Source organism: Chiloscyllium plagiosum, unplaced genomic scaffold, assembly GCF_037043375.1.
Source record: "Chiloscyllium plagiosum isolate Xiang-an unplaced genomic scaffold, Cpla_swu_hap1 HiC_scaffold_46, whole genome shotgun sequence".
Taxonomy (NCBI): Eukaryota; Metazoa; Chordata; class Chondrichthyes; order Orectolobiformes; family Hemiscylliidae; genus Chiloscyllium; species Chiloscyllium plagiosum.
In genome coordinates, this window is record NW_028270184.1 from 16,720,387 (window position 1) to 16,792,475 (window position 72,089).

The 72,089-nt window shown below is 45.9% G+C and overlaps 1 long non-coding RNA gene across 1 annotated transcript; it reads left to right on the forward strand.

Annotated features, from left to right (window-relative positions):
• The first annotated feature begins 23,030 nt into the window (after window positions 1–23,030).
• Window positions 23,031–36,892, forward strand: LOC122543956 (uncharacterized). Its single transcript, XR_006310203.2, has 3 exons — window positions 23,031–23,148; window positions 24,572–24,696; window positions 34,708–36,892. It is a non-coding gene; the product is annotated as an uncharacterized LOC122543956 (long non-coding RNA).
• Window positions 36,893–72,089: the final 35,197 nt, after the last annotated feature.

Below are 72,089 nucleotides of genomic sequence, written 5' to 3' on the forward strand. Positions count from 1 at the left end.
AAACAGGAGATATTTTAAGAATTTGCAGATGACACGCACATTGGCACTGGAGTAAATAGGGAAAAGTAGAGGAGCGGACTTTAGCAGGATAAAGGCAGAAGATGTTTACAGTCAGTCTGAAGCTGGAAGTGATCCACAGTTTTCCTGATGCCGTATCAGTGAAACAGTCACCCCAAGGCTTTCTTCGCTGGATGGTCAATTGATATGAATTCATGTAAAATAGACATGAGCGAGATGAGAGCTTTCTGTTCGTGATCGGGGGCACAACACTCACCCAGCGTCCTGCGGAGAAGAGGTCAGGCTTTTATTTAAACCAAATCACACCCTGACACTGCAAACCCTCAAAGTAACTAAGGAATGAACATTTATAAAACACACTATATTTGAGGTCGTGTTCCGAATCTGTCACAGAGTTTTAATTTAGAATCTAACAAGTGTATAGAACTTCCGAAAGCTGATTGTAGGCAGATGTTCGCAAGTAAAGGAACGGTTGGAAAATGGGAAGCCTTCAGAAGTGTCAGTGGGGGAGCACTTTGGGGCCAGCGACCATAATTCTATTCGTTTTAAAATAGTGAAGGAAAAGGATAGACCAGATCTAAAAGTTGAAGTTGTAATTGGAGAAAGGCCAATTTTGACGGTATTAGGCAAGAACTTTTGAAAGCTGATTGGAGGCAGATGTTCGCAGGTAAAGAGACGGCTGGAAAATGGGAAGCCTTCAGAAATTAGATAAGAAGAATCCAGAGAAAGTATATTCCTGTCAGGGTGATAGGGAAGGCTGGTAGCTATAGGGAATGCTGGATGACTAAAGAAATTGAGGGTTTGGTTAAGAAAAAGAAGGAAGCATATGTCAGGTATAGACAGGATGAATATGAATCCTTAGAAGAGTGAATCCTTAGAAGAGTATAAAGAAAGTAGGAGTATACTTAAGAGGGAAATCAGGAGGGCAAAACGGGGACATGAGATAACTTTGGCAAATAGAATTAAGGAGAATCCAAAGGGTTTTTACAAATATATTAAAGGATATAGAAGATATAGACTGTAGGGAAATAGATGGTGACATCTTGCAAAATGTCCAGATTACAGAGGAGGAAGTGCTGGATGTATTGAAACGGTTAAAGGTGGATAAAACCCCAGGACCTGATCAGGTGTACCCGAGAACTTTGTAGGAAGCTAGAGAAGTGATTGCTGGGCCTCTTGCTGAGATATTTGTATCATTGATAGTCACAGGAAGATTGGAGGTTGGCAAACATGGCGCCACTGTTTACGAAGGGCGGTAAAGACAAGCCAGGGAACTATAGACAGGTTAGCCTGACCCCAGTAGTGGGCAAGTTGTTGGAAGGAATCCTGAGGGACAAGATGTCCATGTATTTGGAAAGGCAAGGACTATTAGGGATAGTCAACATGGCTTTGTGCATGGGAAATCATGTCTTACAAACTTGATTGAGGTTTTTGAAGAAGTAATGAAGAAGATTGATGAGGGCAAAGCAGTAGATGTGATCTATATGGACTTCAGTAAGGTGTTCAACAAGGTTCCCATGGGAGATTGGTGAGCAAGGTTAGATCTCATGGAATACAGGGAGAACTCACCATTTGGATACAGAACTGGCTCAAAGGAAGAAGACAGAGTGTGGTGGTGGAGGGTTGTTTTTCATACTGGAGGCCTGTGACCAGTGGAGTGCCACAAGGATCAGTGCTAGGTCCTCTACTTTTTGTCATTTACATAAATGATTTGGATGTAAGCATAAGAGGTACAGTTAGTAAGTTTGAAGGTGACACCAAAATTGGAGGTGTAGTGGACAGCAAAGAGGTTACCTCAGATTACAACAGGATCTGGACCAGATGGGCCAATGGGCTGAGAAGTGGCAGATGAAGTTTAATTCAGATAAGTATGAGGTGCTGTTTTTTGGGAAAGCTAATCTTAGCAGGACTTATACACTTAATGGTAAGGTCCTAGGGATTGTTGCTGAACAAAGAGACCTTGGAGTGCAAGTTCATAGCTCCTTGAAAGTGGAGTCACAGATAAATAGGATAATGAAGAAGGCTTTGGTATGTTTTCCTTTATTGGTCAGAGTATTGAGTACAGGAGTTGGGAGGTCATGTTTCGGCTGTACAGGACATTGGTTAGGCCACTGTTGCAATATTGCATGCAATTCTGGTCTCCTTCTTATTGGAAAGATGTTGTGAAACTTGAAAGGGTTCAGAAAAGATTTACAAAGATGTTGCCAGGGTTGAAGAATTTGAGCTACAAGGAGAGGCTGAACAGGCTGGGGCTGTTTTTTTCTGGAGCATCGGAGGTTGAGGGGTGACTTTATAGAGGTTTACAAAATTATGAGGGGCATGGATAGGATAAATAGACAAAGTATTTTCCCTGGGGTCGGGGAGTCCAGAACTAGAGGGCATCGTTTTAGGGTGAGAGGGGAAAGATATAAAAAATACCTAAGGGGCAACTTTTTCATGCAGAGCATGGTACGTGTATGGAATGAGCTGCCAGAGGAAGTGGTGGAGGATGGTACAATTGCAACATTTAAGAGGCATTTGGACGGGTTTTTGAGTGGGAAGAGTTTGGAGGGATGTGGGCCGGGTGCTGGCAGCTAAGACTAGATTGGGTTGGGATATCTGGTCGGCATGGACAGGTTGGACCAAAGCGTCTGTTTCCATGCTGTATACCTCTATGACTCTATGAGGTATTAATTTATCAAATGCCACACTCTTCCACCATTGATTCAACTTATGAGTTGTATAAACATAGAACTTGCTACTAAACATATCTCCTGGAGGTAATGGTGTGCGTGTGTGTGTGAAAGAGAGAGACAGAGTGTGTGTGAAGAGAAAACTGCTAAGGGATATTTGTATCTTCAGTGAAAGGGAAAATCTGCCACAGAAAGATTCTAAGTAATATTTCCTCACATCCTGAACACAATCCCCTGGCAATAGCTGGAAATGTACCGTTTGTCCGAAGAATTGTTGTCTCTGCATCATGGAAACTATCTGACAGCATCAATGCCCCCTGGACAACAAAGTTTCCTAATCACCATTTTAAACAGAAGCATTGATAATTTTTCTGTTCTTCGTCTGAACATGAATCACATTTCACGTTATATTTTCCAGTCAATGCTTTAAGTATAATTCACATTATACAGATGGCCAAATAGATGATGTGATGAGACGTAGTGGCCTCTGTTACACACCGTACCTTCATGTTACAATGTTATAATATTCAGTCAGAAAATTGCCCACTCTCAGGGACAAATCCTCATTGGATCTGAAAGTTGGCATTTGGCAGGGAATTATGATCTTATTATGTCACAAAGTTAGATTGTAAATTTCTGCTGCACATGCTCAGTTCTCAACATTGTATTCCATCTGCCATTACTTGCTCATTCAGTGAACATGTCCATACCTGTGAATAGCCTCATTGGTCGTCCCCACAGTTTTCTCTCCGATTCAAAATGATATTTTCCGTGATGCTGGAGATATTAGATTCGTCCCATGCGTCTAAATTACTGATAAGGATTTTAAATTGCTTTTGGCTTTAGCAGCGACTCTTCTGACACCAACCAACACCAGCTCATCGGACTGGAAATGACCCCGTTTACTGTCCCCAGCCAATCCTCGTTGTGGAAGAATCACTCAATGTTCTATAACAAAAAGGTTACCAGGAGACGCAGAAAATTCTTCAAGAAATTGCACAATCGAAGCTGTGAGAGCAGCAAAATATTTTCCTGACTCCCCAAAATCTCTTTGTTCTCCTGCAATTTACACAGTTATTCTTCCCGTGCTTATGTGATAGCATTAACATACAACATCATCACATTACAACATCATCATCTTCAGCATTAGTTCATCTCCCAGTGATTTAACTAACCTATCACAATGCACCACCATTATCTGTTACTGGAGGCCTGTAACATGATCCCGGGCATACACTGCAACACTAACTTAACTACATAACTGCCAGAATAACTTCCATGTATTCTATCCCCAACCCTCAACCCCAGGACACAGCAAACACTGGTATGCAGTCTGTCTTAACATTGCAATTTTAAAAATATATATTCAGAGAACTGTCAGAGATGGGGACGGTGGAAAACACAGAAAGTAAGCAGGCAGGCAAATAGAGTGGGAGAGAGGGAGCAGAGGGATACAGAAATGACAGACAAAGCATGCAAGGGAAAACTGTGGGGGCTCACTGAACCGAATCTCATATTGAATGAGGTTACAACATCCAGATTCAAATACACCTCAACTGCCCACAAATTTAAGGTTTTAAACGTGATTATAACTACAAATTCTGAGACTCACACTGATTGTTAAAAATTCAATAACGAGATGACCAGGTCTCTCGGGCCAGGTGCCCGTTTTAGCATTGATATCCTTTAGTTTACACTACCTGTCTCAGACTTTCACCCGAAATGAGTCACCAAACTTGCCTCAGCATTTTAGTGAGCTGCCATGTGTCTGTCTATTTCATCAACCTGCCCAGAATCCTCTGAATCCCATGCCATCACTCTAGGTGAACTTGTAAACCAGTCCAGGGAAACGGGAAAGCTGCAGGAAACAACTTGTGTGGCAAATGCTACGTTGGCCTTCAATGCAAGAGAACTGGATTTTAGAAGTAGGGATAACTTCTTGGTACACGGTCTTGGTGAGATCAGAGGTGGATGAATTTATGCAGTGTGGATCTCCCTACTTTAGCGAGGAGATCCTTGCCATGGAGAGAATACAGCAGAAATTCACTAGGCGATGTCCCATTTGGAGAAGTTGGTTCATCTGGGCCTTGAATCAGAACAATGAGAGGCGGATCTGATTGAAACTTATTCAGTTTTAACAGGGTGGACAGGCTCGATGTAAGGAAGGTGTTTCCCTTGATGCAGGAGTCTCGAAGCAAAGGTCACAGTCTCAGGAAACTCGCTCGGCCATTTCAAACAGAGATAGGGAGAAGTTTCTTCACTCAATGGGTCGGCAACCTATGGAATTCTCTCCAACAGAAGGTTGTGGAGGTCAAGTCACTTAATATAATCTGGAAAGGGACTGCGCATGCTTTTAGAGGTTAAAGACATAACAGGTATGGAGAGAATATGGAAATATGGCGCTGGCATAGAGGATCAACCATGAACTTTTAGAACGGGGGAACATGCTGAAAGGGCTGAATGGCTTATTGATGCTCGTGGTTTCTATGCACCTGTGGAGGTGAATGTCACCGGATCGCAAATTCCTAAAAGTACCAGTGATTGCATTGAGGAAACACATCAATAGTTACTTTCATTCAGACATTCCTGGATCTCGAAAATGTGAATTTCCTTTGCAGACGCTCTTTACAGTTTTTCTGAGAATGAAAGTGGTCCACAGGATTCCTGACGTCTTCTCAATAAAACAGTCACAGCAAGACTTCTTTACTCTTGAAGGTCAAACGCTAACAAAGTTTGACACCTGACTAAATTCCTGGTTGCTAGCGGCCCCTGGACATTAACGTACTGTGTCATTCAGGGACAATGTAAATATAAAGAGTAAACGTAACTCAATGTCCTCCTAAAACTGAGGGATTGCCATTTATTACCTTTGTTTCATAACTTAAGGGTATCCCAATGTGTTTTACAGGTAATCGAACTGTTTTGGAGCTTATTCAGCATTACTGAAGAAATGGGTGGGCAATTTCAGAGACAGAGAGAGTTGCAGAGACTGGTACAGAGCCAGAGACACAGCTACAGGACGAAACTGTCATGGAGATGTTTCAGAGCTGAGTGTGTGACATACACGAGCAGGACAGCAGCAGATAGTAGACAATCATTTCTGGTCATGCAGAGGAAGCTCTGTTTGTATATGGCACCATATTGAAGGTAGGTGGTACCAAAATTAGGAAGGGGCAAATTTTTGTAGGAGCACAACATTTTGGAAGAGTGTAAAGTAGGGAGTAATATTTTGAAGAGCAAAAATGTGGTAGCACAAATTTGTAAGGCAATATTTTCAGGATTAAAAAATTGGAGAGGAGAGCAATAATTGATATATACAAATGGGTGGCACAAATTTGGGAGACACACAATATTAAGTGACAGGAATTTGTGGGGCAGATATTATGTGTGAATATTTGAGGGACAGAAATTCAGGGGCAAATTGAATGGGAAATATTTGAAGGGAAAATTTGGGTAAATTGGAAAGACTTGAAAAAAAGGAAAGGAGAGACAGAGGACGATAAAAAGAGACAGGCTGAGAAAAATAGACAGTGACTACTCCCTGTACCTGGAGTACTCCTCTCCCAGGTATGGAGCTAACTAAGAGGCCTTCTTGTGACATTAAAGGCGGGGTGGGTGGGGGGTGAGGGTGGAATAGGTGTAACAGAAAGGCTCAGCTGAACAGTTCACTCTAATTGCTCCCGTCTGTGCCTCCCTCCTTGACCCGCTCATTCACACACACACACACACGACTGAAAGCACAACCATTTGTGTTAATAGGAGTCAAATTTACACCTTCTAGCTGTTTATAAAATCATAAAAGCCATGGACTGGATGAATAGGACAACGCATTCTTTCCTCCTGTTAATTTTCCAAAGCAATTCTATCTTCCTGCCTTCCACTTCATAAGTACTCTAAACGACTTTTTAACGTCTCCCATATCAAGAAAAAAGAAGCATAATTAAGAAAAGATTGTTTCATTTCTTTTTTTTTAAAGAAGTCATAACATCATTAACATGAGAAATATAGGCCAGTATCCATAGGGTATACATTACAAAGTAATTTTGCATACATATTGGTTACATTGGACCGTACCAGTTGCACCTTTTCTATACATTTTCCGTTAAACCTCTGATAACACATCTCCGATAACGTTTTCAGGACCCACAACGGGACAACCTGGAATTTGAAAACCCATAACATACGACTCCAATGAAATAATGTCATATATCTGATTTTAAATCTTTCCAAAAAAGTGTGTTGTGGTCCATGTACAAAACTGTCTCTGATGCATTGTTCATAACATAAACATTAAGGCATTGTAAGGCTACTATTAAACTTCATAATTTTTTTCTGGTGGATTGAAATTTTCTCTGGTTGATATTGAGTTTCTTTAAAAAAAATAACAAATTGTGCTTTTAATTTCGCTATCACTCTCCTGCGTCTAAAGCTCCAAGCCCTACATCGTTAGGGTCGATAGCAACTTTAAAAGGTTTGAAGACATTTGATGTGGCTCAAGCTGGTGTTGCGGTTAACATGGCTTTTAGATTCTCAAATGTCTCCTGTAATTATTCTGGCCATTGAAATTTCGTGCTCTTCTTTTGAAAATTCATCAAGGGCGCCGCCACTCTCCTAAAGCTTAGTACAAATTTCTGATAGAATCCACTCAGTTCCAAAAAGTGAACAACCTCTTGCTTTGAGGATGCTCTTGAAAATTCCTCGATGTCCATCATCTTCATGTTCCTCAGGGTCATTTTTCTATGTCCAATGGTGTCATCCAACAATATCACCTCTGCCTTCGTGAATTCCATTTATGCTCCAGATATAACCAGATTTGTCTCCCCGAGGTCTTTCAAAGTGCTCCGCCAAATGCAGCATGTGATAATTCTATGAATGACTAAAGATCACTAAGTAGACGGCTCAAATAGTTAGTAAAATTTGTCAAACAACTCTATTCATCTGTGTTTGGAATGTGGCAGGTTCGATCTTCATTCCACTTTAAATTGATATCGCCCATTTCGGGTTACAAATGCAGAATCTTCTTTCATGCTCTCAGACGGAGTTATTTGCCAGTAACCTGCCAGTAACCACGCAGTAAATCCAACATTGTGAAGTAAGTGGCGTACCTTACATTTACTACACAGTCCTCCAGTTGTGAAATTGGCTATGAGTCTGATTTAGTTCTGGCATTGACCTTCCGATAATCCACACAGAATCTTTGAGTATCATCAGGCTTCAGAACCAACATGACCCGTGAATACCGCTCATTTGGATTGGTTGGATGATGTCTTCTTGAAGCGTTGCTTCCAATTCTTTCTATACCTGTGCTGCTTTGAGAGGATTAAGCCTGTAGGGATGTTGCTTTCTCCAAACAACATTCCTTACATCAACCTCAAATACAATTCTTTTAGTCCTCACCAATCTTTTACTACACATGTCCTCATATTGCTGCAACAAGCCTTTCAAATTGGTTTTCTGTTCGAGTCATATAATCATTGAATCACAGAGTCCTACAGAATGGAGACAGGCCCTTTGGCCCAAACTATTCCATGCTGACCAAAATGTCCACCTACGCTAACTCCATTTCCACGCACTTGGCCATATCCTTCTAAATCTTTCTTGTTCATATATTTGTCGAAATTTGGTTTAACTGCTGTTTATATACCTGCCTTAAACACTTCCACTAGCAACTGATTCCATATGTGTTACAGCCTCTGTATAAGAAAGTTGCCCCTCAGGTATCCTTTTACACTTACCCCTCTAAACTTAAACTGATGCCCTCTAGTTCGTGATTCCCCAACTCTGAGAAAATGAGAGTGCATTCATCCTATCGATGCCCTTCATGGTCTTACACATTTTTTTATAAGATCCCCCCTCAGTCTCCCAGACTCTAAAGAAGAAAAGGTCTTAGCTAGTCGACCCTCTCCCTATAACTCATACGATTCAGCCCTGGCAACACTCATGTAAATTTCTTCTGCATTCTTTCCAGTTTAATAACATCCTTCCTAGAGCAAGATGATCAAAACTTAACACAAATCTCCAAGTGCAGCCTCACCAACGACCTGTATAACTGCAATATTCACTGAGGACTTCACCCATCTCCTGCGGTTCTACACATACATGCCAACTTACCACTTTGGATTCTCAGAGAAGCCTATCCCGTGCCCCATTTTCACCTTCCTGATTTCCTTCTTCAGTAAACTCCTGTATCCCCGATATACTGCCAGAGATTTCTTTGATCCCAGCTGCCCGTTCCTCATCCATGGCTCCTTCTTTTCCTGGTCAAAGTCTCAATATCTCTTGTCATACAGGGTTCCTTATTCCTGCCAATCTTACCCTTCACCCGCACAGGAATATATAGATCTTGAACTCTAGCTATCCCACCAAAAAGACCTCCCATTTGTCAGAAGTTCATTTGCCTGTAAACAAACTACTCCAATCAATCCTTGCAAGCTCCTATGCAGTTCCATCAAAATTCGCCTTGCCCAGGTTAGAACCTGAACCTGTGAATACTGGTGGGTAGCGAATTTTGATCCTGGTGCAGATAGCTTCCAATTCTATTCTATTCCTTCAGGAACGCCTCATTAGTCAATTTACTCTGAGGTATGTGTATAAATAAAAAACACACACATAATGCCTTAGTGTTCTCTTTAATGTTACTTGCCAAGGTCATTTCAAGGTTCCTTCTTGCTCTTTTAATTCCCTGCTTGAATTCTTTGCTGCCTTCTTCATAGTCCTTTAAGCTCAACGCTTAATCATGTTTTTTTTCCCCCCAAGATATTCCCTTCTCTTTCATTCTCTCCAACTGGAATGTCGCTGCTTTTGTGGCCATTTTCGCTGAACAACCAACAATCTCTGGATCCATTTATTGGAGGAAACACTCTTTCCTATTTTCTGCCGTTGGACAACATCCAAATGAGATAAATTTTGCAGTCATGTCTGTTGTGGAGTTGGTGCATTTATTAGTGGGGATGTGTTAGTTGCTGCGTGCGTATCCAATTTTTATTCTTTCACGGGGAACAATGGTCATTGGAAAGTCTAACATTATATGTTTCAGATACATTAAGAACACACAATGATACCAGGTGTCGAGAGTCACACATACAACAGATAAAGTCACAAGAAATATTTCCAGACAGCTCAGTGTTGAACTGGATAATCTTTATCATTTGCCATCTCGCAGTTGGGTTATCTGTGCCAATTCGAAGGGCATCAATAGTCCGGGAAATAGCGAAGGTTGAAGAGCATGTGTCGGTTGTAGTTGACGTTGATTTTCTTTGTCAATTCAAGCTTCTGTAATTTTACTTGAGTGGATGACACCTTTTGGAAGAATATATCATCATTAGATACTTCTTCATGTTGACAGCTTTTGTGATGTAAAAGAAGCTTTGTTTGTAAAAGAAGACATTGTAAGTTGAAGAAACATTATGATAAAGGGGAAAACTTATACATTTCCTTAAGATCATGATAGGTATGGATAGGTTGAATGCACTCAGTCTTTTCCCCAGGATTGGAGAATCAAAGACTATAGGTCATCAGTTCATAATTTAGAGGGGTAAGAATAAAATGAGTCCTAAGGGGCTACCTTTTTACACAGAAGGTAGTACATATATGGAGTAAGCTGCCAGCAGAAGTGGTTGAGGTAGTTACACTAACAACATTTAAAAGGCATTTGGACAAATACATGGATAGGAAAGGCTTAGAATGACAGGTCAAATTCATGAAAATGGGGTTAGTGTTGATGGACATTTAGTTCAGCACAGAATAGTTTGAGCCAAAGCGCCTGTCTCCGTGCTATAGGATTAGAGTCCTTATGTCTCTATGAGAGGGTCCCTATCTTACCAGTCTGTATTTAGGTGTTTAATTATGTTAAGCGTACTATTAGTTTCAAATTGTTGCATTAGTTAGAAAATCTCTCGTAGCCACTTTGTAAAAATAACACCAGATAAGGTATTAGATAAATGTTGCAATGCATGTTAATATAATCCATTTCAATATCTTAATGTGTCTCAAAAATTAAAAGGGAAAGGGACATCCCTGCGGACTACCACTTCACAGACTACATTCACGCAGCCTGAGAGACTGTCGTCACAAAAACAAATTTAATTCCTGCATTGTCAAAAGAGATGATATTGATGAAGTAAAATTATACTGACATGTTTAGTATAAAAGCTAAGTACGCTCGGCCGCAGACCACTGATGACGTTATTATACCAATATTCCAATCATAAAATTAATTTCTTCGTTTCATGAATGTTTGTTTCATGTTTTCAACTGTACAAACACATGCACAGTCACCACACTAAATTAGTGGAGATACAGTTTTACTGTCAGCAATATGATGAAGGCTACCCAGCAAAATTGTGACTTGGAGGCGTTGGTTTTGGATTGGGGTAGACAAAGTTAAGAATCACACAACACTAGGGTATAGTCCAACGTATTTGGAAACACTAGTGTTTGGGGTGCTGCTTCTTCATCAACCACCTGATGAAGGAGCAATGCTCCAAAAGCTAGTGCTTCCAAATAAATTTGTTGGGCTAGAACCTGGTGTTGTGAAATTTTCAGCAAAATTATGCAATGCTTTACATGGAGGCGAGAGCCTATCCAGGGTAAAACCAGGCCAGCCCCAATTCGCCAAATGGCCCCTACTTACTCGGAGAGAGATATTTTTTGCAAGGGTCTCCCATTTTAAGAGAGGTAAGCTAGTGAAATGATCATAGTCTAGCTAACAATCAGCATTCCGCTCAGCAGCTTACATTTTTCGGAGTTGTAGAGTTTCAAACTGAAATTAACACGGGCACTGTGAAATATACAAAAGAGATTTCTCTGTCAGGATTTTCAACAGTCGCGGGTGCAAAAAGGCGACAACACTCAAATCAAGTGTAACAAGCCCAAAGGTCCTGAAGAAGGGCTTATGCCCGAAATGTCGATTCTCCTGCTCCTTTGATGCTGCCAGACCTGCTGCGCTTTTCAAGCAACACATTTTTGAGCTAATAAGCCCAAAGTCTTGTGCTTCAGAAAGATGCCAGTAGCCACGTTGGATAGCTTTCAGTAATCATGAATTGACTACTCCTGTATTCGTGCCTACGATGGTCCGTTTATAACATGCTTTGTGCCCATCCCGCATAAACTTCTGGAAATCAGTGGTGACTGATATGATTGATTCATTGAATTTCAACATTTTTCCTTGTTTCACTCATGGGATGAGGCATCGTTGGACAAGCCAACATTTGTTGTCCTCCCTAATTGTCCAGAGGGCAGTTAAGAATCAACCATATTGCTGTCTGTCTGGAGTCACATGTAGGGTGGCAGATTCCTTCCCTGAAGGATGTTAGTGAACTAGATGGGTTTTTTCTTTGACAATCAGCAATGGATTCACAGTAGTCATAGACTCTTACTTCCAGATTTTATAGAGTTAAAATTACACGATCTGCCATGGCAGGATTCAAACCTGGATTCCCAGGACATTACTTGGATCTCTGGATTATCAGTCTAAGCAATAATACCACTCAGCCATTATCTTCCCCACCTGTTGCAGATCCACAAACATATTCACAGGAAGGTCTCCACTTTCCAAAAGGATGGAATGCCAAGTTTGTTAAATAAACGGAATTAAATGGAATGCCAAGTTTGTTAAATAAACGGAATTAAATTCAAGTAGGTGTTATGTGTGACTATCTGATTGCTGATTATACAATGCTCCACCCCATCTCTCATTTCCCCATCACCCCCAAAACATCCAGCAAACACCATATTACAACGTCTCCCAGGTGGCATCACTCTAATGTTCAGCATCAACATTTAGTTGCACACCTTCTAGTCTGATTCAGTGTCAAGAGCTTACATACAGGCTGAACTGAAATACTAGTACATGGGACTCATGTCTTATTCTACACTGTCTATTGCTTTCGATCCTTACCTCTATTTCTCTTGTGAACCTTGATGCCGAAACAGAAAGGAATATAATTGGTGTCGGTGTGAGGATATGTTTCCTTTTCTGGGCACATCCAAACAGGTTAATTTTGAAAGAAATGTTTTAATTCATTTTTAGAATTCATTTAAATGCAGATTTAGAACTAAATCTAGCTGTGGATATTGTTCACGAGATACTTATTTGTTCAACAATGTACTTCAGCTGACTGAACGGAATCTGTGCAGATATAACTACTCAAAACATCAGGTAAAACATCTTTTATAAAACATGTTACACTGAATTTTTTTAAAAAGTAATTGGATTCACACAAGGTCAATGTTGTGCACTGTTCTAGCTTTATTATGAACGCGTATGACTTTCTGAGCAGCTTTAAGAAACTGGAAATTGCACCACTGTAATAAAGCAAACAGAGAACTTAAGTTACTAGTTCCGTCATATGATGAAGAGAGTCGAGAGCCTTGCTGTCTCTCTGACCCAGACTTCATGCACACTGCTGGTATTATGAAATCCAAATAATTACCAGTATTACTAATTTAATAGACATTTGGAATTTAACATGAAAATAAACACTTGTGTTTTTGAGATAGATCTTTGGCTGTTCTCCATCGTTCACTTTAATTGAATGGTTAACAAAACTGGTTATATCATCATGTTCTTCAGCTGTTATCTAACCCTGGACTGGGTTACCACATAAATAAATGTGCTTGAGCAGCAAGTTAAATTCATCAGCATATACCTAACTCGTTGAAATATATGTTCAGAAGCATTGTAGTTCTCAATATTTTTACCTGTAACATTATAATCCATGAACTCCATAACAGAGAGCAACCAGAGCAATATGAAACTGCCAGAAATGGAAAACTATAGACTTGCATCTACTCTCCATCTCTGGGATATTGCATTTCTCTTCTTTGTTCTGACACTTCAGTAGCAGCTAGCCACGAAAACGTTTTGGACTGTCATGACTCTGAGCAATAAAACTAAAGTGAAAGGGAGCAACGGGTTTATAATCCTGTCAAACCAATCAAATCCCACCCATCCAGACTCCGTAAAATAGCTCGGCTTTGCTGTACCCAACCAAGGCTAAGAATTGGGACCAAGGAGAATTGGAGCCTGGGTGGGAAGGCCCGTATCTTGTTCTACTAGCCACGTGCACAGTGGTCAGAATCAAAGAAAGACTCAAGTGAATGAACAGAACTCGATGCAAGAAAGCACCGTCTCAGAGGGAACCTGGCTCCTGGTGGGTCTTGTGAAGTTGGGTGGGCTCGTGCTTCGGGTCCTGAGGCAATGCCATTCAACAAGGGCTTAACGTCCTTGTTGTTTTGTATTTCTTGTGGTCCTTGTTAGTTTTATTCAGCATGACAGCTGCTACCCTCCATCCCATTACCTGCACAGCAGGTTAAAATCCCTTTGGCAGTGAGACCCTTCCCTGGCGCTGAGTCCCTGATCCTGGACCTGATCATTGCTGACACTTCAGATTCTGACAACTTATCTGACCGACTCTGAGTCTCCCCCTCTGAAAAATCCCCCTGGCCCTGGGTACATTTGCCCTTTTGCTGAAGCTCCTGACCTCCTTCTTTGATTGTGAAAAAAAGAGAGGGATTGTGGAAGCCACTTTCTTGGATATGGCTTCCCTCCTGATTAAGGATCGCTGCCCATTCATGTAGCTGTCTAGATGCACCTTAAATGACACTATCGTGCCCACTTCTACCACCTCAACTAGCAACGCATTGCAGGACTCAACACCCCCTGCATTAAGAATTTTCTATGCATATCTCCCTTAAACTTTTCCCCTCTCACCTTGAACTCGTGACCCCTAGTTATTGAGACGCCCATACTGGGCAAAAGTTTCTTGCGATCCATCCTGTCTATGCCACTCAACCTCAGTCTTTCCAATGAAACGATCCTGATCTACTCACCTCTATTCATGGCTAGCGCCCTCCATTACAGGCAACATCCTGATGAACCTCCGCTGCACCCACTCCAAAGCATCCACATTCTTTTGCTAATATGGTGATCAGAACTGCACACAGTATTCCAAAATGTGGCCAAACCAAAGTCCTATACAACCGCAATATGACCTGGCAACTCTTGAGGTCAATACCCCATCAGAAGAAGGAAAGCATGTCATATGCCTTCTTAACCACTCAAGAGACCAGCGTTGCCACCTCCAGGGTACAATGGACCTGAAAACCCAGATCCCTCTGTACATCAATTTTCCCCAGGGATTTTCCATTTACTGTATCATTTGCTCTGCAATATAACTTTCCAACATATAGACAAAATTCCCCGACTGATGAAGGTCAACGTTCCAAAATACTTCTTCACTGCCCTGTCGACATATGACTCCACTTTTAAAGAACCATGCACTTGCACTCCAAGGTCCCTGTATTCCACGACACTCCTTAAGGCTCTACCATTCATCATGAAATTCCTTCCTTGATTTGACTTTCCAAAATGCAAGACCTCACATTTATCTATATTAAACTCCATTTAGTCACAGAGTCATAGAGATGTACAGCATGGAAACAGACTCTTCAGTCCAACCCGTCCATGCCGACCAGATATCCAAACCCAAACTAGTCCCACCTGCCAGCACCTGGCCCATACCCTCCAAATCCTTCCTATTCATATACGCATCCAAATGCCTATTAAAATGTTGCAATTGTACCAGCCGCCACCACATCCTCTGGCAGCTCATGCCATACACGTACCACCCTCTGCATGAAAACGTTGCCCCTTAGGTCTCTTTTATATCTTTCCCCTCTCACCCTAAACCTATGTCCTCTAGTTCTGGACTCCCTGACCCCATGGAAAAGACTTTGTCTATATATCCTATCCATGCCCCTCATAATTTTGTAAACCTCTATAAGGTCATCCCTCAGCCTCTGACGCTCCAGGGAAAACAGCCCCAGCCTATTCAGCCTCTCCCTGTAGCTCAAATCCTCCAACCCTGGCAACATCCTTGGAGGTCTTTACTGAACCCTTTCAAGTTTCACAACATCTTTGTAATAGGAAGGAGACCAGAATTGCATGCAATATTCCAACAGTGGCCTAACCAATGTCCTGTACAGCTGCAATCTGACCTCCTAACTCCTGTACTCAATACTCTGACCAATAAAGGAAAGCATACCAAACGCCTTCTTCACTATCCTATCCACCTGTGACTCCACTTTCAAGGAGCTATGAACCTGCACTCCAAGGTCTCTTTGTTCAGCATCACTCCCTACACCTTACCATTAAGCGTATAAGTCCTGGTAAGATTTGTTTTCCCAAAATACAGCACCTCGCATTTATCTGAACTAAACTCCATCTGTCACTTCTCAGCCCATTGGCCCATCTGGTCCGGATCCTGTTGTAATCTGAGGTAACCCTCTTCGCTGTCCACTACACCTCCAATTTTGGTGTCATCTGCAAACTTACTAACTGTACCTCTGATGCTCGCATCCAAATCATTTATGTAAATGACAAAAAGTAGAGGGCGCAGCACTGATCCTTGTGGCACTCCATTGGTCACAGGCCTCCAGTCTGAAAAACAACCCTCCACCACCACCCTCTGTCTTCTACCTTTGAGACAGTTATGTATCCAAATGGCTGGTTCTCCCTGTATTCCATGAGATCTAACCTTGCTAGTCAGTCTCCCATGGGGAACCTTGTCAAATGCCTTACTGACGTCCATATAGGTCACATCTACTGCTTTGCCTTCATCAATCTTCTTTGGTACTTCTTCAAAAACCTCAATCAACATTGTGAGACATGATTTCCCATGCACAAAGCCATGTTGACTATCCCGAATCAGTCCTTGCCTTTCCAAATACATGTACATCCTGTCCCTAGGATACCCTCCAACGACTTGCCCACCATCGAGGTCAGGCTCACTGGTCTATAGCTCCCTGGCTTGTCCTTACCGCCCTTCTTAAACAGTGGCACCACGTTTGCCAACCTCCAGTCTTTCAGCAACTCACCTGTGACTATCGATGATACAAATATCTCAGCAAGAGGCCCAGCAATCACTTCTCTAGCTTCCCACAAAGTTCTAGGGTACACCTGATCAGGTCCTGGGGATTTATCCAACTTTAACCGTTTCAAGACATCCTGCACTTCCTCCTCTGTAATCTGGACATTTTGCAAGATGTTACCATCTATTTCCCTACAGCCTATATCTTCCATATCCTTTTCCACAGTAAATACTGATGCAAAATATTCACTTAGTATCTCCCCCATTTTCTGTGGCTCCACACAAAGGCCCTATTTTGAGGGGCCCTATTCTCTCCCTAGTTACCCTTTTGTCCTTAACATATTTTTGTAAATACCCTTTGGATTCTCCTTAATTCTATTTGCCAAAGCTATCTCATGTCCCCGTTTTGCCCTCCTTATTTCCCTCTTAAGTCTACTCCTACTTTCTTTATACTCTAAGGATTCACTCGATCTCTCCTGTCTATACCCTGATTTATGCTCCCTTCTTTTTCTGAACTAAACTCAGAATTTCTTTAGTCATCCAGCATTCCCTATACCTACCAGCCTTCCCTTTCACCCTGACAGGAATATACTTTCTCTGGATTCTCGTTATCTCATTTCTGAAGGCTTCCCATTTTCCAGCCAACCCTTTATCCGCGAACATCTGCCTCCAATCAGCTTTCGAAAGTTCTTGCCTAATACCGTCAAAATTGGCCTTTCTCCAATTAGAACTTCAACTTTTAGATCTGGTCTATCCTTTTCCATCACTATTTTAAAACCAATAGAATTATGGTTGCTGGCCCCAAAGTGCTCCCCCACTGACACCTCAGTCACCTGCCCTGCCTTATTTTCCAAGCGTAGGTCAGGTTTTGCACCTTCTCTAGTAGGTACATCCACATACTGAATCAAAACATTTTCTTGTACACACTTTAGAAATTCCTCTCCATCTAAACCTTTAACACTATGGCAGCCCCAGTCAATGTTTGGAAAGTTAAAATCCCCTATCATAACTACCCTATTATTCTTACAGATAGCTGAGATTCCTTACAAGTTTGTTTCTCAATTTCCCTCTGACTATTGGGGGGTCTATAATACAATCCCAATAAGGTGATCATCCCTTTCTTATTTCTCAGTTCCACCCAAATAACTTGCCAGGATGTATTTCCGGGAATATCCTCCGTCAGCACAGCTGTAATGCTATCCCTTATCAAAAATGCTACTCCCCATCCTCTCTTGCCTCCCTTTCTATCCTTCCTGTAGCATTTGTATCCTGGAACATTAAGCTGCCAGTCCTGCCCATCCCTGAGCCATGTTTCCGTAATTGCTATGATATCCCAGTCCCATGTTCCTCACCATGTCTGGAGTTCATCTGCCTTCCCTGTTTGGCCCCTTGCATTGAAATAAATGAAGTTTAATTTTTTAGTCCTATCTTGTCCCTGCCTGCCCTGACTGTTTGACTCAATTCTGTTCTCAGCTGTACCCGTCTCAGATCGATCTCTTTCCTCACTATCTCCCTGGGTCCCAGCCCCCACCCCATCTTACTAGTTTAAAATCGTCCCAAGCAGTTCTCGTAAATTTCCCTGCCAGTATATTAGTCCCCTTCCAATTTAGGTGCAATCCATCCTTCTTGTACAGGTCACTTCTACCCCAGAAGAGATTAAAATGATCCAAAAGTGTGAATCCTTCTCCCATACACCAGCTCCTCAGCCATCCATTCATCTGCCCTATCCTCCTATTCCTGCCCTCACTAGCTCGTAGCACTGGGAGTAATCCAGATATTACTACCCGAGAGGACCTCCTTTTTAAATTTCTGCCTAACTCTCTGTAATCTCCCTTCAGAATCTCAATCTTTTCCCTTCCAATGTAATTTGTTCCAATTTCACTGGCCCCTCTCCCCAGTGAGAGCATCCTGCACCCTCTCTGAGACATCCATGATCCTGGCACCAGGGAAACATCACACCATTCTGCTTTTTCTCTGCTGGCCACAGAAACGTCTGTCTGTACCTCTGACTACAGAATCCCCTAACACAACTGATATCTTGGAAGCCGACGTACCCCTCATTGCATTAGAGCCAGTCTCAATATCAGAAACGTGGCTGTTTGTGCTATGTTCCCCTGAGAATCCATCACCTCCTACATTTTCCAAAACAGCATACCTGTTTGCAATGGGTATATCCACAAAAGGTTCCTGCAGTAGCTGCCTACCTCTCTTACCCTTCCTGGAGTTAACCCATCTATGTGACTGTATCTGAGACTTCCCCACCTTCCTATAACTGCCATCCATCACATACTGTTGCTGTTGCAAATTCCTCATCGCTTCTATCTGTCTCTCCAACCGATCTACTCGATCTGATAAGATTCGCATCCAACAGCATTTATGGCAGATATAATCTGCAGTAACCCTTAAATGCTCTTTAGACTCCCACATCTGACAATAAGTACATATCACTTCAAAGGCCATTTTTGCTCCTTCACAATATATAGACCCAGAAAATAACACTGTCTTATTCCTCAACAAACACTGCCCCAGGTTAAATTAATAGCTATGGCTTATATTTTAAGTTTAATCAAGACACTTATCTCCAAAAACAAACAACCAAGAAAGAATCCACTATACTGATTACTGTAGCCTTTCTCTTGGACAGACTTAAAACAACAATTAACTTATCTGATTCTGTGCTGTGAACTTCGCCCAACAGTTCCTCCAAGATTAGTTGTGAATTTCACTGTTTGGTAATTTTCCCAGATGCACTCTTTCCCAGGTTCTCTCTCTCTCTCCACACTGTCCTCGCCCATTTGCCATTTCCCGGCCTACTTCCCCAGCTGATCAAGGTCCTGCTGCAATTTCTGGTAACCTGCCTCTCGATCCACGATGCCATCTATTTTAATGCCATCAGCAAACTTACTAATCATGCCTCGTACATTCTTATTTAAATCAATGATATAGGTAACAAACACCAATGAGCCCAGTACCGACTCCTCAGGCACTCCACTAGTCACAGGCCTCCGGTTCGACAAGCATCCTTCCACTATTAGCCGCTGCATTCCTACCATCAAGCCAGCTTTGTATCTAATTTGCCAGCTTGCCCTGAATTTCATGTGAGCTAACCTTCCAGAGCAGCCTTCCCATGTGGAACTTTATCAAAGGCCTTACTGAAATCCACATAAAATATGTCTACTGCCATACACTCATCAACCTTCCTTGTGACTTCATCAAAGAATTCTAACAACTTGGTGAGGCATGATCTCCCATGCACAAAGCTATGCTGACTGCTCCTAATCAGACCCTGTATTTCCAAATGCATGCATATAGAGTCAGAGAGATGTATAGCACAGAAACAGACCCTTCAGACCAACTTGTCCATGCCGATGAGATATCCTAACCTCATCTAGTCCCATTTGCCAGCACTTGGCCCAGATTCCTCTAAACCCTTCCTCTTCATATACCCATCCAGCTGCCTTTTGAAAGCTGTAGTTGTACCAGCCTCCACCACTTCCTCTGGCAGTTCATTCCATGCATGCATCACTCTTGGCATGAAAAATTTGCCCCTTAGGCCCCTTATACATCTTTACCCTCTCATCCTAAACTATGCTGTCTAGTTCTGGACTCGGTCGCCCCAGGGAAAAGATCTTGTCTGTTTATCCTATCCATGCCCCTCAGGATTTCATAAACATGTATAAAGGTTACTCCTCAGCCTCTGACACTCCAGGGAAAACAGCCACAGCCTATTTAGGCTCTCCAGAGAGTTTGAATCCTTTCAAGTTTCACGACATCCTTCTGATAAGAAGGAGACCAGAATTGCATGCAATGTTTCAAAAGTGGCCGAACCAATGGCCCATACGGCCGCAACACGACTCCAATGCCTATACTTAATGCTCTGACCAATAAAGGAAAGTATACCAATGCCTTCTTCACTATCTTATCTATCTGCAACTCTACTTTCAAGGAATTATAAACCTCCCTAGAACATTACCATTAAATGAATAAGTCATAGGGTCATAAAGATGTACAGCATGGAAGCACACCCTTAGGTCCAACCCGTCCATGCTGACCAGATATCCCAACCCAATCTAGTCCCACCTGACAGCACCTGGCCCATAAGCCTCCAAACTCTTCCTATTCATATACCCATCCAAATGCCTCTTAAATGTTGCAATTGTACCAGCCTCCACCACTTCTTACGGCAGCTCATTCCATACACGTACTACCCTCTGCATGAAAAAGTTGCCCCTTAGGTTTCTTTTATATCTTTCCCCTCTCACCCTAAACCTATGCCCTCTAGTTCTGGACTCCCCGACCCCAGGGAAAAGACTTTGCCGATTTATCCTATCCATGCCCCTCATAATTTTGTAAACTTCTAGAAGGTCATCCCTCAGCCTCTGACGCTCCAGGGAAAACAGCCCCAGCCTGTTCAGCCTTTCCCTATGGCTCAAATCCTCCAACCCTGTCAACATCCTTGTAAATCTTTTCTGAACCCTTTCAAGTTTCACAACATCTTTCCGATAGGAAGGAGACCGGAATTGCATGCAATATTGCAACAGTGGCCTAATGAATGCCCTGTAGAGCCACACCATGACCTCCCAATTCCTGTACTCAATGCTCTGACTAATAAAGGAAAGCATACCAAACGCCTTCTTCACTATCATATCTACCTGCGACTCCACTTTCAAGGAGCTATGAACCTGCACTCCAAGGTCTCTTTGTCCAGCAACACTCCCTATGACCTTACCAAAGTACTGATCTGATTTGCTTTTCCAAAATGCAGCACCTCACATTTATCTTAATTAAACTTCATCTGTGACTTGGCAGCCCATTGGCCCATCTGATCAAGATCCCACTGCAAAGTAAGGTAACCTTCTCCGGTGTCCACTACAGCTCCAATTTTGGTGTCATCTGCAAACTTACTAACTATACCTCCTACGTTCACATCCGAATCATTTATACAATGATGAAAAGTAGTGGACACAGCACACCACTGGTCACAGATGTCTGAAAAGTAAACCTTGACCACCACCCTATGTTTTCTACGATCGAGCCAGATCTGTATCCAAATGGCTAGTTCTCTCTGTATTCCATGTGATTTGATCTTGCTAACCAGTCTCTCATGAGTAATCGTGTTGAACACCTAACTGAAGTCCATATAAATCACATCCACCACTCTGCCCTCTTTGTTACTTCTTCAGAAAACTCTATCAAGTTCATGATACATGATTTCCCACACACAAAGCCATGATGACTATCCCTAATCAATCCTTACTAGACCGGCCAATTTTGCATTTTAGAGAGTCCCCTTTGTCCTCACCTCCCAACCCACGTGTCTCCAGATCCAATGCATCATCCTTAAACACTTCACCAACTCCAACTAGACCAGACCACCAAGAACATCTTCCCCTCCCCACCCCTCTCTGCCTTCCGCAAGGACCGTTCCCTTTGACAGTCCTTGGTTTGCACCACTCTCCCCACCGACCCCCCTCCTGAACCCCCAGGTACCTACCCCTGCAACCGGAAAAGATGCCAAACCTGCTGGCACGTCACCTTACACAGTTCCATTCAAGGCCCCAAACAATCCTTGCAGGTGAGACAGAGGTTCACCTGCCTCCCTTCCAACCTAGTTTACTGCATCTGGTGCACCCAATCTAGTCTTTTCTACAACAGGAGACTAAACGTAAACTTAGAAAACAGTTTGCTGAGAATCCGGGGCGGGGGCGGGCGGCTGGGGCTGGGGGTCTGCAGTGGCCACCCACTTAGATTACCCCAAGCACTCCCTTTCTGACATGATCATCCTTGGCATCCCCATTGCCAAAACCAACCACTACACAAATTGGAGGAACAACACGTTATCTTCTCTCTGGGCACCCTACAGTCCAAAGGACTCAACTTTGGGGTCTCCAATTTCTAATAACCTCCCATCCCATTCCCTGACTCCCTTCCCAGTCACTCCCTATCACTTCCACTGCTCTCTACCTCCAATTGGATTCATTCCTCCCATTGTCCAACCAACTACGGTACTTCACCTATCCCCACCTCACTACCCTGCCCCAACCACCTCCTTTATATGCAGCTTCCCAACATCTCCTCCCAATCTTTAAGAAGGGGGACACCTGAGACGTCGATTATTCCACCTCCTGACGCTACCTGGCTTGCTGTGTTCTTCCAGCCTCCTGCCTGTCAGGTTTGGAGAAAGGATGTTGATTGAAGGTGATGCATAAGACTGCCAACCCCGCCCCCCACCCTGATTTACAGGGGCACTCCCCAAATGCCAGCCACGTCACGTGACCTGCGCTCGGGGCACCCCGTGCGCTCTCACGCGAGTTCCTGGTCGTTGGTCGCTAACTGCCGCGGTGCGCGTGCACACTCGTTAGAACTACAACACCCACCTGGCCCCGCGGACCTAGTATCCGCCCGGCATGTTTACCAACTCGTACTGCGCAGGCGCTACGATCCCGGGCAGCATGGATAATGTAGTTCGCACAGGGTGTGCTGCAGGAAGCTGTGCGGAGAAACAGTTAATGTCTTGAGTCTGATCTAACTCTTGTTCAGACCTGGAAAATGCTAGGGTTTCTGTTGTAGACCGAGGAGAACAGATGGTAAGAGTGCCCAGAGTATGTCCCTTTTTGGTGAATATTTGGCACTGTTTGCCTCTGTTCATTTACAGCCAGACATAATCCTGTTTCCCCTGTTTATCTCCACCAGTGCTCATTTTCATACTCAAACCATGGCACGCTGCTTCTTGTTCTCGGTTATTGTTTATCCTTTATGGGGCTCACTTTAAAACTTCATCATCCCTTTGAATTCCATCTTATTCCTAATTTCCTGGAGGAACTCTTACTGTGACATTGCTCATTTACTCTGCTTTATTATGCAACACTCGATCTGAAACAGATCTACCTCCAGTTAGTGAACAATGTTGTTGTTGTTCCAAGAAACACTGACAAAACCATTCTACAAACTCCATTTTGAGATCACTCTTGCCAATGTGATTGACCCGGACTGTATGCAAACTGAAGTCCCCCATAATTATTCCCTTGTCTTTTTACAAATCCCAGTAGGTTCCTGTTTAATGCAGTGTCTTAACGATGCAGTGCTGATATCCAAGTCAAAAGTGTTCACCTATTTTCAATTCTTGGCACATCGTCCTTCCAAATTGCTTTCCTACTGACTGTATTTCATAACCTGGGGATAAATAATTTGTCAGTCTTGCTTTTGTTATGCCGAACTAAAAGGTTCCTCCCTCCTCCATTTCCATTCTGTCTGTCCCTCTGTAAAACTGAGTACTCTTGAATATTAATGTCCTACATTTTGTTCACATTAACCAAGTCTCTCTGGTGATTAGATCAAAGTCATTCACTTCTGTGTTCACCTGTCCATCCATCTTATTGCAGATACTTTGCGCATTCAAATAGAGAAACAATAACTTACATCTTATTACCAGTTAAACTTGTCCCTTACTGTTCCTTTCTTCATCCACATTATCATGTTATTCCTATGTTTGAACCTTTCTCATTGTTTTTGAAAATATCGACTCACCCGACCCCTGTTCCTGCCTCATCTCTGTCAGTTAAAAGGCTATTCGTAATCGTATTCATACGACTAGCCAGGACACTGGTCCCAGCACTGATCTTGTGGAATCCAATACTGAAGCTCGCTTTTCTTGAGCACTGGTGCCAATGCCCCATGAATCAAAACCACTTCTTCTGACAGTATTGTTTGATTCTGAAACTTCTTGCATGCTTTTGGGATTGCTCAGTATCTCTTCATGTGATCCCTCACTGTGTGTGTGTGTGTCTAGCTGCTGCATCTGTCTGCCACTTTCTGTTGCAGCTACTCTAAGATTCTGGGCTGACAGAATTCTCCACTGTAGACAGGAGAGCCTAAAAGATTATGTAACATTGACCAGGAATGGAGACTGGGATTTTTTACATCTCTGTGAGACTCGGTATCATTCTATTCGGGTAATACTCATTTCATCAGCGTAATTTCTGAATCTTTCTATTTCTGTGTCTCCTGTAGCTACTCGGAATTCTTAACTCAGCAGAATTCCCACATTCTGCCTCATCCATCACCACATTGAAGACAATCAACCAGCCAGAAAGATGAGGGAGAGTGAGATCTACAGTCTTCAATAAATCCTGCAGGTAAGATCACTTGTGTTGGATAAAGGTGAATTAGAGGGCTCAAAGCTCTAGGCCCACAAACATGACACAGCTTGAGCGCTGAAGTGGGAGCACAGAAGCTCCATTGTTATCCTCTCACGAGGCCTGCTTTCACCATTCCTTTACTGAGCTTTGCAAAGATAGCATGGGCTACAATTGATGACTGGGATCTTCACATGCTGTTTTCGTGAAGTTCAGTTCAACAGAGGTGGAAGCAGATCTGTCGCGAGAGGCTGCTAATTAAGTCTGATATCTTTTTGTACTATGCTGTTCTCTGTCTTCAACACAGTATTTATGTCATGTGTTATGTTGCTGTGTTTTATCTATCTAACTTCTATTACTGTCCCTATCTCTGTAACCTCCTCCAGTCCTTACTACCCACCCTATCTCTGTAACTTGCTCCTCTCTCTACAGCATGCCCTGTCTCAGCAAACTGCAGTCACTGCAGTAGTCACTATCTTTCCCATCTCCTCCAGTCTCTGCCATCTCCTACAAACCACCCCATCAGTACACCCTCCTCCAGTCTTTGCAACACTCCTTCCTCCCATGCTTCAGCAATTCACTATTTCTGTAATCTCCTACCGTTACTGCAAATCTCCCCAACTGCTTCAGGTTCTCCAAACGGTAAAGCTTTTCCTCCTTGTGTAATTTGCTTCAGTCTCTACTATACTCATTGTTCGGGTGACCTTCTGAAGCCACTTTGACCCTCCCCGTGCCTGTCACCTCATTCAGTCTCTACAATATTCTCCGTCTCTGACCTGCTTTTTGTAACTAGAATGCTCCCTATCTCTACTTTCTCCAGTCACTATTAGCCTTCCTAAAGTTGTAATCTCTTGCAGCCACCTAAAACTATCCATGTCCCTGTAACATCCTCTTGAAAAGAGGGAGAGGTATGGCATTGTTAGTCAAGGACGGTATTAAGGTGGCAATATTTGGTGAGAACTCATCTACTTAGGGAGTGTAGCCTGAGATTAGAAACTGGAAAGGAGAGGTCACCCTGTTGGATGTTTTCTATAGGCCTCCGAAAATTTCCAGAGATGTCGAGGAAAGGATTGCTAAGATTATTCTGGAGAGGAGTGAAAGTAACAGAGTTGTTGTTATGGGGGCTTTAACTTTCCAAATATTGACGGGAAATGTGATAATTCGAGTAGTTTAGGTGGGTCAGTTTTTGCCCAATGTGAGCAAGAGGATTTTGTGACACAGTATGTGGATAGTCAGAGAGTGTGGTGTTGGAAAAGCACAGCTGGTCAGGTAACATCCGAGGAGCAGGAGGATCAAAGTTTCAGCATAAATCCTTCATCAGGAATGCAACTTGTGGCCCAAGGATGCTGAGAGATAAATGGAAGGAGTGTGGGGCTGGGTGGGGAGGGGGGTGGTGGAGGGGTGTAGGTGGGGAGTGGGGAAGGAAGCTAGGAATGCGATATGTAGATGAAGTTGGGGATGAAGGTGACAGGTTGGAGAGAGGGTGGAGTGGATAGGATGAAAGGAAGATGAACCGGTAGGACAGGTCAAGGGGCGGAGACGAGTTGCAAGTTTGAATCTGGAATAAGATGGGGGGAGGGGAAATGAGGAAACTGGTGAAATCCACATTGATCCCGTCTGACTGGAGGGTCCCAAGGTGGATGATGAGGCGTTCTTCCTCTCGGCATCGACTGGTTAGGGTTTGGTGATGGAGAAGGTGTTGAATGAGGAATGTAACCGAACATTTTAACTCCTCCCTCATTCCGCCAAGTTTGAATCCAGTTTGCCAACTTCTTTTGGATCCCCTGGGGATACCAGCTTTTCATGTGGGGCCTTGTCAAATGTCTTAAGTTCATGTAAACCACACACACACACACACACACACACACACACACTCTCCCTGTAGGCATCTGCAGTCTCTCAAACATTCTGTATCAGAATCGCTTTTTCCAGTCCATACAATCAGTCCTATCTCTGTGAACCTCTCTTCCCAATACAACCCTCCCTGTCCGTGTGTTCCCCTGCACTGCCACAATGTTTCTTGTCTGAAAAAGTCTCCAGTACATTGAGCTGCCCCTATTTGTAGAGCGTCTTCCAGACCCAAAAAGCCTTTGCAACTTCCTCACTCCCTTACAGCCCTCATTATCAGTATAATCTTCCTCCTTCACAGCAAATCTCCATACCTTGGTGACCTCCTCAAGCTCCTGCAATCTTCCATAACCCCATATGCCGTACAGCTGCAAGTATCCTTCCTAATGTAATCTCTCCAATCCTCACAATCTCTATAAAGTTCACCCATCTCCACAACATACACATTCTCCGTAAGCTATACTAGTCCCTCCTACTTATATCCATGTAAACGCTTCAGTCCCTTCAACCCTTTACTTCTGTAGCCTCTTGCAGTTCATATATGGCTCCTTATCTCTATAGAGGAGAAAGTGAGGTCTGCAGATGCTGGAGATCAGAGCTGGAAATGTGTTGCTGGAAAAGCGCAGCAGGTCAGGCAGCATCCAGGGAACAGGAGAATCGACGTTTCGTTTCGGTTCATAAGCCTTCTTCAGGAATGAGGAAAGTTTGTCCAGCAGGCTAAGATAAAAGGTAGGGAGGAGGGACTTGGGGGAGGGGCGTCGGAAATGTGATAGGTGGAAAGAGGTCAAGGTGAGGGTGATAGGTCAGACTGGGGTGGGGGCGGAGAGGTCGGGAAGAAGATCTCAGGTTAGGAAGGCGGTGCTGAATTTGATGGATTTGACTGAGACAGGGTGGGGGGAGGGGAAATGAGGAAACTGGTGAAATCCGAGTTCATCCCTTGTGGTTGGAGGGTTCCTAGCCGGAAGATGAGGCGTTCTTCCTCCAACCGTCGTTTTGTTGTGGTCTGACGATGGAGGAGTCCAAAGACCTGCATATCCTTGGTGGAGTGGGAGGGGGAATTGAAATGTTGAGCTACAGGGTGGTTGGGTTGGTTGGTCCGGGTGTCCCAGAGGTGTTCTCTGAAACGCTCCGCAAGTAGCCGGCCTGTCTCCCCAATATAGAGGAGGCCATATCGGGTGCAGAGGATGCAATAGATGATATGTGTGGAGGTGCAGGTGAATCTGAGGCGGATATGGAAGTTTCCTTTGGGGCCTTGGAGGGAGGTGAGGGGGGAGGTGTGGGCGCAAGTCTTGCACCTCCTGCGTTTGCAGTGGAAGGTGCCGGGAGTGGAGGTTGGGTTGGTGGGGGGTGTGGATCTGATGAGGGAGTCACGGAGGGAGTGGTCTTTACGGAATGCTGATAGGGGAGGGGAGGGAAATATATCCTTGGTGGTGGGGTCCGTTTGGAGGTAGCTGAAATGACGGCGGATGATGCGCTGTACATGGAGATTGGTGGGGTGGTAGGTGAGGACCAGTGGGGTTCTGTCCTGGTGGCGGTTGGAGGGGCGGGGTTCAAGGGCGGAGGAGCGGGAAGTGGAAGAGATGCGGTGGAGGGCATCGTCGACCACGTCGGGGCGGACATTGCGGTCTTTGAAGAAGGAGGCCATCTGGGTTGTTCCTTTGGGGCCTTGGAGGGAGGTGAGGGGGGAGGTGTGGGCGCAAGTCTTTCCTTTGGGGCCTTGGAGGGACCGAATCAACACGGACATCTACTACAAACCGACCGACTCCCACAGCTAGCTGGACTACACCTCCTCCCATCCTGCCCCCTGTAAAAACGCCATCCCATTCTCCCAATTCGTTCGACTCCGCCGCATCTGCTCCCAGGAGGACCAGTTCCAAAAACGCACAACCCAGATGGCCTCCTTCTTCAAGGACCGCAATTTCCCCCACGACGTGGTCGACGATGCCCTCCACCGCATCTCTTCCACTTCCTGCTCCTCCGCCCTTGAACCCCGCCCCTCCAACCGCCACCAGGACAGAACCCCACTGGTCCTCACCTACCACCCCACCAATCACCATGTACAGCGCATCATCCGCCGTCATTTCCGCTACCTCCAAACGGACCCCACCACCAAGGATATATTTCCCTCCCCTCCCCTATCAGCATTCCGTAAAGACCACTCCCTCCGTGACTCCCTCGTCAGATCCACACCCCCCACCAACCCAACCTCCACTCCCGGCACCTTCCACTGCAACCGCAGGAGGTGCAAGACTTGCGCCCACACCTCCCCCCTCACCTCCCTCCAAGGCCCCAAAGGAAACTTCCATATCCGCCTCAGATTCACCTGCACCTCCACACATATCATCTATTGCATCCTCTGCACCCGATGTGGCCTCCTCTATATTGGGGAGACAGGCCGGCTACTTGCGGAGCATTTCAGAGAACACCTCTGGGACACCCGGACCAACCAACCCAACCACCCTGTAGCTAAACATTTCAATTCCCCCTCCCACTCCACCAAGGATATGCAGGTCTTTGGACTCCTCCATCGTCAGACCACAACAAAACGACGGTTGGAGGAAGAACGCCTCATCTTCCGGCTAGGAACCCTCCAACCACAAGGCATGAACTCGGATTTCACCAGTTTCCTCATTTCCCCTCCCCCCACCCTGTCTCAGTCAAATCCGTCAAATTCAGCACCGCCTTCCTAACCTGAGATCTTCTTCCCGACCTCTCCGCCCCCACCCTAGTCTGACCTATTACCCTCACCTTGACCTCTTTCCACCTATCACATTTCCGACGCCCCTCCCCCAAGTCCCTCCTCCCTACCTTTTATCTTAGCCTGCTGGACAAACTTTCCTCATTCCTGAAGAAGAGCTTATGAACCGAAACGAAACGTCGATTCTCCTGTTCCCTGGATGCTGCCTGACCTGCGCTTTTCCAGCAACACATTTCCAGCTCCTTTTCTCTATAACCTCCTCCAGACTTTACTTCTCTACTTATTTTCAAAATCTCTACCACCTCTTACAATTCTCCCGATCACTTGATTAACTCTCATATCCAATTACCTCTGTTTGTTTGTAAAGTCCTCTTAACCTTCCAACCATTCCCTGATCTGTGCATTCCTCCAACCTCTCAAATCTCGCCTGTCTCAATTATTGTGCAGTCATAGAGTTGTCCAGCATTGAAACGGATCCTCCACTCCAAGTTGTCCGCGTCAACGAGATATCCTAAATTAATCTAGTCCTTCTAAACCCTTCCTATTCCTTTACCCATCCAGATGCCTTTTAAATGATGTACTTGTACCAACTGTAGCAAATGCTGTGGCAGCTCATTGCATAAACGCATCACCCTCTGCATGAAAATATTGCCCTTTGTATCCATTTTAAATATTTCTCCTCTGGCATTAGATCTATACCCTTGAGGTTTGGACTCCCATCTCCCTGTAGAAAAGATCTTTTCTACTTAGCCGATTCATGCTCCTCATAATTTTATAAGCCACGATCAGATCACCTCTCTGCCTCCTGGGAAAATAGCCTCTGCCATTTCAGAATCTCTCCCTATACCTCAAACCTTCTAGCCCTGGCAACATCCTTGTAAATCTTTTCTGAAATTTTTCAAGTTTCACCACATTCTTCCTATAGCAGGGAGACTAGAATTGCACGCAGTATTCCAAAAGTAGCCTATACAATGCCCTGCACAGCTGCCATGGGCAGCACGGTGGCACAGTGGTTAGCACTGCTGCCTGAGACCCGGGTTCAATTCCCGCCTCAGGCGACTGACTATGTGGAGTTTCCACGTTCTCCCCATGTTCTCCTCCGGGTGTTCCGGTTTCCTCCCATAGTCCAAAGATGTGCAGGTCAGGTGAATTGGCCATGCAAAATTGCCCGTAGTGTGAGGTAAGGGGTAAATGTAGGGGTATGGGTGGGTTGCGCTTCGGCGGGTCGGTGTGGACTTGTTGGGCAGAAGGGCCTGTTTCCACGCTGCAATCTAATCTAATCTAATCTAATATGATCTCCAACTCATCTCCTCAAGGTAATCATCAATAAAGGCAAGCATAATAAATGGATTCTTCACGATTCTGTCTACCTGCAACTCCACTATCAAGGAACTATGAACCTGCCCTCCAAGATCTCTTTGTTCAACAATATTTGGCAGGACCTTACCATTACGTGTATAAGTCCTGCCCTGATTTGTCTTTCTAAAATGCAGCCCCTCGAATTTCTCCAAATTAACCTCCACCTGCCACTCTTCGGCTCATTGGCCCATCTGATCAAGATCCTGTTGTAGTCTGAGGTAACCTGCTTCACTGTCCACTACACTGATGTCCAATTCTGGTGTTGTCTGCAAAGTTACTAACCATGCCTTGTATGATCACATTCAAAGCATTTATATAACTGACAAATAGCAGTGGACCCAGCACTGAACTTGTGGCACAATGCTGGTCACAGGCCTCGAGTCTGAAAAGCAAACGTCCATCACCACCGTCTGTCTTCTACCTTCGAGCCAGTTCTGTATCCAGATTGCAAGATTTCCATGTGATCTAACATTTTTAACCAGTATACCATGAGGAACCTTGTCGAATTGAAGTCCACATCGATCACGTCCACCAATCATTCCTTATCAATCCCCTTTGTTACTTCTTCAAAAAACGCAAGTTAGTGAGATACGATTTCCCATGCACAAAGCCATATTGACTATTCATATGCGTTGCCTTTCCAGTACATATACATCCTGTCCCTCAGGAATCCCTCCAACAACTTGCCCACCACTGATGTCAAGCTCACCGGTTTACAGTTCCCTAGCTTTTCCTTCCCACCTTTCTTAAATAGTGGCATCACGTTATCCAACCTTCTGTGTTCTGGTACCTCATCTGTGGCTATTGATGAGACAAATAGTTCAGCAAGGAGTCCTGCAACCACTTCACTAACTTCCCACAGAGTTCTGGGTACACATGATCAGATCATGGGGATTTATCAACCTTGATGCATTTTGAGACGTCCAGTACCGCCTCTTCTGTAATATGGACATTTTTAAAGATGTTGCTATTTGATTCCCTGTGTTCTGTATTTTCTATACCCTTCTCCAGTAAAAACTGAAGCAAAGCTGTTGTTTAGTATCTGCCCCATCTCCTGTGGCTCCACACATAGGCAACCTTGTTAATCTTTAATGGGTCATATTCTTGCCCTAGTTACCTCTTTGTCCTTAATGTAGTTGTCAAAACCCTTTAGATTCTCCTGAACCGTACTTTCCAAAGATACCTCATGTCCCCTGTTTGCCCTCTTGATTTCCCTGTTAAGTATATTCATACTGCCTTTATACTCTTCTAGGGATACAATCGAATTCTGCTGTTTATAGCTGGAATATGTCTCCTGCTTATTTGTGACAAAAACCTCAATTTTTCTCGTCATCCTACATTCCCTACAGTTATCAGCCTTGCCCTTCATCCTAACAGGATCATACTGGCTCTGGACTCTCGTTACCTCACTTTTGAAGCCGTCACTTCACTAGCAAACATCTACCCCACCCCACCCAAACAATTTTTGAAAGATTTTGCCAAATACTATGAAAATTGGCCTTCCTTCAATTCAGAACTTTAACTTCTAGATCCAATCTATCCTTTTACGTCACTATTTTAAAGCCAGTAGTGTTTAACATGCAACTGGACAGAATCAAACTACTTTTGCGAAAATGTATACAGAGATAGTTTATGAATAAAGTATATAGACAATAGGTGCAGGGGTAAGCCATTCTGCCCTTCGAGCCTGCAGCACCATTCAATATGATCATGGCTGATCATTCTTAATCAGTATCCTGTTCCTGACTTATCTCCATAACCCTTGATTCCACTATCCTTGAGAGCTCTATCCAACTCTTTCTTAAATGAATCCAGAGACTGGGCCTCCACACAGCCACCACTCTCTGGGTGAAGACGTTTCTCGTCATCTCTGTCCGAAATGGTCTACCCGTATTTTTAAGCTGTGTCCTCTTGTTCGACACTCACCCATCAGCGGAAACATGTTTCCTGCCTCCAGCGTGTCCAATCCTTTAATAATCTTATATGTCTCAATCAGATCCCCTCTCAGTCTTCTAAACTCAAGGGTATACAAGCCCAGTCGCTCTAGTCTTTCAGCGTAAGGTAATCCTGCCATTCCAGGAATTGACCTCGTGAACCTACGCTGTACTCCCTCAATAGCCAGAATGTCTTTCCTCAAATTTGGAGACCAGAACTGCACACAATACTCCAGGTGTGGTCTCAATCCCTCTTGTTATGAAGGCCAGCATGCTATTAGCCTTCTTCACTACCTGCTGTACCTGCATGCTTACCTTCATTGACTGGTGTACAAGAACACCCAGATCTCTTTGCACTGCCCCTTTACCTAAATTGATTCCATTTCGGTAGTAATCTGCCTTCCTGTTCTTGCCACCAAAGTGGATAATCATACATTTATCCACATTAAACTGCATCTGCCATGCATCTGATCACTCATCTAACCTGTCCAGGTCACCCTGTAATCTCCTAACATCCTCCTCACATTTCACCCTGCCACCCAGCTTAGTATCATCAGCAAATTTGCTAATGTTATTACTAATACCATCTTCTATATCATTAATATATATTGTAAAAAGCTGCAGTCCGAGCACTGATCCCTGCGGTACCCCACTGGTCACTGACTGCCATTCCGAAACGGAGCCGTTTATCACTACTCTTTGTTTCCTGTCAGCCAACCAACTTTCAATCCAAGTTAGTACTTTGTCCCCAATACCATGCCCCCTAATTTTGCTCACTAACCTCCTATGTGGGACTTTATCAAAAGCTTTCTGAAAGTCCAGGTACACTACATCTCCTGGATCTCCCTTGTCCAGCTTCAGAGTTACATCCTCAAACAATTCCAGAAGATTAGTCAAGCATGATTTCCCCTTCATAAAGCCATGCTGACTCTGACCTATCCTGTTACTACTATCCAGATGTGTTGTAATTTCATCCTTTATAATAGACTCCAGCATCTTTCCCACCACTGAGATCAGACTAACTGGTCTATAATTTCCTGCTTTCTCTCTCCCATCTTTCTTAAAAGGTGGGACAACATTAGCCACCCTCCAATCTGCAGGAACTGATCCCAAATCTATCGAACTCTGGAAAATAATCACCAACACATCCACGATTTCTTGAGCCACCTCCTTCTTTACCCGGGGATGTAGACCATCAGGCCCTGGGGACTTATCAACCTTCAGACCTAACAGTCTCTCCAACACCAATTCCTGGCAAATAAAAATTCTCTTCAGTTCAGGTCCTTCAACCACTGTTACCTCAGGGAGATTGCTTGTGTCTTCCCCAGTGAACACAGATCTGAAGTACCAATTCAATTCTTCTGCCATTTCTTTGTTCCCCATAATATATTCCCCTGTTTCTGTCTTCAAGGGCCCAATTTTAGTCTTAACCATTTTTTTGCCTTTCATATACCTAAAAAAGCTTTTACTATCTTCCTTTATATTTTTGGCCAGTTTACCTTCATACCTCATTTTTTTCACTGCGTATTTCCTTCTTAGTAATCCTCTGTTGTTCTTTAAAAGCTTCCCAATCCTCCGTTTTCCCACTTATCTTTGCAATGTTATACTTTTTCTCTTTTAACTTTATATGTTTCTTAACTTCCCTCGTCAGCCACGGCCACCCATGCCTCCTCTTAGGATCTTTCTTCCTTTTTGGAATGAACTGATCCTGCATCTTCTGCATTATACACAGAAATATCTGCCATTGTTCCTCCACTGTCGTCCTTGCTAAGGTATTGCACCATTGAATTTTGGCCAGCTCCTCCCTCATAGCTCCATAGTTCCCTTTATAGAATTAAAAAATTGTCACTTCCGACTGTACCCTTTCCCTCTCAAATTGCAGATTGAAGCTTATTGTGTTATGGTCACTACTTCCCAATGGCTCCTTCACTTCGAGGTATAGTTTTGAAATAAAAAAGAAGCTAGGCTCAATGTGAAGTGATAGTTACACTAAGGAGTGTGAGGCTTTCAGAACCTACCTGGTACAGCACAGGTTTGCTCGGGGTGAATCACTGATCCCAGAGCAGACCTGACCCGGTTGTTGGTGACCTAGACAGGATTTTGTAGTCTGCATTCGGCAAGGATTTTGGCTGCCAATTTTTAATTTCCTCATTCTCCCTCTTCCACTTGTAGATAAGGGTGATACCATCTTTCCTCATGGAATTCACTCATGCTACCTGCCAGAAACATACTGTCATGCATCTCCAGCAATCAAAGGGATAGAGGATCAGTCAGCCAAGTTTCCAAAGAAAATGGCCTTGCCCTTCCCTCGATTTCTCTTGGCTCCTGAGGCCAGTTCGAATACAACAGAATAAATAAACCTCGGCCAGTAAGCCATCACTTCCGGGTCTTTTAATCTTTTCTAAGGACTCGAGGGCCTTCGTCAGCTCATTCAGAGGTAACGGCTGATCTAGCCTCTCCCACATGCTGCTGTCTAAGACCTCCATAATACAGAATGGAACGACTGTGAGGCTGCGCTGTCTGTGGACTTCGTATCGTACAGACTGGCATAAATGGATTTGCTGATTCTCAGGATGTCAGACTGAGATAATGTTACCTAGCCAGTTTCTTTTTTCAAGGCTGCTGAGCACAGAGCTCTCCTTGTGTATGTTCTGGAAGAAGCACATCTCCACTTGCTCCATGGTGTGGACACTGGACCGGAAGATTAGCTTGTTGGTCTCTGAAGTAGAGAGCATGGTTTGCTGTCTCTTCGCCTCCTGAGATCCTCCGTGACATCACACCCCATTGCCTGCAGCAGTAATAGGTTCTGCATGGTTTTATGACATTTGGACAATTTTGTCCTGGTTGCATCTACACACTAGTCATACCCACCCCCCATCTGATTCCTGTGACCCCACACTTTCCTATTAGGAGTTGCTGCGAAATGGCCAGCTGCTCATTCTTTATCACTGGGTGTACACATAAGCCTGACCTTATTTATGCAGCTCCCAGTAACAATACGGTGACTGTAAAATGTCTCACAGTGGACCCTGGACTGGAAGATTAGTCCAGGGGCACTAGCCTTGCCAACGCTCCTCCCACTAGCTATGTGGTCACTGTGATTCAGGTCTCATTTACATACCTCCCAATATATACATGGTGATTGCAAACAGTCTCAGTGTCCCTGGCCTCAATTGCACAGCCTCCAGTAAAAAGACAGTCTCACAGTGACCTTGGCCTCGGGTATCCACATCTCAGTAACTAGACAGTAACAGCCTGCCCTCAGCTAAAGACCACACACCTCTCCCTCCTCCGGCCCAAACGTACATACCATCCAGTAACTATAGAGTGACTGTAACCAGTCTCACAGTGAATATGATTGATTCAAAGGAGAAAGTGAGGACTGCAGATGCTGGAGTCCCAGAGTTGAAAAATGTGGTGCTGGAAAAACACAGCAGGCCAGGCAGCATGCGAGGAGCAGGAGAATTGACGTTTCGGGCATAAGCCCTTACTCCTACCAGTAACTTCCCAATGTCTGTGGCCTGTTTCACAGTCAGCCCAGGCTGATCTGAGTGAATCCTTTGTGTCCTCTTCCATTTAACCCCTGCTTTTGAGAATGCAGCCAGATGCCCCTCCAGGCTGCAACTGCATTCTCCGCACTGTCTTGGTGCTCCCACATACACCACCTGTCTCTCCCTTTCCGTCCTTAATAGTTCTTGTGAAATCCACCCCCTTCCCTGATCCCCACCTTCCAGCTGCAATTTTGGAGAATCCTCACTATGGGCACTGCCACTTCTTCTCCAGCTCATTCATATTTCTTCTCCAAACAGAAACATGACTCATTGATGGGAAGAAGTGGCAGGTGAATGAGATAAATCATACATCTGAATGCAGATTGCTGTACAACGGTGGGATTAACTTTATTTTATACGCATAAAAATAGAAGCAGGAAAAATGTCTTTTTATGCATGCAAGCCATTTCACTGAATACAAATGTGCAAAGAAATGATATCTCTGTTTTTTGACCAATTTCAACAACACAACATTGAAGAAAGAACATTTGGAAATGATATAGAAACTGCAGAGTTCAATGACTTAGAGGATTACAAATCAAGGTCGGGGAAGCAAACCATTTCACAAATGGAATGTTTCATTCAGACAGTTAAACCTGTCTTCTTCATTCTTTACTGGTCTCCTTCACATTCAATTTTTTTCTACTCTCTGAGCCGGCCCCAACATGGATCTCCCTTTCTCTCCCTGGGTATGTAACTTTTTTTTTAGCATGTGCTTGATTTCCAGTGGCCGTACTGCAGTGGTTGTGACCAGGTCAGTCAGCCGTATCTCATAGAATATGAGTTCCCTGACTGTGACTTGGAAGCAGGTAAAGCCATCAAGAAGGTGAATCGATCAGGGAGCCCTGGCTGACAAATAAGAAGGGGGAGTGTCAAAGAACCTGACACTTTGATAGCTTTCTTTGAATGAGGCAGTACCAAAGTCAGGGACTGTTCATGTGTATATAAAGGGTGACTTGGAGACGGGCACCAGCCTCATTGTAGTTATTTCACATACGTCTCTAGCACTGGGTCTGAATGTTACTGTCTAGCTTCCCATTGTTGTCAAACGTATGCAGTGATCAGCTGGGGTAGAATAAGAATGATATGGGGAATGTGGGACCACTATTGGGTTGCATTTGCAGAAGTGTTGATGGATAGGAAAAAAGAGGTTGCGAATTGAATTGGTTTTGACTGTGAGGGATTCTTGAATTTAATGAATTGATAATTGACTTTTTTCTTGAATGACATCTGAAATGATTCATTGAATGATAAGCAGGAAGGATATCAGTGTATATTGGTACACTCGGATTATTATACTGATTTGAAATGTGATAGAGGTACTCGAATAGGCACAGACCCCATTTACAGAAAATCCCAGATTCCTTAATAGATTTATTGTATCTTTGGTGTCTGTTCGATGAAATATTCCGGTGCACAACATTCTGTACACCTGAGTGAACCTTCTACGTCACACCTTCTGACATGAAACCCGGTATTCTCCACTGCAGCCAGCTTATCCTGGTGTCGGCTCCGATCTGCATCATGTGCAAATATTTCACTGAAGACAAAATACTTGTGAATGTCTGGTTCAGTTCATATGTCCCAAAATGGGGAATTTTGCAAGGCAGAGATGATCTCTTAGTTCTCGTGTTACTGAAACAGAGGTCTAGGTATGGGCTATAGGTGGTGTAGAGAATGATACAGCCCACTGGTTCATTAGTGTTCTGGGTTCTGTTGTTCAGCAGATTTTGGAAAAGCTGAGCCGCATTGCCGTTCTTGTTATTCTGGTTGGGGTTCAGCAACTTACTTTCTGGGCAACGACTGCCGCTGTTCAGGAAGACAGCGGGGTAATTTCTGCCTGGGTTCTTAAGGAAAAAGTTCACATCGTTGGTAATAAGAGGATGTATTTAGCCGCTGGGGTTCAAGTCTACATCTGTGTTGCTTCCTCCGAACTGGGAAGCAGGTAAACTCACCAGGAAGGCAAAATGTCCGCTGCCACAATGGGTCATCTCTTGCCCGGCCAGAAGGTGGAAACTGAAAAGGGTGAAATCAGGTTGTGAGTCATGGGACGGAATTAGGGTAAAACATTCTCTTTTTAGTGAATGGGTCCAATTTGAGATGAGTTACTTGGCACATTGCTTCTCATATTAGAGAAAACATGAAGCTCTACAATTCACAATTCGAATTTTGCATGGATAGATCAATGCTGATGTACTGTTTTTTCCCTGTCCAAGTGTTCTAGTAAATTGTGGGATCACAAACATCGATGAGAGGTTTAAAGAGAGAGCCAGGGCGACAGGTAATGTGATGGAGAGAAATTAAAGTAACTGCAGCGGAAACAGCCAAAAGAGTAGGTACGAAGATGGAGAGAAAATAAAGAGGAAGAAACAATGGGGTGTGTGGTTGAGATTGCGAGGAAGAAAAAGAGATGTGAACTGGTAGGACACGCCTCATGTCCACTTCCCTGCCCTTTCCCTGTCTCCCTTAATTCTCCTACTGATCAAGAATCTACCTCGGCCTTAAATATACACAAGGGCTCTGCCCCCGCAGTTCTCTGTGGCAAAAATGTTCAAAAACACAGAACCTTGTAGAAAAAGAAATTCTTCCTTACCTCACTGTTAGCTTGATATACAACTAGAATAGAAAGATGGTGTGCTCTATTTGCGACGAAAGAGGGTGGTGGCTCAAACTCAGAGAAAAGGGATGCAAAGAGAACTGGAGAGCGTAAGAATTTGGACAGCCATAAAACCATTGGGGCCACTCGATCCCTGTTTGGCCATCCATAAGATCATTCATTCTCAGTGTTTTCAATTCCACTTTCACATCTTACCCTAATTATCTTCTCTCTCAAGATTATCCATCTCTGCCTTAACATTCAAGGCAATTGTCTCTACGGCCTTGAGGCAGAAATTCCAATGCCAAACAGCTCTCTGAGAGAAAAAATACCCTAATCTGTCCAGAAAGAGAGATACCTAATTTTGAAACATTGCCCCTATCTCTGTACTAACCCACAAGATTAAACATCCTTTTCTCATCTGTCCAGTAAAAAAAAATTAATGCAGTCATTGCTGACTCCTGTAAATCATAGTGAACAGCAGGAGAGTCTGTGCAATGTTATCTCAAGAGACAGCTTGTCAATTAAAAGTGTCAACTTAGGAAGCACCTTCCGCACTATTTCCAACATATCTCCATTCTACCTAAACCAAGAAGACCAAAACCACAGAGTATTTCAGTCTTAGTCTCACCACTTCCTGTAGAACTGAAGCAGAACGTTATTACTCATCTTTGTGCAGTTCCTCCTGCAATAAATCACAGAATGCTACTAGCCGCCTTAATAATTTTCTGTAGCTTCATTTTAATTCACTATGATTCACTACTTGCCTCAATGTCACAAACGATCATGATAGATAGATGGATAAGAGCATAAGAACCAAGAGCAAGAGTAGGCCGACTGACCCTTCGAGTCTGGTCTGCCATTCAGTAAGATCATGGCTGTTCTTTTCATGGACTTAGATCCACTTCCCCACGCTCTCACTGATAAGAACATGAAAATAATTTCACTGTGATTCAGAGCAGTCAACAATGACTGCCTTATAAGTATCGGAATGGGTTTGACTGGACGGGGACATGGAAAGGATGTTTCCATGACAGTTCAAAACTGTGCATCATCATGGCTCATGTAGAGGAGGTAAGGAGGCTTTGGAATTATATAAACAAGGTCAGTAAATTGGTAAACACGCGCTGGGGCAAACGTGATGTTGTCCACATCGATAGAGAAAAAAAAAATCAGAAAGGCAAAGTATGATTCAAATGATGATAGAATTGAGCAATATTGGCATCAGTAAGGAGAGGAGGGATAGGACATTTTTTTCACTAGAGCATAGGACATTGAGGTGTGACCTTACAGAGGTATATAAATTCCTGAAAGGCATAGATGAGGTTAAAGGGCAAAGGTATTTTCCCGAGTGCAGAGGAGTTCAAAACTAGGGGGCAGAGTATTTAGGGGAGAGGCGAGAGATATAGGGGACTGGTAGGGTAACCTTTTCACACAGAGGGTGGTTCATATGTGAATTGAATGCCAGAGAAAGAGTCAGATGCTGGTACAGATGCAACATTTATAGAACATGGAACATTACTGGACAGTAGAGGCCCTTCGGCCCTCAATGTTGCGCTGACCTGTGGAACCAATCTGAAACCCATTGAACCTATACTATTCCAGTCTTGTCCATATGCCTATCCAATAACCACTTAAATGCCTTAAAGTTGGCGAGTCCCCTACTGTTGCAGGCAGTGCGTTCCATGCTCCTACTACGCTCTGAGTAAAGAAACTACCGCTGACGTCTGCCCAAAACTATCACACCTCAATTTAAAGCTTTGTCTCCTCGTGTTTGCCATTGCCATCTGAGGAAAAAGGCTCTCACTGTGCAATCTATCTAACCCTCTGATTATCTTATATGTCTCAATTAAGTCAGCTCTCAATCTTCTCTCTAACGAAAACAGCCTCAACCTTTCCTCATGAGACCTACCCTGCGTATCAGGCAACATACTAGCAAATCTCCTCTGAATTCTCTCCAAAGCTTCCACATCCTTCCTGTTCTGTGGTAACCAGAACTGTATGCAATACTCCAAATGTGGCTGCACCAGGGTTCTGTACAGCTGCCGCATGATGTCATTGTTCCGAAATTCAATCCCTCTACCAATAAAAGTTAACACATCGTATGCCTTCTTAAGAACCCTATCAACCTGGGTGGCAACTTTCAAGGATCTATGTATCTGGATACCGAGATCTCTCTGCTCGTCTACACTACCAAGAATTTTACCATTAGCCCAGTACTCTGCATTCCTGTTACATCTTCCAAAGTGAATCATCTCACAATTTTCTGCATAAAACTCCATTTGCCAACTCTCAGCCCAGCTCTGCAGCTTATCTGTATCTCTCTGTAACCTACAACATCCCTTGTCACTATCTACAACTCTACTGACTTTAGTCTCATCCACAAATTTACTAACCCATCCTCCTATGCCCTCATCCAGGTCATTTCTGAAAATGACAAACAACAGTGGACCCAAAACATATCTTTGCAGTACCCCACTATTAACTGAACTCCAGGATAAATATTTCCCATCAACTACCACCTTCTGTCTTCTTTCATTTAGCCAATTTCTGATCCAAAATGCTAAATCACCCTCAATCCCATGCCTCTGTATTTTGTGCAATAGCCTACCATGGGGAACCTTATCAAATGTCTTACTGAAATCCATATACAGCACATCAACTGTTTTATCCTCATCCACCTGTTTGGTCACCTTCTCAAAGAACTCTATAGGTTTTGTGAGGCATGACCTACTCTTCAGAAAACCATGTTGATTACCCCTAATCAACATATTCCTTTCTAGATGATTAAAAGTCTTATCTCTTATAACCCTTTCCAACACTTTACCCACAACCGAAGCAAGGCTCATAGGTCTATAATTTCCAGAGTTGTCTCCACTCTCCTCCTTGAAAAAGGGAAGAACATTAGCTATCCTCCAGTCTTCTGGCACTATTCTTGCAGACAATGGTAACAAAAATCAAAGCCAAAGGCTCCGCATTTTAAATGACATTTGGCAGGCACAAGTATATGAAAAGAGTATTTGCCAAATGGGAATAGTTTAGTTTGGAAACTTGCTGGACATGGACAAGTTAGGGAATAGAACATAGAATCCCTACAGTGTGGAAACAAGCACCTCAGCCCAGCATTCCACTCTGACCCTGCGAAGAGCATCCCACCCTGACCTTATTACTTGACATTTAACCCTGACTAATCACCTAACCTACACACTCCTGAACACTATGGGCAACTTAGCATAGCCAATTCACCTAACCTACATATAAGTTTGTGGGATGAATCTATCCTTGCAGAATTCCATTTTACTTTGATTAAAAACAGCATGTAAGCTTCTGTAAATCCGTTTTTAGATTAGAATCAGTCTGACCATTATGGCACAGACAGTCTCACACTGGGAAGCTCACATCTTCAATACATTATCTGGGCCAACATGATGTCAATTGTGAAAGTTCACTTGAGAATGTAACTTTTAAAAATGTTTTGTGATTTACATATGAAAGAACTGAAACCAACATGGTCATTCTAACAGATGAGAAACTTAACAAAAAATCTTTTTTCAATATATAATTTCAGTTACATCACACTGTAAACATTTGCTATAAATATTGTGTCATACAATCTTATACTCCACAACCACCTGATGAAGGAGCAGCACTGCAAAAGCTGGTGCTTCTAATTAAACCTGTTCGACCATAGTTTGGTGTTGTGTGATTTTTCACTTTGTACACCCCAGTCCAATGCTGGCATCTCAAAATCATGAGAGAGAGGGAGAGAAAGACAGTGATACAGACAGAGTGAGTCAGTGACAGAGTAGAAACAGAGAGAGGGAAAGAACAACGAAGATGAACAGAGCGAGACATTGAGAGAGACAACTAGTGTATATGTATGTGTGACAGCGATGGTGCAAGGTAGAGAGCAGGACAGTGAGAGAATGACAGAGAGAAGAAGAGACTGACAGAGACAGTGAGAGACAAAGAGAGAGATTGGGAGACTGTGTGAGAGACAGCTGTGAGATATAAAGAGAGAAATATTGACAGAGAGATAGTGGGGGATTGAGGAACAGTGTGGGGGGGGGGGAAGAGTGTGTGTAAGAGAGAGAGAGGGAGGGAGGGAGAGTTAGTGTGTGTGAGAGAGATATTGAGACACAAAGATCGAGAGAGAGAGAGTGATTGAGGGAGAGAGAGTGAGAGAGACATCGGGGAAGAAGTAGGAAGAGTGGCAGTGAGAGATCTATAGTGAGAGAGAGTGTGAGTGAGGGAGAGTCAGTGAAAGAGAAAGATAAAAATCACACAACACCAGCTTACAGTCCAACAGGTTTATTTGGAAGTACAAGCTTTTGGAGCATTGCTCCTTTGAAAGGTAGCTAGTGGGGCAGTGTCATAGCAAACAATATTTATAGTAAAAGGTTAAAGTGTCATACAACTGATAGATGTATTGAACAAACCTAGACTGCTGTTAAGTCTTCAATCACTTTGCACAGTGATGCAAGTTTTGATTCATTAATATGCAAATGTACATATTAATCAATCAAAACTGGCAACCCATTCTAAGTGATTAAAGGCTTACCAGCAATTTAGATTTGTTCAATACATCGCATCAATTGTATGACACTGTGAACTTTTATGAAAAATTCTGTGTGCTATGATCCTACCCCACTAGCTCCTTGATGAAGGAGCAGCGCTCTGAAGGCTAATACTGTCAAATAAATCTATTTGACAATAACCTGGTGTTTTGTGATTTTTAACTTTATCCACCCCAGTCCAACAAGGGCACCTCCCCATGAGAGTAAGAGAAGAGAGAGAGAGAGGCACTGAGACAGAAAGAGCAAGAGAGAGAGAGAAAGTGAGAGAGAGAATGCAAGGGAGGAAGAGTGGGATATAATGAGAGAGGGGGGGAGAGAGAGAGAGAGAGAGAGAGGCGGAGTTCGAACCAAATGGAGAGAAACAGAAAGACAGAGGTTCAAAAAAGATTCACCGATCAGAATCACCTCGTCTCTGAATTAACTACTCTGCCCTTGTGCCCTCAATTTATGTTATTTTCCATATTGGGCCACTTCTTCTTTTGATTCGGCCAGACACGTACATCTTGCAAAATAATCTTCTTGGCCAAACTAACCACAGCACATCCACCTGTCTCTTAGGTCAACAGGAATAAAATGCAAAATGCAAAAAAAAAATTGCATGCTTTTTTGCTTTGGACCAATTTGATGACTATTCTCTGGTGGCTGGTTCCAGACTCTCCTCAAAGCAAGACCTTGATGCAGCATTCGACAATTCAATGTGTGTTTAATTAAATAAACTCTGCTTTTGTAATGCACTAAATAGCTTTGTCTGCAATGCTATTGTCAGAAGCAAGCGCTTCCTCTGCAGAAATTCTTTTATATTGATCTCTTCACTGTAAGCATATCCTTCCCTCATTATATCAGCAATAATGTGCACTTTACTCAAATACACAAACCACTTGAAATTTGGCAAGTGGACAACCTGACAGTGAAGCATTGCCTAACCACTGCCAAAGATTTTAACTATTTTGACATTTGTAACAAATCTATGTTCCAGTCATGAGCAAAAGCCCAACAAGATACAGGGAGAGTGCGGGTAAGTGGTGTTGAAATGCCCATCAGCTATGATTGAATGGAGGAGTGGACTCGATGGGCCAAATGGTCTTACTTCCATTCCTATGTCTTATGGTCAGAGATCTCATAATTGAATAAGGCTAAGGTAAAAGTGTTGTCAATCAAAGGAAGAGATGTATAAAGCTGATGTTGGGTGGTGGGGTGGGGGCTGGAGTTAGGGCATCTGGTGGTGCAGAGTTCATGAACAGATAATTTTAAAAATAGTTTACTTTAAAACAGTATGTGTAAACCTGATATTAAGCCCAGGCCTGGAGTTTCAGAATACTTTCAAATCTGGTAAAGCAGGACCAACAAAATAATGCATTAAGAGAAAAACAGCATGAAATTAAATGAGCAAAAGACATAAGCATGTGTTTGAATAAGCTTTCTGTAGGTAAAGCAAAAAGTGATCACAAAAGACTAATATGCACTGTTAACTAGCAGCAAAAGAACACTATCACTACAACGAATATTCTGAAAACACCCAGATGTTGATTGTCAGATTCCAGGATTGTATTTTGTTTTCTTTAGTACTACTTTTGTGCACTAATGACCAATTTGTCTACCTCCTCATTTTCACGAGGGTACTGCTTCTGTTGTATTATTGAGAAACATAGTGAATGTTCCTCTTTGAAGACAGACCCAAAATATTATCTTTATTTCCCTGTTATTTATACCATCCCAATTGCAATTTTTCCTGATTCTGCCAGTTGTTGGTGCATATTTCTGATTGCATTTTGCTTTCTTTGTAGAAAGCTTTTACAAACACATGTTTATGTCTCTCACCAGTTTAATTTCATGTTGTTTTCTCTCTTAATTTTGTTAGCGTTGCTTTACTGAATCGAATGTGTTCCAAATTTTAAGGCCTAGAGTTTAATGTCAGCTTTAATTATTTAAAAAAATTAACCTATTTTTCCAATCAACATGTTATTACACAGCTCGGGAGCATGGGTAAGGACATTACCACAAGATCCCCTCCTTCTCCCTAACATCAGCTGTATACACCTCTTCCTTTGATTGACCATAATCTGGACCTTCGCCTGTATTCCATAATTATACCTTGTTGGGCTTTTGTTCATGATTGGAATTTAAATTTGTTACACATGATGAAATAGTTAAAATGTTCTATTTAAATGCAAGTTATCCAAACTACAGTATACAGACTGTCGCACACTCAGGAGCAATGGTAAGGCAATACTGTCAGGTTGTCCATGTGCCAGATTTCAGCTGGTTTGTGTATTTGAGTAAAGTGCACATTATTACTGACCTTATGAGGAAAGTATATACTTCCAGTGGAGAGATGAACATAAAAGGTTTTTCTGCCAATGAAGTACTTGTTTCTGACAGTAGCATTGCACACAAAATTTACCTCATGAAAACATGAGTAGAGTTTATTTAATTAACAATACACATTGAGTTGTTTCATGCTGAATAAATGTCTCACCTTAAGAAGAGTCTGGAACCAAAGTATAGTCGTCTAAAAAATCCAAAAGCAAATTGTTTTTGCACTTTGCATTTTATCCCTGTTTACATAAGAGTTGGATGAACATGCTATGGTTCATCTGGTCAAGAAGACTGTTTTGTAAGATGTACTAAATTGGAGGAAGGTAAATTATAACGGTATTAGGCAAGAATTTTCAAAAGTTGATTGAGGGGAAATAGAATTAAGGAGATTCCAAAGATATTCTACAAATACATTAAGTACAAAAGAGTAACTAGGGAGAGAATAGGGCCCCTTAAAGACCATCTAGGCAGAAGTGGGTATTGTAGTTGCTGGAGATCAGAGTCAAGATTAGAGTGGTGCTGGGAAAGCACAACAGATCAGGCAGCATCCGAGAAGCAGGAAAAAAATTATGTTTCAGGCAAAAGCCCTTCATCAGGAATGTTAAAGATCAGCAAAGCTGCCTATGTGTGAAATTGTAGGAAATGGGGGTGATACAAACAGGTACTTTACTGCAGTCTTTAGATTAGATTAGATTACCTACAGTATAGAAACAGACTCTTTGGCCCAACACGTCCATACCAACCCTCCACAGAGTAACCCACCTAAGACCCATTCGCCATATGTACCCCTGACTAATGCACCTAACACGATGGGCAATTTAGTATGTCCAATTCACCTAACCTGCACATCTTTGGATTGTGGGAGGAAACCAGAGCACCCGGAGGAAACCCACGCAGACACGGGGAGAATGCGCAAACTCCACACAGACAGTTGCCCGAGGCTGGAATCAAACCTGGGTCCCTGGCACTGTGAGGCACATTGACTCTGTTCAGGTGGAGGTTGTGTTGATTGTTGTGCCTCCACTCTGGCTACCTTTCCTTCTTCTCCGATCTGTCCTCACTTCTGGGTAACCCTCCCTTTCAGTTTTCCTGCTGGCAAACGGCACCTCACTGGCCTTTGGGGGTCCACGGCTCACTTTGCCCACTTCCAGCTATTTGAGCATATGTGGCACCCCCCGCTCCTGGTCTTGGTCAGGCCTTATATAGGTGGCCTGCTTCCCCACACAGGTTGCATTCCTCCAGTCCTTAGTCAGGTGGCCCTCTTGTTTTCAGTACCTGCAAATGGTCACTTTGCAGCTTGTTGTCATGTGTGCTGCCATCCTGCAGGGTCGGTACACTGTAAGCTGCCCCGTGTACATCAGGTAGCCTCAGCTCCCTCCAATCACAAAGCTGGATGCTGGGTGGAGGATGTTCCCACTGGCATCTACCCTCAGAGTCACCTTGACCTGCCGCTTGCTGGTCCATATTCCAAAGGGGTCCACCACATTGGCGCTCCCTCCTTCAAACTGCATATACTTTCCCAGAAAAGTCAGGACAGCTGTTGCTGTGACATGGGGCTTGTACAAATGGATTGTCACAACCCAGCTCCTCTGTGCAGAGAGAATTATAGAGTCATAGAGTTATACATCACAGAAACAGACCCATCAATCCCACCTGTCCATGCCGAACAGAATCCCAAACTAAACTATTCTCACCTGCCTGCTCTTTGCCCATGTCCCTCCAAGCCTTTTCTATTCATGTACTTATCCAAATATCTTTAAAAATGTTGTAATTGTATCCACATCCACCACTTCCTCTGGAACTTCATTCGATACACATGCCACCTCTGTGTAAATAATTTGCCTCTCAGGTCTTTTTTAAAATCCCTCATCACAAAATGCGCCCACTCGTCTTGAAATCCCCATCCTAGGGAAAAGACAACTACTGTTAACTCTATCCGTACCCCTCATTATTTTATAAACTTCTATACATTCCCCTCTCACCCCTCCCATGCTCCAGTGAAAAAAATACCCAGCCTATCCAGCCTTTCTTTATAACTCATACCTTCCATACCCAGCAGCATTCTGGTAAATCTCTTCTGAACACCCTCCAGCTAAATCATACCCTTCCTATAACTGGATAACCAGACCTAGACAAAGTATTCTAGGAGGGGGCGAGGTGGGGGTGACAAGAGAAAGGATGAGGGTGTGAGGATAGCAGCGATAATTCACTTCCTCCACAACCCTTCCCCCATCCAGACTACCCCCCAAACCCACTTCCAATTGAAGTGGAGACAAGACCGGGCGGGCGGGCGACCTTTAGAGAGATTCCAACATCAAATATTGAGAGGAACTGGCTGGAATGGGACAGAGAGACTCACTGGGGTGGGGGAGCCCTGTTCCTCCTCCTGTTCACTTCGAATCGATGCTAAACTACATTCACATGGCACCTGCACAATTCATTGTGCACTCTTTGCATTGTGACACCATCTGAAAATATGATTCACAAATTCACACACGTCCCCCTCATAGGGCTCCTGACCGTTTTCCCCAACTCAAACCCCTCCACCCCAAAGGACAACGTGGGGATGAAGGAGCAACTGCATGACAATAAGAACAGATCCTGCAGTTAGAAACCATGGGCTATAGAGATTGAGACACTGTTACCTCCACTTTTGTGTAGCACTGTCTCTGTCTCTCTTTCCCTCTCTTTCTCCTTCTCTCTCCCTCTATGTGTTTCTATCTCTGCTTCATACCTTCTCTCTCTCTGTCCCTGTTTCTTTTTCTCTTCGTCAATTACTTTATTTCTCTTTCCTCTCCTTCCGTCCGTGTTTCTTGTTTCTCTTCTATTGTCCCTGTTTTGTATACTCTCTCTCTGCTCTGTTTACCTCTAGCTCTGTCAATGTTTCTGTCTCTTTCTCTCTATCCCAGGCTGTAATCTCACGAATGTGCTGGAGATTGTTTCTAGAGATAGAGGGACAGAGAAATCTCGAACACCCACCACGATTCGTTCAGATCCCGGCTCAATTTGTTTGTCTGTCTGTCACCACCCCCACCCCTCCAACATACACACACACACACACCATCTCTTTCCCTGTCTCTCTTTCTGGTTCCACTTTCTTCATTCAGGGGCAATTGGGGATTTTCCAACATTCCATCTTGTCTCTCTATCTCTTCCTGTCCTCCCCCCTGCCACCCTGCCACATGCTCTCTCTCTCTCTCTCACTGTCTGCATCTGTTTTTCTTTTCTATCCCCTTTCTTCCATAAATTCCCTTGGACTAAAAGAAAATTCCATTTCCCCTTTTTAACATAGCAACAAGGAGTATTGTCTATGGGACATTTATTTGTTTAAACAAACAAGAAAGCTGTAGAGGATTCTGGACGAGAGAGTCAGAGAGAGAGAGAGAGAGAGAGAAAGATAGACCCTCCTTCTAGATACGCAGCGAACTGAATTGAAATGGCCATCCTGCGTCTTATCCTGTGCCTGTGATCTCTAATTATACCATTCTGCCCCAGACAGATCGTACATTACTCTGACAACAAGTTTTGAGGGAAATTTTCACATTTAGAATTTTAATTTCCTCTTCTGGGGGAGTCCTGTCTGTAAGATACACGCTGATGGTTTATGTGTTTGTGTCAAAGCCCAAGGCTCTGTTTACTTTAACCCCAAGTTCAATCCTCTTTTGAAATGACAGGGCCACAATACAACAGGACTCAGTTGACCAGAGGCTCATAACATTATTGGGGGCCCACAGAAGAAATCAAACTTCTGAATAATAAACAGAAACAACTCACATGGGCACCATGGAGTATTGCCTGCCAAACAGGCCTCAGAACTGTGGCTCCCTCTTGGAGGATGCTCTTGTTCAAAGGTCATCTTGTCCCAAACTTTTTGGATCTTCTGAGTGAACTACTATTTCTTGGGATAAAAGAGATGGGTGAGAGGACACAACAAGATCCCAGGGATTTCAGACTTGGGGGATACTGACAATCTCTCAGCAACATATTAGTCATGGATTGAGTTTTACTGCTACAACCCTTTTCAAAAACTTCACGAAATGAAGAGTTTGCTGAGTAAAACACTCAGTGCCTGCAGCGATGGCATTGTAGCAATTGTTGCACAGCACGATCCCACCCCAGCGGTATAGCAGCAGCCGGCCCAAGAATCTGATTCCTTTCTCCTCTGTGATGCTGTTTCACTGTTAACTATTTGCTCCAGAAAAGAACTAATCTCAAACGTCTCTCTCTCTCTCTCCCCCGACACGCGCACACACAGACATACACAACCTCAGTCAGGCGGGGAGAGTTGCTCACTCTCTCAACAGAGAGAGAAATAACAGGATTTGAGAATTAATTTGACACATTCTTCTGCAGATTTATTCTCATTGACGGGTTTGCTATCTCCACCCCGGAGTGTTGGACACATTGCAACGTCTGTCAGTCCCCTTCCCGAGAGCTCCCTGTCCCATTGAGTTGTTAATGTCAGGACTTGAACCTTGTTAGATCTCCCTGAACATTGTCATGTTAATTCTAGTGCAGGAAAGCTTGACCATTCCTTGTTTCATCTTAAATCGTTTTAAAAATTTTTTAATCTATATCAGTGCTGTCTGAAAACATAAAACATTGATCCCACACTAGCCTCAAAGATTCTCTGCCCCTAAATCTATCAGCACACTCAGAACTAGCCAGACCGTGGGGATATTTGCTGAGGTTCCCTCTAGGGATTTTCCTGCTGCCAGCATGACTCCCAGATATAACACTCTCACACATTACTCTGACATTATATCAAGTGCTTAAGGAGAGTTTCACATTTCGGGTTTTCATTTCCTCTCTGGGGAGTCCTGTCTGCCAGACATTTAACATGTTTGTGTCAAATCTCAAGGTCCTGGTTACTTTAACACCAGGCTTCAAACTTGTTTTAAAATGACAGAGCCACAATCCAATGGGACTCAGTTAACCAGAAGCCATTAAAAAAACCAGGATCTCCCAGAGAAAATCAAACCTTGGGGTAATAAACACAAACAACTCACATGGGTCCCATGTGGTGTGGCCTGTCGAATAGGCCTCAGGCCAATATCTGCCCTTCCCCTTCAGGAGGAAACTTCTGTCCAATTGAAGGATTTCTTGTCCTGCCATAGTTTTAGAATAACAATTCCTGCATGGGGTGGGTAGAGAGAGTGGGAGAGAAAATATTATTGAAACTGGAAATGGGGGAGACATTCAAAAAATTACACAGCAACAGGTCATTCTGTAAAACAAAAATTCCCCCAGCACAACTTAACTACGATCAAATTGGGTTTAAAGTTGGGGATTTCAATCCCAGACCGATTGGGAAGCCTGAAAACTACAGGCTTCGATCACGTTGTTGCAGGCCATTGGAGAACAGCCACACCTCACAGGCAGCAACATGTAAGCAGCAAGATCAGTCCAATTTTTTTCTGATGGGGACTGCTTAAAACTTCAATATTTGTTGCAACTACAGGCACTGACATAACTGCTATTTCACAATTTCAAATACTTCTCCCTCCCTCCATCTCTCTCTTTCTCCCATCCCTCTCCCTTTTCAAGTCTCTCTCTCACTCCCAACTAAAATTTTAACATTCATACTTTATTACTCTGACATTATAACAAATCTTTAAGACTCAGTTTGATATTTAGGATTTTAATTTCCTCTTTGGGAAGTTCTGTCTGTCAGACATTCACTGGGAATGGGGACATGGGGGTTAACAACTTTGCGTTGAATCCCAAGACCTCGGTTACTTCAACCCCAGGCTTCAAACCTGTTTTAAAATGACAGGGCCACAGTTAATAACAGGACCCAGTTAATCAGAGTTCCCTTAAAAAGTCAGCGTTCAACAGAGGAAACTACTCATTGAGAGGAATAAAAAGACACAACTGAGGTTGGGCCCCATGGAATGCCGCCTGTCGAATACGCCTCAGGACTGCGTCCCCCTCTGAAGGATGCTATTGTTCAAAGGTTACCATGCCCAAAACTCACTCTCTCTTTGGATCTTCCAAGTGAATAACAATTCCCTGGGAGAAAAGAGATAGGATCAATTAAAAGAAAGAACAAGGAAATCTTTAGAGAGATCGCACACCAAGATACCAGGGATTTCCTCTCTCAGCAACATCCGAACATAAACCATGTCAGCTGGAAGTTGCTTTTTCAGGCCAGACCCTTTTGGACCTTTCCAAAACAAGGTGATAGCTGATGAGAAAATTCATTGCCTGCGAAGATGATATGGTGACAAATGATGCATGGCAAGATCCCATGTGGAACAATGTAGCAGCAGTTAGCTCAGCTGATTCCTTTCTCCTGAACAATGCTGATCAAGTTCTGGATTAGTGGTGCTGGAAGAGCACAGCAGTTCAGGCAGCATCCAAGGAGCTTCGAAATCGACGTTTCAGGCAAAAGCTCTTCATCAGGAATACAGGCAGAGAGCCTGAAGCGTGGAGAGATAAGTGAGAGGAGGGTGGGGGTGGGGAGAAAGTAGCATAAAGTACAATGTGCGAGTGGGGGAGGGGATGAAGGTGATAGGTCAGGGAGGAGAGGGTGGAGTGGATAGGTGGACAAAGAAGATAGGCAGGTAGGACAACTCCGGACAATTCATGGGGACAGTGCTGAGCTGGAAGTTTGGAACTAGGGTGAGTTGAGGGACAGGGGAAATGAGGAAGCTGTTGAAGTCCACATTGATGCTCTGGGGTTGAAGTGCTCCGAGGCGGAAGATGAGGCATTCTTCCTCCAGGCGTCTGGTGGTGAGGGAGTGGCGGTGAAGGAGGCCCAGGACCTCCATGTCCTCGACAGAGTGGGAGGGGGAGTTGAAATGTTGGGCCACAGGGCGGTGTCGTTGATTGGTGCGGGTGTCCCGGAGATGTTCCCTAAAGCGCTCTGCTAGGAGGTGTCCAGTCTCCCCAATGTACAGGAGACCGCATCGGGAGCAACGGATACAATAAATGATATTAGTGGATGTGCAAGTAAAACTTTGATGGATGTAGAAGGCTCCTTTAGGGCCTTGGATAGAGGTAAGGGAGGAGGTGTGGGCGCAGGTTTTACAGTTCCTACGGTGGCAGGGGAAAGTGCCTGGATGGGAGGGTGGGTTGTAGGGGGGCGTGGACCTGACCAGGTAGTCACGGAGGGAACGGAAGGCGGAAAGGGGTGGGGAGGGAAATATATTCCTGGTGGTGGGGTCTGTTTGGAGGTGGCGGAAATGTCGGCGGATGATTTGGTTTATGCGAAGGTTGGTAGGATGGAAGGTGAGCACCAGGGGCGTTCTGTCCTTGTTACGGTTGGAGGGGTGGGGTCTGAGGGCGGAGGTGCGGGATGTAGATGAGATGCATTGGAGGGCATCTTTAACCACGTGGGAAGGGAAATTGTGGTCCCTAAAGAAGGAGGCCATCTGGTGTGTTTTGTGGTGGAACTGGTCCTCCTGGGAGCAGATCCGGCGGAGGCGGAGGAATTAAGAATACAGGATGGCATTTTTGCAAGAGGTAGGGTGGGAAGAGGTGTAATCCAGGTCAGTGTTGGGGCCATTGGTGTAATATACATAAATGATCTGGAAGTCGGTATGATCAGCAGGTTTGCAGATGACACAAAGATTGGTGGAGTAGCAGAAAGCATAAGGGACTGTCAGAGAATACAGTAGGATATAGATAGACTGGAGAGTTGGGTAGAAAAGTGGCAGATGGTCTCAATCCAGAAAAATGTGAGGTGATGCATTTAGGCAAGACTAATTCTCGAGCGAACTATACAATGAACGGAAGAGCCTTGGGAAAAGTTGATGGGCAGAGAGATCTGGGAGTGCAGGTCCATTGTACCCTGAAGGTTGCTGCACAGGTGGATAGAGTGGTCAAGAAGGCATATAGTATGCTTGCCTTCATTGGACGGTGTATTGAGTATAAGAGCTGGCAAGTCATGTTAAAATTGTACAAGACATTGGTTCGGCCGCATTTAGAATACTGTGTACAGTTCTGGTTGCCACATTACCAAAAGGATGTGGACGCTTTGGAGAGGCTGCAGAGAAGGTTTACAAGGATGTTGTCTGGTATGGAAGGTCTAGCTATGAAGAGAGGTTAAGTAGGTTAGGTTTACTTTCATTAGAAAAGAGGAGATTGAGGGGGGACCTGATTGAGGTTTACAAAATCATGAAGGGTATAGAAAGGGTGGATAGAGACATGCTTTTTCCCAGGGTGAAGGATTCAATAACGAGAGGTCACACTTTCAAGGTGAGAGGTGGAAGGTTTAAGGGGGATACACGCGGTAAGTACTTCACACAGAGGGTGTGGGCGTTTGGAACACTTTGCCAGCAGAGGTGGTAGAGGCAGGCATGGTAGATTCATTTAAGATGCGTCGAGACAAATGCATGAATAGGTGGGGAGCAGAGGGATAAAAAAGTTTAGGAATTGACCGACAGGATTAGACAGTACATTTGAATCGACTCAGGCTTGGAGAACCGAAGGGCCTGTTCCTGGTCTGTAAATTTTCTTTGTTCTTTATTCATTCCAAAGGGCATCACTTTGAATTGATATAGCCCATTTCAGGTTACAAATGCAGAAATTTCTTTCACCGTCTCTGATAAAAGTACCTGCCAGTAACCACGCAGTAAGTCCACCTTGGTGATGTAACTGGATTGACCAGCTTTCTCAATACATTCCTCCAATTTTGAAACGGCATTGACCTACTATAATCCATACAAAATGGTTTAGTCCAGTCCAGTTTGGGAACTAAGACAATCAGCAAACTCCATTCGCTCTGGCTCAGTTTGATGTTATCCTCATTGAGCATGGCTTCTACCTCCTTCTGGACCTGTCTGGCTTTGAAAGGATTAAGCCAATAGGAGTGTTGTTTTATCAGAACAGCATTCCCTACGTCTACTTCATATACAATAGCATTAGTCCTCTCCATCTGATTTCTACATATGTCCTCGTACTGTAGCAACAAACCTCTCAACTGCGATCTTTGCTCCTGAGACAGATAGTTCACTCAAAGACTTCTTCATTTTTTAACATATTTTGAGATACATCAAAAGCCACTACAACTGGATTTGATTCCTCTGCGGGGCCGTAACTAACACCTGTTTCTCCAGGTTTTTCTCTCGAGTATAATACCTTCTCAAGACGTACACATTACATACCCAATACTTTTTTTTCTATCTAGCATTTTAACTAGATAGTTCACTTGACTCAAATCTTTTCTAAATTTGATAGGGACCACTAAACCTGGCTTTGAAGGGAAATCCTATCACTAGTAACAGTGCTAACACATCATCCCCATGGGATAATGTCAGAGTCTCAGATTTTTTATCTGCCACCTGCTTCATTCTATGCTGTGCCCTCTTTTGGTGCTGTTTAGCTAACTCACCTACTCAATTTAATCTCTCCCTCACCTCCGATACATAATCTAACTGTGAGATCTCCAACTTTGGTCCTGTCAATTTTTCTTTAATTTATTTCATAGGGCTTCTCACTTCATGCCCTCCAGAAACCTCATAGACACATCCATTATCGTCAAAAAGTACTGGTTCCCACTTTTAGTCCTTCGGTGGGCACCCAAACAATCAATTATAACCTGCATGAAAGGTTCTTCAAATGCGGGAATTTACAACAAAGGTGCTGGTTTTGTTACTGTCTGTGGCGGACCTACCATTTGACATATATGACATGTATGCCAGAAGTTAATCACATCCCTGTGGTTCCAGACCAACAAAATGTTTTTGTACCTTAGTTTGAGTCTTTCGTACCCCTAGGAGACCTCCTGCAAGTAGTTCATGTGCTCCCCATGTGCTTCCTGTCGGTATGCTACCAGCAACACAATCTGGTGCACTTCAGCCCACTTCTCCTCTGGACTAACCCGCCAGTGGTCTCCATTTCCACCTTAGGATTCTATCTTTCAGATAATAACCCTCAGGAATATTCTCTACCTCCTTTTCAGAGTACGCATCCACATATATATCTTTTATCATTGTGTCTTTCTGTTGCAAGTTTCTTAGCCTTTCCAGACCAAACACTTCTGTCTGACCCTCTGCCAGTTCAGGTTTTTCCTTCACCATTACATCATACAGGGTGTCTGCTAACCAAACATCAACTCCTTCATCTTTCTCTTTAGTTTCTCCTTTGTGCTATGACTTATGATAGTGGGATCTGATTACTGTACAGTCTTGGAAAATACCAGAATATTTTTCTGTTATCTCCGCAGTTTCTTGATCTTAGAACATAGAACAATACAGCACAGAACAGGCCCATCGGTCCTTGATGTTGTGCCGACATGTGAACTAATCTAAGCCCATCCCTCTACACTATCCCATCAATATCCGTATGCTTATCCAAGGACTGTTTAAATGCCCTAATGTGGCTGAGTTAACTACATTGACAGGCAGGGCATTACCACTCTCTGAGTAAAGAACTTGCCTCTGACATTCTGTCTTCAATCTATCACCCCTCAATTTGCAGCTATGACACCTCATACAATCTGATTCATCATCCTAGGAAAAAACTCTCATTGTCCACACTATCTAATCCTCTGATCATCTTGTATGTCTCTATTGAATCCCTTCTAAGTCTTCTTCTCTCCAATGAGAACACACCCAAGACCTTTCCTCATAAGCTCCAGACCAGGCAACGTCCTGGTACCTTTTCCAATGCTTCCACATCCTTCCTGTAATGGGCGACCAGAAATGTAAACAATATTCCAAGTGAGACTGTACCAGCATTTTGTACAGCTGAAGCATGACATCACAACTCTGGAACTCAATCCCTCTACCAATAAAACCTAACACACCGTATGCCTTCTTAACAGCACTGTCACCCTGGGTGGCAACTTTAAGGGATCTATGTACATGGACACCAAGATCCCTCTGCACACCCACACGACCACGAATCTTTGCATGACCCAGTATTCTACCTTCCTGCTTTTCTTCCCAAAGTGAATCAAGTCACATTTAGCTGTATTGAAGCCACATCTCAGCCCAATTCTGCAGTTTATCCAAGGCCCCCTGCAACCTACAACATTCAACCACACTGCCCACTACTTCAAGGACTTTAGTGTCATCTGCAAACTTATTGACCCATCCAACATTGCCTGCATCCAAGTCATTTATAAAAATGAAGAACAGCAGTGGTCCCAAAACAGATCCTTGTGGCACACCCCTAGTAACCAGACTCCAGGCTGAATATTTTCCATCCAGCATCACTCGCTGCCTTCTTACAAAAAGCTCGTTTCTAATCCAATCAACTAAATCACCCTCAATCTCATGCCTCCCCATTTTCTCCAAACGCCTATCAAAGGCTTTACTGAAGTCCATGTACACCACGCCAACTGCCCTACCCTCATTCACATGCTCGGTCACCTTCTCAAAAAACTCAATAAGGTTTGTGAGACACGACCTACCCTTGACATAATCATGTTGGCTATCTTCATTCAAATAGTTGCTTGCTATATGATTATAAATCCTATCTCTTATCATCCTTTCCAAAACTTTTCCTACAACAGATTGTAAGGTTCACTGGTCTATAATTACCTGGGTCATCTCTACTGCCCTTCTTGAACAAGGGCACAGCATTTGCAATCCTCCAGTGCACTGGTACTAAACCTGTAGACAATGATGACTCAAAAGTAAAGGCCAAAGGCTCCACCATCTGCTCCTGAGCTTCCCAGAGAACCCTCGAATAAATCCCATCTGGCCCAGGGAACTTATCTACTTTCACATCTTCTAGAATTGATAACACCTCCTCCTTACTAATCTTAATCCTTTCTAGTCTAATAGCCCATATCTCAGCCTTATCTCGACAATATTCTCCTTTTCCTGAGTGAAAACAGATGAGAAATATTCGTTTAGCACCACTCCAATCTCCACAGGGTCCACACACAACGTCTCACTTCTGTTTGACTGGCCCTATTCCTCACATACAAAGCTTTAGAGTTTTCATTTATTTTACCTGCTAAAGACTACTCATGTCCCTCTTTGTACTTCTTAACTCTCTCTTTAAATCCTTCCTCGCTAATCTGTAACTCTCCATTGCCTCATCTGAACTATCTGGTCTCAACGTCACATAAGCTTCCCTCTTCAGCTTAAGAAGAGATACAATTTCTTTAGTAGACCATGGTTCCCTTATCTTATCATTTCCTCCCCGCCTGAAAGAGACATACCTATTAAGGACATGCAATATCTGTTCCTTAAACCAGCTCCACATTTCGATTGTCACCATCCCCTGCATTTTGCTACTTCATTCTATGCCTCCAAAGTCTTGCCTAATCGCATTATAATTGCCCTTCCCCCATCTATAACTCTTGCCGTGTGGCATGTACCTATCCCTTTCCATCGCTAAATTCAATGTAACCGATTAATGGTCACTCTCTCCAAAGTGCTCACTTAACACTAAATCAAACACCTGGCTAGTTCATTACAAAGTACCAGGTCTAGTGTGCTCTCTCCTCTTGTCGGACCTTCGACATACTGTGTCAGGAAACCCTCGAGCACACATTGGACAAAAGCTGATCCATCCGAAGTACTAGAGTTATAGCTATTCCAGTCAATGTTGGGAAGGTTAAAGCCCCCATAATGACGACTCTGTTCCTTTCACTTCTACCCAGAATCATTTTCCCAATCCTCTCCACATCCCTGGAACTTAGCAGAGGCCTCTAAAGAACTCCTTGCACTGTGACTCTCCTCTCCGGTTTCTAACCTCAGCCCATACCACCTCAGTTGACGAGTCCTTGTCAAAAGTTCTTACAGCCACTTTGTTAGTCCTTGACTAACAAAGCCACTCCTCCCCCCCTTTTACCACCTCCTCTGATCTTAATGTGAGATCTAAATTCTGGAACATGCAACATCCACTCCTGACCCTGCTCTATCCATGTGTCTGAAATGGCCACAACACCAAAGTCTTTTCACAGCAGAGAGCGGCACGAGCTGGGCGGAAGTGAAGTTGGAGGCAGAGCTGGTCGGGAAGGTAAGTGATTGATATTTGAGTGGGGAGGAAGCAGGCAGTGCAGGGATCCCCTGTGGTCGTTCCTCACAACAATAAGCATACCGCTTTGGATACTGTTGGGGGGGAGGGCCTAGCAGGGGTAAGCTGCAGTGACCACGTCTCTGGCACGAGGTCCAGCTCTGAGGCTCAGAAGGGAAAGGGGGAGAGGAGGAGAGCGCTAGTTATAGGAGACTCTATAGTTAGAGGGATGGACAGGTGGTTCTGTGGACATGGGCGAGACTCTCGGATGGTTTGTCGCCTCCCGGGTGCCAGGGTCCGAGACGTCTCAGACCGTGTCTTCAGGATCCTTAAGGGGCAGGGTGTGCAGCCAGAAGTCGTGGTGCACGTTGGCACCAATGACATAGGTAGGAAGAGGGGTGGGGAGGTCACTCAGGAGCTCAGGGAGTTAGGCTGGAAGCTAAAAGCTAGGACAGACAGAGTCGTCATCTCTGGGTTGTTGCCGGTGCCACGTGACAGTGAGGCAAGGAATAGGGAGAGAGTGCAGTTGAATACGTGGCTGCAAGGATGGTGTAGGAGGGAGGGCTTCAGGTAGTTGGACAATTGGACTGCATTCTGGGGAAGGTGGGACCTGTACAAGCAGGACGGGTTGCACCTGAACCAGAAGGGCACCAATATCCTGGGAGGTAGGTTTGCTAGCACTCTTCGGGGGGCTTTAAACTAATTTGGCAGGGTGATGGGATCCGGACTTGTAGTCCAGCAAGTAGGCTAGCTGTTTGTCAGGATGTCCAAGAATGTAGGGAGGCTGTGGAGAAGGTAGCACTGACAGGGAATACTTGTGGACACAGAGATAGGTTCAATTGTGTATACTTCAACGCAAGGAGTATCAGAAATAAGGTGTGTGAACTTAAGGCGTGGATCGGTACCTGGGACTACGATGTTGTGGCCATCACGGAAACGTGGATAGAAGAGGTACAGGAATGGTTGTTGGAGATTCCTGGTTACAGATGTTACAGTAAGATTAGGGAGGGTGGTAAAAAAGGAGGGGAGGTGGCGTTGCTAATTTGAAATGGTATAACGGCTGCAGAAAGGCAGTTCGAGGGGGATCTGCCTTTAGAGGTAGTATGGGCTGAAGTCAGAAATAGGAAAGGAGCAGTCACCTTGTTGGGTGTTTACTATAGGCCCCCCAATAGCAGCAGAGATGTGGAGAAACAGATTGGGAAACAAATTTTGGAAAGGTGCAGAAGTCACAGGGTAGTAGTCATGGGCGATTTCAACTTCCCAAATATTGATTGGAAGCTCTTTAGATCAAGTAGATTGGATGGGGCGGTGTTTGTGCAGTGTGTCCAGGAAGCTTTTCTAACTCAGTATGTAGACTGTCCGACCAGAGGGGAGGCCATATTGGATTTGGTACTTGGTAACGAATCGGGACAAGTGATGGGCTTGTTAGTGGGTGAACATTTTGGTGATGGTGACCACAATTCTGTGACTTTCACCTTGGTTATGGAGAGAGATAGGTGCGTGCAACAGGGTAGGTTTTACAATTGGGGGAAGGGTAAATACGATGCTGTAAGACAGGATCTGAGGAGCATAAGTGGGGAGCATAGGCTGTCAGGGAAGGATGTCGTGGAAATGTGGAACTTTTTCAAGGAACAGATACGACGTGTCCTTGATATGTATGTACCTGTCAGGCTGGAAAGAAATGGTCGTGTGAGGGAACCTTGGTTGACGAGGGAGGTTGAATGTCTTGTAAAGAGGAAGAAGGAGGCTTACATAAGGTTGAGGAAACAAGGTTCAGACAGAGCGTTGGAGGGATACAAGATAGGCAGAAGGGAGCTGAAGAAAGGGATTAGGAGAGCTAAGAGAGGGCATGAAAAATCTTTGGCGGATAGGATCAAGGATAACCCCAAGGCATTTTATGCATATGTGAGAAACATGAGAATGACGAGAACGAGGGTAGGTCCGATCAAGGACAGTAGTGGGAGACTGTGTAATGAGTCGGAAGAGATAAGAGGGGTCTTGAATGAGTACTTTTCTTCAGTATTTACAAATGAGAGGGACCGTATTGTTGAAGAGGAGAGTGTGAAACAGACTGGTAAGCTAGAAGAGATACTTGTTAGGAAGGAAGATGTGTTGGGCATTTTGAACAACTTGAGGATAGACAAGTTCCCCGGGCCTGACGGGATATACCCTAGGATTATGTGGGAAGCAAGAGAGGAAATTGCAGAGCCGTTGCAAATGATCGTTTCGTCTTCATTGTCAACGGGGGGTGGTATCAGGGGACTGGAGAGTGGCGAATGTTGTGCCCCTGTTCAAAAAAGGGAATAGGGATAACTCCGGGAATTACAGGCCAGTTAGTCTTACTTTGGTGGTAGGCAAAGTAATGGAAAGGGTACTGAGGGATAGGATTTATGAGTATCTGGAAAGACACTGCTTGATTAGGGACAGCCAGCACGGATTTGTGAGGGGTAGGTCTTGCCTTACAAGTCTTATTGAATTCTTTGAGGAGGTGACCAAGCATGTGGATGAGGGTAGAGCAGTGGATGTAGTGTACATGGATTTTAGTAAGGCATTTGATAAGGTTCCCCATGGTAGGCTTATGCGGAAAGTCAGGAGGCATGGGATAGAGGGAAATTTGGCCAGTTGGATAGAAAACTGGCTAACCGGTCGAAGTCAGAGAGTGGTGGTAGATGGTAAATATTCAGCCTGGAGCCCAGTTACAAGTGGAGTTCTGCAGGGATCAGTTCTGGGTCCTCTGCTGTTTTTAATTTTTATTAATGACTTGGAAGAGGGAGTCGAAGGGTGGGTCAGTAAATTTGCAGATGATACGAAGATTGGTGGAGTTGTGGATAGTGAGGAGGGCTGTTGTCGGCTGCAAAGAGACTTAGATATGATGCAGGGCTGAGGAGTGGCAGATGGAGTTCAACCCTGTCAAGTGTGAGGTTGTCCATTTTGGAAGGACATATAAGAATGCGGAATATAGGGTTAAAGGTGGAGGAGCAGAGGGATCTTGGGGTCTATGTTCATAGATCTTTGAAATTTGCCACTCAGGTGCATGGAGCTTGTAAGAAGGCCTATGGTGTATTAGCATTCATTAGCAGAGGGATTGAATTCAAGAGTCGTGAAGTGATGTTGCAGCTGTACAGGACCTTGGTTAGGCCACATTTGGAGTACTGTGTGCAGTTCTGGTCGCCTCACTTTAGGAAAGATGTGGAAGCTTTGGAGAGGGAGCAGAGAAGATTTACCAGGATGTTGCCTGGAATGGAGAATAAGTCGTACGAGGATAGGTTGAGAGTGCTAGGCTTTTCTCATTGGAACGGTGAAGGATGAGGGGTGACTTGATAGAGGTTTATAAGATGATCAGGGGAATAGATAGAGTAGACAGTCAGAAACTTTTTCCCCGTGTACAACAGAGTGTTACAAGGGGACATAAATTTAAGGTGAAGGGTGGAAGGTATAGGGGTGATGTCAGGTTCTTTACCCAGAGACTGGGGGGAGGGGGGCATGGAATTCGCTGCCTGTGGGAATGGCAGAGTCAGAATCATTGGCGACCATTCAAGCGGCAATTGGATAGGTACATGGATGGGTGCTTAAGCTAGGACAAATGTTCGGCACAACATCGTGGGCCGAAGGGCCTGTTCTGTGCTGTATTGTTCTATGTTCTATGTCCCATCTTCCATGGGCTTTTCCACAAAAGCAGTGGCAGTTTCACCTGCTAAATCATTCCCAACAACAAACTGGATTTGTGGAATTGACACTCTGTCAATCACTTCCATTGTTACTTCCCCAGTATTGAGTTGGTACTCCAACGTGATGTTACATCGGGAAAAGCTAAATTTCTGTCCATCTATCCCACAAATTACCACACTCTTGGGTAACAGATCAGAAAGAGTGCAAACTCACAGATCTCTTACTATTAAAAGACTGGCTAGATCTGTATCTCTCAAAATTATACCTTCTTGTCCTTCTCCCCCTGTTCTTTCTGAGTAAACTTTAACCTCAGATGCAAATTCTTTCTAGGGGGTCAGGCACTAACTCCATATCCAGCCCCTGCGTAGGCTGTGCACTCTCCTGCAGCCCCTCGGCTCTTCTTGGGGTTTCCTTTGCTACTTTCACTAATGTCACTGGCTTAGCTTCTTTTACCACATCTTTTCTCACAGTGCCTTTCTTTAACGACCAGCACAGTGACTTTGTGTCCCACTTTAACACAGTGGAAACCCCCGAGGCCTTTCACCTCCTTTCCACCTTCTTGGGCTTCTTTAACCTGTGGTGAAATCTTACCAGTGTTCTGTATTCTTTATTTCATAGTGTAGTATCTCCCCTTCTCCCAACTCATAGGACAAAATTCTAGCTGGAAGCCTCTCTTTTGCACTAACATGTATTTATCCGCTAATTCTGCTGCCCTTCTCACTTCCTGAATGTTCTGTTTCTTCATGTAAACTCTTTCATCTCTGGAAATGAGTTTTTAAACTCCTCCAGCAGAATAATCTCTCTCAAGAGCCTTATAGGTCTTCTCTATCTTTAGGGCCTGTACCCGTCTATCAAAATGACTATGTTTAATTCTTTCAAATTCAACATAAGTCTGACCTGGTTCCTTTTTCATGTTTCTGAACCGCTGTCTATACTTCTGATACCAATTCATAACCACTTAAAATAGCCTGTTTGGCCTCTTCACAATCTCTTGACCGCTCATCTGACAGCGTGGCAAATACCACACTCGCTCTGCCTGCCAGTTTCGTCTGAACAAGCATTATCCATAAATCCTCGACCACTCCATCTGCTTAGCTAATTTTACAAATGAAATAAAGAAGGCTTCAACACCTTCGTCATCAAAATGTGGCAGAGTTTTGACATATTTGTATATATCACTACCTTCTCTTTTCATCTCCATCCTGTGAATGTGATTTTGCTAAGACACAACTTCTCAAGTTCAAATTCTCTCTTTTTGCTCAGATAACAACCTTCTCTCTCTCTTTTTCCTCTCTCTCACTTCTCTCTTCCTTTCTTCTCTCTTCCTTTCTTCTCTCTCTCTTTGCTCAGCTAAGAACATTCTTTTTCTTTTTCCTCTCTCTCTCTGCTCGCACTTTCTCCTTTCTCTCTCTCTCTCTCTTTATCTTCTAACTCCATTTTCCTCAATTGTAATTTAAGTTTTTCTAACTCTACCGCACTTGTCTGTTTCTCTGACACACCTCACTGTTTGAGTAATTTCCTTACAATTTCAGCTTTAGTTTTGTCCTTGGTTAAACCCAAATTTAATTTCTTTGTGATTTCTAAAAGTATGGATGTTTTCTTTCCTTCTAAACGTTCTCTAAATCTGAGAATTGTGTTCAAACCCCAGAACCTATTTAGCAATTTTAAAAGTCATTTCCCTCGCTTTTAATTTAACCAACCACAAGCAACCGAAATTCAACAATTTGTCTCACCTTAGTTTTATTTAATGATCTAGGACACTAACCGGCAAGTGTTTAAATCTACTGGGCTTTTTCATACCCCAAACCTATTAAATTCTCAGACTGGATCTGTCTAAATAGTTCAAATTACAGACAAAAGCCTACAAACTGTTACGACACGGGGTAAATAACTCTGTTAATTCAAACTCGACACACAGAGAAGCTCACCCTCTGCCGTAATTGGTTAAATTTCGAGAGGCAAAGAATTACACCAGAGGTCACTATTTAAAGTAAAAAAATAATAATTTTATTCTTTAATTCCAAAAGAGAACATTAAAAACTGATTTACAACTCCTTTCTCTTAAACCTATCTTTTACCTTCCACTCTACAACACCGGTCCATTAAAAAAAAGTTAAGATTTACCTTTCAGAGACCTATTCATCTAGCAGTCTATACTTTTTGATGTTTGGTGGTTCTCCTCCTAACTGCTCAAAATGTCTGGTTTTATACCCCAAAACATCGGATTATTTCATCCCAAACAGTAAAATTTAAATTTGATTGGATTTTGGTATCTGGGGCACAATTTAAACTGATTGGCCAAACTTGAATTTGTTTTTGTTCCATGGCAACACAAATCCAGCTATTTGTTTTGACCAACTGTTCCACTTTTACCTTGTTCAGGGCACTTTGTGTTTTCAGTCAGTCCTTGCTAGCTTTTCATCTCTCAAAGTTACAGTACACACCTTCAGCTTCATAACATTACTGAGGCACAACCTCCCCCGCACAAAGTCATGCTGTCTATCGAATTGTATTGGGCTTTGAATGACTTGATTGGCCAGAACCTGCTAGAGGTGTATGACAGTTTGATTCTGGCAGGTACCATGAGGGAATCCATGAGGAAAGGTATCATCGCCCTCATCTGTAAGCAGAAGGAGGAGAGGGAGAAAATTCAAAATTGGTGACCAATATCATTGCTGAATGCAGACTACAAAATCCTGTCTAAGTTTACTGGCAACTGGGTCAGGTCTGTCCTAGGATCAGTGATTCACACCAACCAAATCTATGCTGTACCAGGCAGGACCATCTCAGCGTGCCTCACACTCCTCAGGGATACGATCACCTCCGTACAGGACAGGGGAATGGACGCCTGCTTCATCGGCCTGAACCAGGAGAAGGCCTTTTACAGGATATCACAAACCTACATGTGGGAGGTGCTCTTCAAAATCAGCTTTGGGGAGGGAATCTGCTGCTCTCCACCAACATCTTTGGCAAGTCTCATTCAAAGGGAAGGAATCAGAAAGCTTTCAGATCAGATTCGGAGTCAGGCAGGGCTGTCCACTCTCTCCTGCCTTGTTGCGTATAGAGCCCTTTGCTGAGTCCATCGGGAAGGATGTGATATTGAGAGGGGTGACTATTCCATGCAGAGGAGGCTGACAGGTGAAAGCCTCCCCGTAAATGCATGATGTCGCTGTTTTCTGCTGGGATCCGCTGTCAGTGCGCAGATTCATGAGCATCTGGGACCAGTTCCAACTGGCCTCAGCAGCCAAGGTAAATCCAGGCAAGAGCAAGGCCATGTTCTTTAGGAACTGGGCCGATCGATCCTTCGTTCCCTTCACCATCAGGGCAGATTAGCTGTAGGTGCTGGGTTATTGGTTCAAAGTCACCAGGTTGTGCATAAAATCCACGGAGGAGCACATCACAATAGTGAAGCAGACAGCAGACACTGGTCTTTTGAGAGCACTACCCCCTCCCCAGTGTGGGTAAAAATCTGGTCATCAGGTGTGATGCACTGTCTCTGTTGTTGGACATGGCACAGACCTGGGCCATCCCCCAAACGTGCCCTGTTTCAGTCACCTGTGCCATCTTCCACTTCATCTGGAAGGCCAAGATCTACCATGTCTGTATGGAGTCCATGTACAAAACTCTGGGTAAGGAGAGGAAGGAAATTACCCAACATGGCCCTCGCCCTGATGGCCACCTATGTGTGTGGTTGCATTAAGCTGTGTGTAAATCTTCGGTACATAAAAACCCCAAGTGTCACTATGTACTGAGGTTCTACTGCTCCCCGGCGTTGGGAAGGATGGGACTGGCCACGCTGCCATGCAATACTCCAATTACAGTCACAGAATCATAAAGCTGTTGAGTTCAGAAGCAGACCCTTCGGTCCAACTCGTCCATGCTGACTGGATATCCCAAATTAATCCAGTTCCATTTGCCAGCACTTGGCCCATTTCCCTCTATACACTTCTTATTCATATACCCAGCCGGGTGCCTTTCAAATGTTGTGAATGTACCAAACTCCACCATTTCCCCTGACAGGCGAAAGTGAGGACTGCAGATGTTGGAGATCAGAGTCTAGATTAGAGTGGTGCTGGAAAAACACAGCAGGGCAGGCAGTATCCGAGGAGCAGGAAAATCAACTTTTCGGGCCAAAGCTCTCATTTTCTCTGATAGTTTATTCCATACACGCACCACCATCTGGATGAAAACGTTGCACCATAGGTCCCCTTCAAATTTTTTGCCTCTCACTTGCCTCTACCCTCTATTTGGACTCCACCACCTTGTTTCTTACACTCTGCATGCTTCTCATGATCTTCTAAACATCTATACAGTCACCTGTCAGTCTCTGATGCTCCAGGGAAAATAGCCCCAGTCTATTCAGCCTCTCCCTAATGTTCAAATCCTCCAATTCGGCAACATTCTTGTAAATCTTTTCTCAATCCTTTCAAGTTGCACAATATCCTTCCAATAGCAGGGAGACCAGAACTGAGTGCAGTATTCCAAAAGTGGCCTAACCAATGTCCTATATAGCTGCAATGTGACCTCCCAACTGCTATACTTATTGCACAGACTAATAAAGGCAAGCATACCAAATGCCTTCTTCACTATCCTTTCCACCTGCAATTGCACTTTCAAGGAATTATGAATCTGCACTCCAAGGTCTCATTGTTCAACAACAATCCCCAGGACTTTACCATTAAATGTATAAGTCCTGCCATGAAATGGCTTCCCAAAATGCAGCACCTCACATTAATCTAAATTAAACTCCATTTGACACTCACTGGCCCATTGGCTCAACTGATCAATATTCTGTTGTGCTCTGAGGTAATCTTCTTCACTATTCACTACACCTCCAGTTTTGGTGTCATCTGCATACTTACTAACCATACCTTAATTGTTCACATCCAAACCATTTATATAAATGATGAAAAGCAGTGGACCCAGCACCAACCCTTGTGGCACAGGCGGGTTTCCAGTCTGAAACCCGCCACCCCACTGTCTTGTGCCAGTTCTATATCCAAATAGCTCCTTCTCCCTGTATTCTAAGTGAACTAACCTTGCTAACCAACCTACAATGCGCAGCCTTGTCAAATGCCTTACTGAAGTCCATATAGATCATTTGCACTTCTCTGCCCTAATCAATCCTCTTTACTACAAAAAAACTGAATAATTAGTGAGACACAATTTCCCAAGCACAAAGTTATGTTGACTATCCCTGATCAGTCCTTGCCTTTCCAAATGCAGGTTACTCCTGTCCCTCAGGATTGCTGGGTTATTTGTGAGATATTTGTATCATCAGTAGCCACAGGTGAGGTGCCAGAACACATGAGGGGATGGGACCACCCATGAGGGGGAGGGGGAGGGGGAAGGGGAGGGGGAAGGGGAGGGGGAAGGGGAAGGGGAAGGGGAAGGGGAGGGGGAGGGGGAAGGGGAGGGGGAGGGGGAAGGGGAGGGGGAGGGGGAAGGGGAGGGGGAAGGGGAAGGGGAGGGGGAGGGGAAAGGAAGGGGGAGGGGAAGGGGAGGGGACGGGGGAGGGAAGGGGAGGGGGAGGGGGAGGGGAGGGGGAGGGGAGGGGGAGGGGAGGGGGAGGGGGAGGGGGAGGGGGAGGGGGAGGGGGAGGGAAGGGGAGGGGGAGGGGAGGGGGAGGGGGAGGGGAGGGGAGGGGGAGGGGAGGGGGAGGGGGAGGGGGAGGGGGAGGGGAGGGGGAGGGGGAGGGGAGGGGAGGGGGAGGGGGAGGGGAGGGGGAGGGGAGGGGGAGGGGGAGGGGAGGGGGAGGGAAGGGGGAGGGGAGGGGGAGGGAAGGGGGAGGGGAGGGGAGGGGGGAGGGGAGGGGAGGGGGGAGGGGAGGGAGGGGAGGGAGGGGAGGGAGGGGAGGGGGGAGGGGAGGGAGGGGAGGGGGGAGGGGGGAGGGGAGGGGAGGGGGGAGGGGAGGGGAGGGGGAGGGGAGGGAGGGGAGGGGGGAGGGGGGAGGGGAGGGGAGGGGGGAGGGGAGGGGAGGGGGAGGGGAGGGAGGGGAGGGGGGAGGGGGAGGGGAGGGGAGGGGGAGGGGAGGGCGGGGAGGGGAGGGGAGGGGAGGGGGGAGGGGAGGGCGGGGAGGGGAGGGGAGGGGAGGGGGGAGGGGAGGGCGGGGAGGGGAGGGCGGGGAGGGGAGGGGGGGAGGGGGAGGGGAGGGGGAGGGGGAGGAGGAGGGGAGGGGGGGAGGAGGAGGGGAGGGGGGGGAGGAGGAGGGGAGGGGGGAGGGGGAGGGAGGGGGAGGGGAGGGGGAGGGGAGGGGGAGGGGGAGGGGGAGGGGAGGGGGAGGGGGAGGGGAGGGGGGGAGGGGAGGGGGAGGGGAGGGGGGGAGGGGAGGGGGAGGGGAGGGGGAGAGGGGAGGGGGAGGGGGAGAGGGGAGGGGGAGGGGGAGAGGGGAGGGGGAGGGGGGGAGGGGAGGGGGAGGGGGAGGGGAGGGGGAGAGAAGGGGAGGGGGAGGGGGGGAGGGGAGGGGGAGGGAGGGGGGAGGGGAGGGGGAGGGAGGGGGAGGGGAGGGGGAGAGAAGGGGAGGGAAAGTGGGGGGGAGGGGGAGGGGGAGTGGGGGGGAGGGGGAGTGGAGGGGAGGGGGGGAGTGGAGGGGAGGGGGGGGAGTGGAGGGGAGGGGGAGGGGAGGGGGGGTAGTGGAGGGGAGGGGGAGGGAGGGGGGGAGGGGAGGGAGGGGGGGGGAGGGGAGGGAGGGGGGAGGGAGGGGGGGAGGGGAGGGAGGGGGGAGGGGAGGGGGGGAGGGGAGGGGAGGGAAGGGGGAGTGGAGTGGAGGGGAGGGGGAATGGAGTGGAGGGAAGGGGAGGGGAGGGGGAGTGGAGTGGAGGGAAGGGGAGGGGAGGGGGAGTGGAGTGGAGGGAAGGGGAGGGGAGGGGAGGGGGAGGGGAGGGGAGGGGAGGGGGAGGGGAGGGGAGGGGAGGGGAAGGGGAGGGGAAGTGGAGGGGAAGGGGGAAGTGGAGGGGAAGGGGGGAGGGGAAGTGGAGCGGAAGGGGGAAGGGGAAGGGGGAAGGGAAGGGGAAGGGGGATGGGGAGGGGAAGGGGGGAGGGGAAGTGGAGGGAAAGGGGAAGTGGAGGGAAAGGGGAGGGGAGGGGGAAGTGGAGGGAAAGGGGAGGGGAGGGGGAAGGGGAGGGGAGGGGGAAGGGGAGGGGGAAGGGGAGGGGAGGGGGAAGGGGAGGGGAGGGGGAAGGGGAGGGGAGGGGGAAGGGGAGGGGAAGGGGAAGGGGGGAGGGGAAGGGGGAGGGGAAGGGGGGAGGGGAAGGGGGAGGGGAAGGGGGAGGGGAAGGGGGAAGTGGAGGGGAAAGGGAGGGGAAGGGGGAGGGGGAGGGGAGGGGGAGGGGAGGGGAGGGGAGGGGGAAGGGGAGGGGAGGGGGAAGGGGAGGGGAGGGGGAAGGGGAGGGGGAAGGGGAGGGGGAAGGGGAGAGGGAAGGGGAGGGGAGGGGAGGGGAGGGAAAGGGGAGGGTAAGCGGGAAGGGAAGGGGAAGGGAAGGGGAAGGGGTGGAGGGGGAAGGGGTGGAGGGGGAAGGGGAGAGGGGGAGTGAGAGGGGAGAGGGTGAGTTGGAGGGGGAGCGGGAGGGGAGGGGAGGGGGAGGGGACAGCAGGGGTCGGGCAGGTGGAGGGGAGGGGTAGGGGGATGGGTGGGGGGAGGGGAGGGGTGGGGGAGGAGGGGAGGAGGAGAGGGAGTGGACCGGAGGGGACAGGAGGGGTAGGGGGTGGGGTGGGGGGGGGGAAGGGTAGGGGAGGGGGAGGGGGGGGGGAAGGGTAGGGGAGGGGGAGGGGGAGGGGTAGGGGGAGGGGGTAGGGGAGGGGAGGGGGAGGGGAAGGGGAGGGGAAGGGGGAGGGAAGGGGAGAGGAGGTGAGGGGAGGGGAGAGGAAGTGAGGGGAGGGGAGAGGAAGTGAGGGGAGGGGAGGTGAGGGGAGGGGAGGTGAGGGGAGGGGAAGGGAGGGAGAGGGAATAGGACGTGGAGGAGCAGGGGTGGGGGGGTGGGGGAGTGGGAATGGTGCCACTATTTAAGAAGGGGGGAAGGAAAAGCCAGGGAACTATAGACCAGTGAGTGTTAAATCAATAGTGGGCAAGTTGTTGGATGGAATCCTGAGGGACAGTGTGAGGGAGAAGGGGGAGGGGGAGGGAGAAGGGGGAGGGGGAGGGGGAAGGGGAGGGGGGAGGGGGAAGGGGAGGGGGAGGGGGAGGGGGAAGGGGAGGGGGAGGGGGAAGGGGAGGGGGAGGGGGAAGGGGAGGGGGAGGGGGAGGGCGGGGGGGAGGGGGAGGGCGGGGGGGAGGGGGAGGGGGAGGGGGAGGGGGAAGGGGAAGGGGAGGGGGAGGGGGAAGGGGAAAGGGGAAAGGGGAAAGGGGGAAGGGGGAGGGGACGGGAAAGGGGGAGGGGACGGGAAAGGGGAAGGGGGAGGGGACGGGGGAGGGGACGGGGGAGGGGACGGGGACGGGGAGGGGAGGGGGAGGGGGCGGGGGAGGGGGCGGGGGAGGGGGAGGGGGAGGGGGCGGGGGAGGGGAGGGGGAGGGGGCGGGGTGGGGGAGGGGAGGGGGAGGGGAGGGAAGGGGAAGGGAGGGGAGGGGAGGGGGAGGGGAGGGAAGGGGAAGGGAGGGGAGGGGAGGGGGAGGGGAGGGAAGGGGAAGGGAGGGGGAGGGGGAGGGGAGGGAAGGGGAAGGGAGGGGAAGGGGAGGGAGGGGAAGGGGAGGGGAGGGGGAGGGGGAAGGGAGGGGGAAGGGAGGGGGAGGGGGAGGGGACGGGGAAGTGGAGGGGAAGGGGGGAGGGGAAGTGGAGGGGAAGGGGGGGAGGGGAAGGGGGGGAGGGGAAGGGGGGGAGGGGAAGGGGGGGAGGGGAGGGGGAGGGGGAGGGGAAGGGGGGGAGGGGGAGGGGAAGGGGGGGAGGGGAGGGGGAGGGGAAGGGGGGGATGGGAGGGGGAGGGGAAGGGGGGGAGGGGAGGGGGAGGGGAATGGGGGGAGGGGAGGGGAAGGGAGGGGAGGGGAAGGGGGGGGAGGGGGGGGGAGGGGAGGGGGAGGGGAGGGGGAGGGGGAGGGGAAGCGGGAGGGGGAGGGGAAGGGGAGGGGAAGCGGGAGGGGAAGGGAAGGGAGGGGAAGGGGTGGAGGGGGAAAGGGAGAGGGGGAGTGAGAGGGGGAGTGAGAGGGGAGAGGGTGAGGTGGAGGGGGGAGAGGGTGAGGTGGAGGGGGGAGAGGGTGAGGTGGAGGGGGGAGGGGGAAGGGGTGGAGGGGGAAGGGGAGTGAGAGGGGAGAGGGTGAGTTGGAGGGGGAGCGGGAGGGGAGGGGGGAAGCTGGGGGGAGGGGGAGGAGGGGGAGGGAGAGGAGGGGAGGGGAGGGGGAGGGGAGGGGAGGGGACCGGAGGGGACAGGAGGGGTCGGGCAGGAGGAGGGGAGGGGTAGGGGGAGGGGAGGGGGAGGGGGGGGAGGGGAGGGGGAGAGGGGAGGGGGAGGAGGGGAGGGGAGGGGGAGGATGGGAGGGGAGGGGGAGGGGACAGGAGAGGTTGGGCAGGGGGAGGGGAGAGGTAGGGGGAGGGGAAGGGAAGGGGGACAGGAGGGGTCGGGCAGGGGGAGGGGAGAGGTAGGGGGAGGGGAAGGGGAGGGGAGGGGTAGGGGAGGGGAGAGGTAGGGGGAGGGGAAGGGGAGGGGGAGGAGAGGGGTAGGGGAGGGGGAGGGGAGGGGAGAGGTAGGGGGAGGGGAGGGGGAGGAGAGGGGTAGGGGAGGGGAAGGGGAGGGGGAGGGAAGGGGAGAGGAGGTGAGGGGAGGGGAAGGGGAGGGGGAGGGAAGGGGAGACGAGGTGAGGGGAGGGGAGAGGAAGGGGAGGGAGAGGAAGGGGAGGGAGAGGGAATGGGACGTGGAGGAGCAGGGGTGGGGGAGTGGGCTGGGGGAGCGGGGGAGGGAAGGGGACTGGCAGGGAGGGGAAGGGGAGGGGAAGGTGT